The sequence below is a fragment of the Helianthus annuus genome, chromosome 8, assembly GCF_002127325.2.
Source record: "Helianthus annuus cultivar XRQ/B chromosome 8, HanXRQr2.0-SUNRISE, whole genome shotgun sequence".
Lineage (NCBI taxonomy): Eukaryota > Viridiplantae > Streptophyta > Magnoliopsida > Asterales > Asteraceae > Helianthus > Helianthus annuus.
In genome coordinates this window covers 85873770-85945858 of record NC_035440.2, presented here as the reverse complement: position 1 = coordinate 85945858, position 72089 = coordinate 85873770, and the positions used below count along the sequence as shown (strand labels likewise).

Sequence of the window (72089 nt, the reverse complement as noted above, 5' to 3'; positions counted from 1 at the left end):
AGTATTAAATTCTCAAATTCCTCGGCTAGAATAGAAAACATTATGAGTGAGGTCAAATCTCTCACCTTTCTTTGGTTTTCTAGCAGATCCAAACACAAAGGGGTAGAGTGGAAAGATTGGTGTTCTTTTGTAAATATGTAAATTTGTTGTGTTGTTTTGTCGGCCCGGTTTGGATCGGCGTTTTTCGTTAATGAAAGTTACTTTTGAAAAAAAAATAAAAGTTAGTTTTGAAGTTGGGGCCAATTAGCCATGCATTTTTAACCCACTTATTTACTTATGAATGATTGAGTTGACTTTAAATATTATTTCATTGTTTACGTGGTTAGTCATAAATTATAAAAAAAAAAAAAAAAAACTTAAAAAGACATTATACAATTCAAACAATTTGAAAAGTATTTACGGGTACTTAAAAAGACGTTATTCTACGAATACTCTTAAAAATAATAAATGTACAACGACACAATAGATCACAAAATATAACACAATGCCAAAAAAATATAACACAATATCAAAGAAAAAGATACAATGAGTCACAAAAAGACAAAATGACGCAAATGGTGAAAAGACACAATAATAAATAAAAAGACACAATGAAGTATAAAAAAATCTAAAATCTACAAGCTAAGCACAAAAAAACAAAAACCTAAAATTTTACATCGTAGAGTGCGATAAGACGGTTCCAATGCCGCATAAATGAGGTCAATCGGAATCCATTTGATACTCTTCTTACAACTTCTGATTTTCATGAGACTTTATATAACCCAAGTATTTACGACTTATATGATAATAACTTTTAAATCGTATTTATTATATAAGCTATTAGTATTTAGTAAAGCAAAAAAAAAAGGTTATTTTGGGCCACAGATTTTGACATTCACACTTTTGACTTTTTGGGTCAATGTTTAAGGTAAAAATGGTCCAAAGTCCAAACTAATAATATTATGATTTGCCATTGATTTAGTATTCTCGACCGTTTGAATTTGAAGTTTTGAACTTATTAGGTTTTATTAAAAGACGATAGTCAAAAGAATAAAAACATACATATTACTATTTAGTTATAGAATAATAGATTTTTAGTACATTAATCAATCATATTTTAAAAACTCAAAAGCTAAAAACAAAACCAACAAGTCAATCCCAACACACACACACACATATATATAACCTGTTTGACCATACATTTTGTCACCTAACGATTTTGAGTCAAATATGAAGGCATTTGATTTGGGTCAAATACTTGAACTAAACAAAAATTGGGGATTAATGTTGGCATTGATATTCTAGAATCCATATGTCACCCTTTTGATTAGGTTCTCAAATCTTCACTTAAACAATAAAAGAAGAAATTAATACAAAATAGATGGGTTACATTATACATGTAGTCGAATTAGCAGTCAAGGATATATAATAAGAAGCAAACGTCAATAAATCAAATCCTCGTCTCAGGTGTGTCTGTAATTTACACGATCTGGCTCTCTTATTTTGATCGCGACCGGTGACATATATTTATATCATTTTATTAATGAGAAATTTAAAAATATTGAAAATGTACTCTGGTTTTTTTTTTTTTTTTTTTTTTGATTGACATTGCTTTTTAGTTTTTTTTTTATTAAAATAAACATGGTAGGCAAATTGCTATAGTAGTGATAGGTGTGAACCAACCAACACATGTAGTCGCCTACAATTTTCTAATGTGGAAGCGTTAATACAAAAATAGATGGGTTACATCATATATGTTGTTCAAATTGCAGTCAAGGATATACAACATTAAGCAGATGTTCATAAATCAAATTCCCGTCTCATGTTTGTCTATAATTAACATACTTTAGCTCTCTTGTTTTGATTACGAACGGTGAAATAGACACACGATAGGTTACCACACAGATATCAACTATCTGGATATGAATTAGTGAATGAAGTCCTCCATATACATTTGTAGTTGTATATTTATGAGAACGTTATAAAAACAATGAGAAATTTTAATTTCATATTTAAATAAACATGGTAGGCGAATTGCTATGGTGTATTAGGATTATTAGGTGTGAACCAACCATAATTTGTCATTGCAAGTTGTAGTTTGAGGATATAAAACATAAACGATATGCGAAGGGGTATGGTCCCAAAAGTCGCGCAAACCAATCAGGTCGTTCGCGGGACCATACTCCTATTGCATCAATCTGACAAACTTACAGACCCCGCGCCGACTAAATAGGTGAAACATAGGTCGCGCGCGAGGCCCAAGCGAAGTTAAAGCTCAGATTCTACACTTAACATCCAGGATGAAAACCCTCACTCCCTGGACCTTGCGCCGGCTATATGGATGTGCTCCAGTGGCAGCGCGGGGACAGAAGCGCAGGTTCATTCTAGATAATACGAAAGGTACGAGTGACAGAGAAATGGGCCAACCAGCGTCCAACAGGTTGTATCCTATCGTGCTCCACGATCAACAATCGTACAAGAGACAAGAAGGTACACAAGGACGCCTACGTGGCATCAATCAGAGGGTGACGACACCTGCCTCATGATCTCCACTCACATGCTGATGTCAGGGAGACAACAAGGACGACAAGCCGGACACGTGGCTCCACTCAAGGTGCGCCAGCTCCGGTAACCTTCTAGAAACACTAACGGTCGTCATAGAAGAGACAAAAAGAATATTACTTGTTGTCGACTCCAGGCCCAAGGCCCATCAGGCCATCTCCTACTACACTACTCCGGCTATAAATAGTGACCTTCATGTACAGGTTAAAGGTATTCTATTCTCTGTTCTCTTACCATTAACACACACTTATTCTCTCAAAACAAGTAGTTATTCTCATGCCGGGGAGTGGTTAAGAGGGAAATCCCCGTATTCCCCTCTTAACGAGCTTAACGGGGTGTTGATTGTTTTGCAGGAAGATCAAGGCTTTAGCTCAGGAAGGATTAAGGAGATTAACCTCTATGGTCGAAACATAAACCAAACTAATAACCTAAAATTAGTTCCGTGTTTCTTCAATATGTCCATAAATCAAATCCTCGTCTCATGTTTGTATGTAATTTACACGATTTAGCTCCCTTGACCTCTACCATTGATATAAAACACGATAGGTCACCACACTAATATCAAGTCTTCCATAACAGTTTATTTATGATAAATTCATAAAAATAATGAAAAACACACTATTTGAAATAAACAAGGTTGGCAAAATGCTAGAGAAATAATAGATGTGAACCAACCAAAACATGTAGAGTTCCAACTTTTTACTGTGGAAGAATTTGGACATAGTATTCTTGGATGTGGCTTGAGATGTTGACCAACCACACATTAATGGTTTTTTATTGAACGACAAACTATACCTACTATTTCAAAATTAATGATTAATGAGACTAAATTACAAAATTATCAAAATATTTCTTTTGACTTATTGGGTTAGGGTTAGTAAATCTTGTACCAAAATATCATTTCTGATTTAACTACTCAACTATTTTTTTTTTCTATGATTTAAGGTCTAGCAATATTAAGACGTAGAATAAACATCACTATTGATGCATGTGTGCTTTGCGATGACTTGTCTAAGTCGGCTAGTCACTTATTGATGCCTTGTCAGTTCGCTAATAGTGTTTGGCTGTAGTGGCTCTCACATGGTGAAAAGTTTAGATGTCAACATTTAGCTTGATTGAATAAATCTTTAAGCTCTTGGCGATATCTGCTATCGTGAATGCAAATAAAGTGGTGATTCGTAGCATCTAGTTGGCAACACTATGGTTCATATGGGTGCTAGGCAACAACAAGTTATTCAGTATATAACCGGTATCTACTACTTAGATCATAGAATAGAATGGGTTAAAACAGACACATTTTTTTTATAAAAAAGAGAGCAAAAGTTTCGGCTTTAGATGATAGAAGTGATTAAAACAGACACATTTTTTTATAAAAAAGAGAGCAAAAGTTTCGTCTTTAGATCATAGAAGGGATTAAAACAAAAACATTTTTTTATAAAAAAAAAAGAGAGTAAAAGTTTCAGCTTTAGATAATAGAAGGGACTAAAACAAACACATTTTTTTATTAAAAAAAAGCGAGCAAAAGTTTCTTCTTTGGAGTGGTATGCGTAGAGTAATTTTAACTTTTCAAACTTTCATGTGTAAATTAAAACTTTTTGTACATATCTCCTCTCTCTTTTGTTTTCGTAAAAAAAAATTCTTTTTTTACCTTTTTTTTTAAGTCGATTGTTATTAAAAGACAAAAAAAATGTGACACTATTGAACCCTTGTACATTCCAAGTTAAACACACAAATTAGGGGGTGATTTTGGTGTTGATGTTGTGAATGTTTCATTGGGGAGCATGTAAATAATCATATCTTTGTATTTTTTTAGTTTTTCGTTAATCTTTTATTTTATTGACCGTTAAAATAAACACACATAACTTGACGACTAACAGTGTAGTCACATGTCAGCTTGTGTTGTCATCATCATCATCATACTCAGTAAATCCTATCAATAGCAAAGCTAAAGTAGGGTCTGAGGAGAGTAAGATGTAGACAATGTTACCTCTACCCTGTAAGAATAGAGAGGCTGTTTCTAGTGAGACCCTCGACTCGATAGTAGTTTTGCATCATACCTTAGATATAACTCAACTTGTGTTGTCATAAATCATAATTGGCACATGATGGCGGTGTTAAGTTTTTATGTTTAGAAATATGCCTTAAAATTGAATAAAGATAACCTAAAAACGTATTTATATGACTAAATTGTTAATACGTAGGAAACACAAATCGTGATAAAATGAAAACCGAAAATAATAATTAAAAAAAAAAGTCAAAAAGGTCATTTCGTGGGCTTAATCCGAACACCGCAAAGGTTATGTACGATGAAGAAAAAATAGTTCCCTAGTAAAAAATAATTTGTGGAATTATGATGAACTAAAAATATTCAAGACGTAAACCAAGAAACCAACAAAACATGGGCCTTATTGATTGGGCCCGACAACTTTGGGTTCGGCTACTGTTTAATTGTTACATGGTCTTTTTTTTTTTTTTTTTTTTTTACCAAGTTAAAATGCTTAGGCAACCTGACTCTAGTCTTGTAAACGAGTTGCGCTGATCTCAAACTCAACGAGTTAAATGCCATTTTAGTCTTTGTGGTTAGACCATTTTTCCAGTTTAGTCCAAAGATTTGAAACGTTGTCATTTTAGTCCACTGGGTTAACTCCATCCCTTTATTCTGTTAATTAGAAGGGCATTTCGGTCATTTTATATGTAATTCTGTTAACTAGAAGAGCAATTCGATCATATAAAATGATCGAATTACCCTTCTAGCTAACAGAAAAAATGGACAGAGTTAACCCAGTAGACTAAAATGGCAACGCTTGAAACTATTTAAACTAAAATGACAATATTTCAAACCTTTGGAATAAACTGATAAAATAACCCAAACCACAAGGACTAAAATGACATTTAACTCCAAACTCAACTAATTTGATTTGGAATATCTCGAACTAGGTTAGAACCCCGTGTATTACACGGGTTGAATAAATGTAATTTTATATATTAAATAATAAAAACTTATATCTTTATGAACCTTGTATATTGTACGGGTTAATAAATGTGATTTTATATATCAAATAATAAAAAGTTATATCTTTAAAAACCATGTGTATTACACAAATTAAATAAATGTAATTTTGTATACTAAATACTAAAAACGTTGTATCTTAAAAAAAAACCCGTGTATAATCGGGTTGAATAAATCTACCAAATAATAAAAAATTACATCCTTAAAAGCCCCGTATATTATACGCGTTGAATAGATATAAAAAAGAGTTATATCTTTAAAAACCATGTGTATTACACAGATTAAATAAATGTATTTTTGTATATTAAATACTAAAAACGTCGTATCTTTAAAAAACCCGTGTATAGTTGGGTTGAAAAATCTACCAAATAATAAAAAAATTATATCCTAAATAAATGTAATTTTGTATATTAAATACTGAAAACGTCGTATCTTTAAAAAAACCCGTGTATAGTCGGGTTGAAAAATCTACCAAATAATAAAAAAAAATATATATATCCTTAAAAACCTCGCGTCTTACTCGAGTTGAATAAACATAATTTTGTATACCAAATAATAAAAAAAAGTTGTGTTTTTAAATAATTAGGATAACATTTAATATTAATTTATTATTTATATATAAGATAAGTAGCTAAGAGAGGTATTTAATATATTTGTTTTAAAAATATATTAAATTAACAATTTAGATTTGAGGATAATATTTTATTAAAGTATGATAAGATTTAATATTAATTTATTATTTATTTATTTAGATAAATATAAATTTGAGGATACCTTCAATGAATGAAACGTGTACAAAAGTTGATTTCTTTTATTATAGTAGTTAGATTAGATTTTATACTCAAATGCTCAAAAGTCCAATAATATTTTCAAACTTCTACTCCTCCTGGACTGACTCATTTGTTAATTATTCATTGTGTAACCCTTTTATTTATAAACACATATCATTGTTTTTACATACCCTAATGATATTATATATTATAATTTTGCAACACAATTAGGCTTATAGTGGTTGTACCATTTGCAAAAAAAGGAGTTTTTTGCTCATCTAGGTTGTACGTTTGCTTCCATTGTTGGTACAGTGATATTAAATAGCTGTGTCATTACTTCAAGTTTACACCTGTCCTTTTGAGTTGTTGCCCTTTTGCTACGTGTCCTGGGTTATTTCTTCCCTTTTCCTTTTCACATTCGCAGAAATAGAGAGTAAATCTAGGGTTAATGAGAGAGGGACCTGGAGATAATCGCCGGCCACCAGATAAACTACCCGGCGACCATCTGTTACCGACGATACGGCGATGCAGGTGATTTTCTCGACATCTTCTTTGGTGTTGTTGTTTAACAGGCATGTATTCTTGCTTCTATATTCTGTTATTGCTTTCGATTTTTTTTTTTGTATTCGGCGAGGATGATGCGCTGTTATCTCTATGGAACTACCTGGGGTTTGATGTGGGTGTGATGTGAGTCTTGGTTTACTCTATTTTGGAAGTTGAGTGGCCATTGATGTCGGTGAGAAGTCGAAATGGAGAATGAAATTGATACCTTGAGGAGGTGTAAATGGTTTGGGATTGTGGGTACGTCTGTCTTCACCCCTATTATTCTGTTTTCTTTGGTGTTTAGCTTTGGAGTTTTGCAATGTAAACAAAAATATTATGAGTATTTCAAAAGTGATGTTCTAATTTCTGGAGTGTAACCTTTTTAGGCTTTTGGACTTATAAACCTCCACCTCCATCACCATCGTCGTCTCTTCTATTCAATCACGCCCTGTAAACGAATCTTCTTCAGGTAGTAATACATAATTACATAATCTTGAATAATAACCCATGTTCATCTTCCAAGATTAAAGCTTTCGTATTGTTTTCCTTTTCAAATCCTTGATATACTCTTAGGTTTTAACTTTTAATTAATTGTTTTCTATGCTACTTTGTTGTTTCCATTTGTTTGTATGCTATTTCTTGGACCACGATTGATTTTGCAGCTAATGTACGAAATTTATTCTTTAATTTATGGACATTATTATTTTGCACTTTGGGTTCACATATCTGTAATTTTTTATTTATGGAAATTTGGAACGTCATTTTGCATTATGCTTCTGTTAAATTTAGGATGCATATGTAGGTTTAGTGAAAGTTTTAACTTAAGAATTGATGGGTATCTTGGTATACATGGCATAGCGGAGAAGGATTATTGCTGAAATAGAAATCGATTAATTTATTGTTGTACGTCGATTGTGTTAATTGATATTGCATGAGTTTAAAGCACCGTTATGGATTCCGTTGTTTCTTTTGATTATAAACGTGTGGTCTCCGCTGATTTATCGAACTTAGCTCATCACCGGCAGCCATCATAAAAATGAACTGGGGTGGCTGCTTTGGAAAAAAATATCAATTTGTTTTGGGTCTTCATGGTGGTTGACATGAGAGATAGGCAGAGCAGTGACCTATGGTTTCGATAAAGGGATTAAAGCAATGGCTGAGCAATTATCTAGGGTTCTGACCAAGGAGTTCAAGTGATATTTTCAGGTAAATGATAAATAGTGAAATATATATTTAGGAATGTCTGAGACATTATGTTTTCCTAGGTGTCATGTTATAATTTAGGAATGTACAGGTCACCATACATGACTAAGGACCATAACTTTCCTATCAAGTGTACTAAGAATGTACAAGTCACCAAGACACCAACTCACAACCAAGACTTAATTTTCTTATCAAGAATGTAGAATCCACGAATACATAACACGACCCACTAAAGGGCTTGTAGCCTAGGAGTATCAAAGAGTACATTGGTGTAGATCAAGAAGATGTGTGAGTTAATCGTTTTAAAAATAAATAACTTATCCTTAACCTTATTATTTTCAGGAATGGGCCACAAGACGGAAGAAACTCAATGTAGGATGGTACTTATGGTAAAACTTGCCCGGTCCCACTGGGCAACAATTTTACATACATGCTTCAAGCGAAGGATCAGATTGGTAGCTTCTTCTGCTTCCTGTGACCTGGCCTTCAAAAGGCCGCCAGAGGCTATGGCGGCACGAAAATCTACAGTCGCCCTCGGATCCGGTCCTCTTTCCTTTCCCTGCCAGAGATCAAACTGTTCTTGCTAGTGATTGGTAAAAAAAGGCCACCAGGTAAGCTCAAAAGTGAAAACCTTACGCGCTGACCTTTGTGGTCAACCTTTAATATTACTTTTTCAAATCAAAACATAAATTAATGTCCTTAAAATGAATTTAGCATATGGATTTTATTATGTGCATTTGTGTAAAACTGAAAGTTATGGATCAAATGTTTTGGATATTTGTAGGACTAATTTAAAATTGAAAATAATGAGTTTGACTTGGAAAGTCTAAGTATGTAAACATTCGTTTGGTATCTGTAGAGACCAAGACACACATAGGGCATGGGTGAAAGCTTTCTTCTTCTTATGGACTTGTCATCAATGGGCGTGGCTCGAATGGTTACACATTCGAAGTCAAACAAGGTAGTTAGAATTTTTTTATATTGTACAATGTTTTCAGACTTGGCCACATAGTCGGTCCGGTTGAGTCTATTTGAACCAGCCGGAAACCGTCCAGAGCGCTTGAACCGGCAAACCACACCGGTGGCCAAACCGAATTTTTTTTTGTTTTAAGGGGGACCTGATTTGTGTCACTTTTTGTTGGTCATCATACGAGCTGTTACCCGTTAAAATAAGAAAAAAAGGGGAAGCTATTCTATAATAGTATACACAGATTTGACGATTGTCTAGATACATACATCAATATGATTATTGATCTATCCAACATTTGCTTTGTCCTTATTAAGTTAAAAATACAAGACTTCTGGTTCAAGTAGGGCAACAAAGCTATCCAAATTTCGCTTCTTTAGGTGTCAACATTCTTCAACAGCTAGCATCCAAGATTGCACTAGACTCCCTCATCACTCCCTAATCAAAGCCGACACGTGGTTCGCACCAAATATCACTCACACGACTAAGGTGTGTACATTTTTTTGAACAACGACCAAGGCGCGTGTCTATTTAAATAACTACATTTTGTTCTCAAACAGAGACTGATAGAAAGAGACTGATGAAGGAAATTAAGTGGCAGGCACCCAACATAGATTAGAGATTCTAATACCTGAGAATCAATTAATTGTAAGGTAGTTTTACTTGGGATGCATATCTATTACACGTAGTTTCTTTTTGTGGACCCTTGAAGAACATGCAATTTTGTTGGGTTTGTTTGGCATCCATGATGTATGTTTTTTTTTTCAGCAGGGTTTGATGTCTAATAATATGTAACTAAATTGTTCTCTCTACATGTAACCTATTGGAGTGGGAAGCAGTTTCTCTTTTATTTGATAAAATAGAAACAAATAGAATTGTTGTGTTACAGAGGGAGGGCAAAAACAAAATTTGAGGGGTGTGTCGGGGTTAAATGATCGGGTGATTGTGGTGGAATCCGCGGCGCAACGCGCGCGGGATAAAATCTAGTTAATAGTAAATTATAGTTTGTGTACAACTACAACTTGCATCAATTTTGTATCATCTTATTCTTAGATAGCAAATTCCTTGGGTTTCCCACCAACCTTGCCACCTCCTTCACTTTGCAATTGGTACTTTTAGCCTCTATTCTATTTTACAGGTTTTGCAAACTAATCCCTCTAATATTTAATGTTCCAAATTTATCCATATACGTTATATAATTTAATTTTTTTACTTAATGTTTTAGTAATTTAATTTTTATTTAATAACTTTCGTTCGCTAAATTCTTTTAAAAAATAAAATTGTCAATGTGTTTAAAACTTTATAAAATATTATTTTGATTCCCTTGAGTTTCTAAAGTTTCGAGTTTACTACTTTCATTCTTTTATTTAAAAAAAAGAATTACGTGAGTATTTTTATGTGTGTTTCAGTATAAATTCGAGTTGATCTACTTTTAAATATAAACTTTTTGTTGAAATGAGTTAGGATAGACATAATATGTCTTCGTGCTTATTTTATGTATGTTTTCAGTTGGTCTACGCTTCGACATAAATTTTGAGTATGTCAAATATAATATGTTTTCATTAATACTATATTAAATAACAAAGTCGGTGGGATTTTCCAGCGGCTTTGCTACCGACTTTACTTTGGCAATTGATACTTTTAGCCCTATTCTATTTTACAAGTTTTACAAACTAACCCCTCCGATTTATAATGTTCTAACTTTACCTTGTACCATATATATTGTACATTTTTTACCTATTGAGTTTTTTACTAATTTAATTTTTCTATTAAACTTTTGTTCGCTAATTTCTTTCTAAAAATTATAATCTTTCGTTGAGTTTACAAACTTTGTAAGATATAATTTTGACCCTCTCGAGTTTCTAAAGTTTCAAGTTTACCTCTTTTGTTCCTTTACTTTAAAAAACTATTTTTTACGTACATGCCGGTACAAATTCGAATTAGTCTACGTTCCGAAGTAATTTTTTTTAAACAAGTCATGTTAGGTAATTTTTGTTCCATGCTTTTTCTATGTATGTTTTTAGCTGGTCTACATTTCGATATAAATTTTGTTTCAAACCGAGTGAGGTCAAATATAATATGTTTTTATTCAAGTGTATAAATTAAAATTACTCTATGTTTCGACCCTGTCGCAACGCGCGATGGTAAAATTAATATCATATTATATATCTATAATAAAAACCAAAGACATTGGTGTTTACACCTTTTGACTCTAGTCTTTTCACTTTGCAAAACACTAATGTTCGCTCAATGTGTTTTCTTTTCTCATTTTGTGTTTTTTTTCCTTTTTAAAAACTATAATTAATCCATTTTGATTGCACATTTTAGTTTGGCGAATTGGAAATAAATAATCCCACCTAACTCAATTTGGGCGATAATAATCCCAATTTAGTTATTGGCCGATAATAATCCGAACTGGTCAATTTTTTTGCAAAATAGTCCGCTGTTAAAATAGCTTAACGGAGTTAAGTTTTTTTCCGAATTACAAACCAATGTTTTAGGGCTTTTGATCAGAACGAGGATGCGAGTCGATCGATGTAAAACTTACCTCGATTACAAACCGTTGAAATAATGAGGCAACAAAGTAAGAGCATCCACACTAGATTACAATTTCAAATCGTCACTTTCATCTTTTCTATGACTTCAAGCCTCTACTGCACACTCTACTTTTATATTTTAAAGAAAACTATATGTATTTGTACAACCCCCACTAGGTATGTTCGTGTTCGTTTATATAACTTTAACCGAACACGAACACAAACATATAATCAAACACAATTTCTTGTCCGTGTTTGTTCATTAAGAAATCGGGCATGCTCGTGTTCGTTTATGTTCGTTCGTTTAAAGGTTAAACGCATAGTTCACGAAAACAAACGAACATAAAAAAAACTGAACATATTTGAACAAACATAAAGTAACATGATTGAACAAACATAAACGAACACAAATGAACGTAGTTGAACAAATATAAACAAACACAATTTAACATTAGTGAACACAAACAAACAAGTCTAATGTATATCAGAGTTCATCCGAAAACACATCTAAATTAGGGTTCATAGATATTAAAATTAAGTAGTTTTTTATATAAATATTAAGTAAGTGACCAGTAACGATCTAAGAAAAAATTTAAAACTTTATTTTTTATTACTAGACAATTCAATTACTAATTAGTTACATTTATATAAATATAACTATTTATGTATTTACTAAAATTTAAATGAGCATAAACAAACGTTCACGAACATGAATGAACGAACATAAATGAACGATCATGAACATAAGTGAACGAACACAAGGTGTGTTCATGTTCGTTATTATTTAAACGAACAAAATTTTTTGTTTGTGTTCGTTCGTTTATTAAATAAACAAACATAAACGAACTTCCCGCCGAATAAGTTCACAAACTGTTCATGAATGTTTGGTTCATTTACAGGCCTAACCCCCACCATCTTGGTTAAAAAAAGTCCATACAAAGAACCGATTCGACATTTCAAACCCCTTCATTGGCAAACCATGGTTTATAACAAATTAACAAGAAATAATTAATTTTAATAATCCCAATTATTAGCCGTTGGCCAACAACGGTCCCAACTTTAAAAATAACAAGTGGTAATCCAACCTTTTCATATAATGTAAATCAATGCACCTTTGCTAACAGAAAAGAAAAAGAGAACAGAAAGAAATTACAGTTTTGTTAGGAGTAAACTGCTAAAATCATCCCTGAGGTTTGACTCAAATTGCTAGATCAGTCCAAAATCAATTTTTTTTGCTAAAACAGTCCCTGAGTCTAGTTTCTGTTGCTTTTTCAGTCCAATAAATTAACACCGTTAGAACCTCCGTTAATGAATGGGTAAAACTGCTAAATTCGTCCCTAAGGTTTGATTCAAGTTGCTAGATCAATCCAAAATCAAGTTTTTTGAATTTGTTAATTATAAACATATTTAGGTACATAATTTTTCTAGAATTGCATTAATTTTTTGAATTTGTTAATTATAAACTTATGTAGATTATAAACTTATTTAGGTATATAATTTTTCTAGACTTGCATTAATTTTTTGAATTTGTTAATTATAAACTTATGTAGATTATAAACTTATTTAGGTATATAAATCATTAATATCACAAGATTATAAACTTATTTAAGGCGGGTCCAGTTATATTTATGTTCGTTGAATAAATCATTAATATCACAAGAGAAAAAAAATGGTAAATGACAGGTTCTTAATGCATCAATACTTGTACCAAATGCATTATATATTTTCTTAAATGTCTTAAAATTTAAGATAAATTACAAGTCTACCCTAAATATATAATTTAAATTTGTGTTTAGTTATAAAAATATAAACAGAATGTAGCTCTTTTGGAGAGCGCAATTTTATTTGACCTGTCTTAGACACTGGTTTGACCCGAACCCGTTTTGACTCAAACCAAAATAATCCTTTTTATGAGACTTGTTCTGGCACGACATGTTGTCCGACCTCACCTGAATGATAAGTATTATTAAATAAGAAACCACTTAATTAAGTAGAAAAAATGAATAAAAGAACTTTATAATACAAATATTAAATTAAAACAATTGATAGATATTAAACATTAAATATTACGATTTAAATAAAAACAAATAAAAATTATGTTAATTTCTTAATATTTAAATTTACATATAATGTTTGTATTTTTCATAACTAAATATTGTTTAAATTAATTGTTGTCTTATTTAAATACTTAAATAAATACTAAATATTTACATGGTAACAACAACAACAACAACATCAAAATAAAATCAGTATTTAAGGTTGGGCCGGTTAAATTACGCTCTTCAAAAAAGCTACATTTATATTTTTAAAACTAATTTTATTTAAATTAAATTAAGTATTATCTTATTTAAATACTTAAGTATATAATTAGTAAACATTTAACGATAATAATAATAATAATCAAAATAACTAACAAATAATTTTTCAAAATAACTAACAAAAGGATTTTTTCTCTTGTGATATTAATGATTTATATACCTAAATAAGTTTATAATCTAAATAAGTTTATAATTAACAAATTCAAAAAATTAATGCAACTCTAGAAAAAATATATACCTAAATAAGTTTATAATCTAAATAAGTTTATAATTAACAAATTCAAAAAATTAATGCAAGTCTAGAAAAATTATATACCTAAATAAGTTTATAATTAACAAATTCAAAAAACTTGATTTTGGACTGATCTAACAACTTGAATCAAACCTCAGGGACGAATTTAGCAGTTTTACCCATTCATTAACGGAGGTTCTAACGGTGTTAATTTATTGGACTGAAATAGCAATAGAAACTAGGCTCAGGGACTGTTTTAGCAAAAAAAGTTGATTTTAGACTGATCTAGCAATTTGAGTCAAACCACAGGGACGATTTTAGCAGTTTACTCTTTTGTTAGTAAAGATCATGGTTTATAATGGCCCATTCTATACACACCCCCCCTCCTTCCTGATTACACCCCCCCCCCCTTGTGAGAGGAAAACTGTCGGTCCCACGCAGGCCCCACCTGTAAGTATGTGAGAGGAGGGGGGTGAAAAAAGTAAATAGGGGGGTGTAGAAAGTAGCACCCTTTATAATATGTAAAAATGTGGGACCACCACTAGCTATCTTTTAACTTGAGATCGTTGTTAACCAATGACTAACAGTTGAGATTATTACCAATGACTCAATGAGGTGGTGGTCCATTGACAAAAACAAAGTCTTTAAACACCTTAGAAGAAAGAGGTATTAGATTCGAATCTCATAAATGACAGAAATAAAAGAAATTTATCGTTAAAAAAAATTTGAGATTATTAAAATCCGTTATTCAATCAACAATTAATAAACATGACTTTTCAACTCACAACCAAAATAACTCGCCCCAAGGGCAAATTCGTCAACTCAAATACCCCGATCCAGATCTGGCACAACACCCACCATCAGATCAAAATAAACCCACCACCAACCGTCAGATCAAAATTCAAAGAGCGGCCCTCAAATATTTCAAAAAACCCCCAATCCCGCTGCTTCCATTTCTTTTTACACACAACGTTCCAATCGAAACCAAAACCTGCAACTAATCTCTCAATCTCACAACAACACACACTAACTCTGTGTTTTTACACCAAAAATGTCCAGTCGCCATGACAAAGGAGTCAATGTTCAGGTCCTCCTTCGTTGCAGGTACTGTTAACGTTCGTTAGGGTTTACGTTTCCTACAATTTGATTATAATTTTGATGTATTCTAATTAGGTTTGATCTGATTGTTTATGATTGTTTGTTATTGTTGTTATTATCAGGCCGTTTAGTGACGATGAGCTGAGGAACAACGCTCCGCATGTAGTGACTTGTAATGACCAGCAGAGAGAAGTTGCGGTTTCGCAGAGTATTGCCGGAAAGCAAATCGATAGGGTTTTTACGTTTGATAAGGTATCGGTTTGTTAAATTTGTTGTTTGTTTTGATTTGTAGTAATTTGAGTGTATTGGAAGTTTGTGAGTTGTGGATTTTTAGACCTAGGGTTTGTTCTTTTGCTCTGATGATGATGCATTGATTGTTTTCGTGGTTTTAGAAAGCGAGAAGCGCATAAAAGTGACAAGGTTTAAAAACGAGGCGCAAAAGGTCTAACGCTTTTTTGTACACGAGGCGCAAATTATTATGTAACTTTTTTTTATATATTTCCTATAGGATTTAAGCATTGCTTGCTCAATATTTAGACCCAATTAAGCTTTATATATGTTTTGATATTGAAATTATGTACACTTAGAACCTGAAAAGCATGCTGTACCACAACTTATTGCAAAAAATATGGGAAATACATGAGGCGTGCGCCTCAGGTGCACCTCTGGGTCAATGTTTTTGCCAGTAAACGTGCCTTAGCAGAAGCTCCCTTCTCATTATGAGATTAGCTTAATTCAGAAGCTCAGGGAATAGAACTGGTTTACACAAATCAAAAAATGTTTGATGGCATAAAGTAGTTGTTGATTATATGTTAGTGTTGAATTAACCAACAATTGTAGCATTCTAAGTGAATATTTATGTTTTTAAAGTACAATTATAGCGCTTTGTACTTTGTTAGTTCAATTCATGCGTGGCTTTAAATTTTAAGTGGTTTCTGTGTTGACTTTCTAGGTGCTTGGTGAGCCTTGAGGTTTGGATCGATTAGATCTAAGAAAGTGATTATCGTTAAGAAGAATTGCATGGTGCAGCATGGGTTTAGTAATTAAGTGCCATTTTGTTTTTGGATGCAGGTTTTTGGACCTAGATCTCTTCAAAAAGATTTATATGAGCAAGCAGTCATTCCCATTGTAAAAGAAGTGTTAGAAGGATTTAACTGTACGATATTTGCGTACGGACAGACAGGAACGGGGAAAACATACACCATGGAAGGTGATTGCAAAAGGTCAAAGGTAGTCAGTCACATATCCTTACAGTCAATCTTACGGCTAACTCCATTACTTCTTTGTTATTACCAACTTACATTGTTCGGTTAATCAATCAACAGAGCGGGCCGAAAGGCGAGTTACCTTCCGGAGCAGGAGTAATCCCTCGAGCCGTCAAACAAATTTTTGATACTTTAGAACACCAAAACGCAGAGTATAGCGTTAAAGTAACTTTCTTGGAGCTATATAACGAAGAGATCACCGATTTACTTGCTCCGGAAGAAATCACTCGGGTTGTCGAAGAAAAACAGAAAAAGCTTTTGCCGCTTATGGAAGACGGTAAAGGTGGAGTTCTTGTAAAGGGATTAGAAGAAGAGATCGTGACGAGTGCTAGCGAAATTTTTTCTTTGTTGGAAAGAGGGTCTGCGAAACGTAAAACTGCAGAAACCTTGTTAAACAAGCAATCAAGGTCTTGAGTTATTCTGTATTATTGAATTATCTCTACTGTTGATGTTAAGTTTTTTTGTTATCTTAATGGTTACTTGTTTTTCAGTCGGTCACATTCGTTGTTTTCTATAACTATCCATATCAAAGAGGCTACACCGGAAGGTGAAGAACTGATCAAATGTGGCAAACTGAATCTGGTTGATTTAGCTGGTTCCGAAAATATTTCTCGATCTGGAGCCAGGGAGGTATTTTTTTCACCAAGTTTTTATTGATAATCAAGAATGCTAAATGCGTTTCTTAGAACGCATATGAATTTGCGATTAAATTATATATATGAGTAAAATGTCATTTTCGTCTTTGAGGTTTGGCCAGTTTTCCGACTTTCATCGAAAGGTTTGTTTTTCCGCATCTGGATCCAAAAGGTTTGAAATCTTTCTATTTTCATCCAGCTTGTTAACTCCATCCATTTTTCTCTGTTAAGTCAGGGGCATTTTTGTCTTTTTTGTTAACTTAAAGGGCAATTCGATCTTTTGAATACTTGCACATTATTCTAAATGCTTGTACAATGTACATAAAGTGAAAAAGACCGAATTGCCCTCAAGCTAACAAAAAAGACGGAAATATTCTTGACTTAATGGAGAAAAATGGATGGAGTTAACAATCCTGATGAAAATGGCAAGATTTCAAACCTTTTGGATCAGATGCGGAAAAACAAACCATTGGACGAAAGTCGCAAAACAGGCCAAATCTCATAGACGAAAAAGACATTTTACGTATAATCTTTTATATAGATTCATTTTTTCTTAACAATATAATTTCTAAATATTTAGGGGCGTGCAAGAGAAGCCGGAGAAATAAACAAAAGTTTACTTACTCTAGGACGAGTAATAACAGCGCTAGTTGAGCATCTTGGGCACATCCCTTATAGGTTTGGATGAACTCATAAAGTTGTAACATTACATTTTTTCCGTTGCTCTTTATAAATGATGGTTTTCATGTTTTAACTTTGGTGTTTTACGTAATCCAGAGATAGCAAGTTGACTCGTCTACTACGTGATTCATTGGGTGGACGGACCAAAACGTGTATTATTGCTACCGTATCTCCTGCTGTTCATTGTCTTGAAGAGACTTTGAGCACATTGGACTATGCTCATAGGGCAAAAAATATCAGGAACAAACCGGAGGTAAATCAGAAGATGATGAAAACAACTCTTATCAAAGATCTGTATGGTGAAATTGAAAGACTCAAAGCTGGTAAAACAAATGTCTTTTTTTGTTTGATAATGCAATGACGAGATGAAAACACAATGACAGTTAGTTTGTCATCTTATTGTACTCACAGAGGTTTATGCCACACGTGAGAAAAATGGCGTTTATATACCAAAAGACCGATATTATCAAGAGGAGTTGGAACGCAAGGTACCAGATTCTCTTTCAGTTTTCATTGTGTATCTGTGCTGGTTATAGATAATCATATATTCTTGTGTATAAGTTTGAATTATATGATTAAATGTTCTTTTTATGTGTAGTCAATGGCAGATCGAATTGAACAAATGGAAGCTAAGATAGAAAACCAACAAGAGGTATTTTGTATAAATATTTGCGTTATATTTTATGCAAAGTAAAATTGTTCACTTGTTAATTTCTCTTTCCACAGCAATTTAACGAGCTGCAAACTAATTACAATGCGCGTGTTCAAGAGTGTTCCAATTTGACCATCAAGCTTAATTCTACTCAGGTAAGTCAAACTATTATTTAACACGCATTGCTGTTGTACTTCTTACACGATTGTACATTTGTACCATTCTTATTATTTGCTCTATTTCTATCAACTATGTTGTTTAGAATAAGCTTGATGAAACCAGCAAGGAGTTGTCGAACGCTCAGGAAGAAGTAAAAAGATGTCAGTATACGATTAAGGAGCGGGAATTTATAATACGTGAACAGAAAAAAGCAGGTATATGTGGTTGTTTTACAATGTTCAATACTTGACTTTTTAGCAGATGTATATCTAATGATCAAATTGTGAACAGAAAATGCACTCGCAAATCAAGCTTGTGTCCTGCGGTCTAAATTAGAAAGATCCTATAAGGACAATGCTTCGTTGTTTATGAAGATCGGTATGCTTCGTTTAATAGTTTAAGTTTTTACTAAAGTTACTGTAATCATATTTCACACATTACATATCTATATATGCAGCAAGAGAAGATAAAATGAACGCTGAAAACCGATCCGTTGTGAATAAGTTTGAATCTGAGCTCAAAAAAGACGTTAAATCTCTATGCAACACTGTCGCGACTTCAATGTCTCAACAAAATGAACAACTTGAATGCATCGAGAAGTTTTGTCACACTTTCATTAACCTTAATGATAAGGTACTTTTCGAGTTTCCTTAACATCATTCTGCTTTGATTGTTTGTATACTCGAGTTTCATCATTAAATTGTTGTTTATAATACGTTTTAGGCCATGATTGACTTGAAAAAGAAAGTTAATGGTTCGAGAGCGTTGTATGTTTCTCACATTGAGGAACTGCAAAACGTTGTACTTTTGCACAAAGCAAACTCTAATGCGAACTTAGAGGACGTTAAATCTTCGGTTTCTTCCAACGCCGGTTCTATTGAAGAAGTAAGTTATATAACATATTGAATTTGTATTCATTTATTATACGTACAAGCTGTGCATGAATTCACCGCAAGTTGTTAATCAGCTACTAACCGAAGAAGCTACCAAAGGAATTTCGATTTTTAACGAGCTACAATCCTCTTTATCAACTCAACAAGGAGAAATGGCACATTTTGCTAGAGAGCTTCGACAGGTAATTAGCATTCATATAGTTTCTAATAATAAATAGGGGTGAGCAATAACTGAACTGAAAAAAAAGCCGAACCGAAATTAACCAAAGATCGAATCAACCAATAATCGTTATCGGTTATTGTTTTTACCCGCCGAACTGAACTGAACCATACATTTTTCATATATTTCAAGTTTTATATCTCATATGTGTATACTTTCATTTCATTTAATTATACCTCCATTTCATGTATTTTTATCTCCAATACATGTATTTCTAAGCAAAAATTTTAGTCCAAGTTCGGTTCCGGTTATTTAACTGAGAATAACCGAACCGGACCGAAAACAAAAAAAACCCGAATAAACCGAACCGATTAACTGAAAATCGAATGGTTAATGAAATAGATTAACTGATGACTTCGGTTACGGTTTCGGTTAATGTTAATAACCAAATAGAACCGAATCGTGCACACCCCTAATTATACAGGACACCATTGTTTAAAATAACCTACTAATATTTTTTCTTTTCTGGATTTTGAATTTTTCAGAGATTTAGTGTCAGTGTTGAACATTCAGTTGATATATCCAAGTACATTAATGAATTCTTCGATATGCTGATGAAAGAATCCAAAGAGCTAGCGAGTCACGCTGTTCAAGTCGATGGGAAACAAACAAACAACATTGATGAATTTAAGAAGGCATACGCGGTAAATAATGGACAATGTTAACTACAAGTTTATGAAAAGTTAAAAACAATCATTATATCATTACATTCTATATTGTATTTCCAGGAACACTCAAAATCCGATGCACAAAAACTCATCGCTGAAGTTACAAGTTTGGTCTCTAACCATATTTGTCGTCAAAAAGAGATGGTTTGTTTTTTGTAATGCCTTTTGTTTTGTTTTTTTTTTTTAGTTGAAGAAAGATTGATGGTCGAGTTGTGAATGTACAGGTGGATGCTCGGCTCGCAACTATCAGAGAAACGGCTGCAGGAGGCAAGAAGGTTTTGGAACAACACGTGTCATCTGTTGACAGAATCACATCGAATGCCAAAAGAAAATGGCAAGATTTCTATATGCAAGCGGAAAACGATGCTAAAGAGAATGCAGTTTTTGCTGCTGCAAAACACTGCCGTTTCGAGTCGGTGTTACAGAAAACGTAAGCAAAAGTTGTTTTCAAGCTATGCAGTTAATATCGGTGATACATCGGTGTCAAATATTGGTCAGAATATCGGTATCGATATTATCGGCGATATTGACCAATATCTGACCGATATATCACCGATATTTGACCGATATATCACTGAATATATATAAATTCTGCATGATATTAAAATTACTGATATCTCAAGTATCGGTCCCTGACCGATATCCGATATTACCGCATTAACTGCATAGTTTATAAGTTGCAATCTCCTTTGGTTAATTATTCTACATTTAAACTGCGGCTCTTTCATTCAGTGTTGATGCTACTGAATCGGCTCTAAACCATTCGAAAACAACACATGACTCGGTGATTGAAATGGGAAAACAACATCTCACAGCAGTGGACACCCTTATCAGGTTAGTTATCTTATTTAGTGTTAGCTTTGTGGTTTTTGCACTTATTCTAATATTAATCATGGTATGATGCAAACAAGTAACGGTAAAATATAACAATGAATGCTGCAGGAGCGCGTTAGATAGTAACGATCAGCATGATCATGAGTTTAATTCTTTAAGGGTGACCGCTAAAGATGACGTGTTGAAGACTAGTGAAGATATATCAAAGCACACAGACAGTAAGTTTCTTTGAAACATTTATTTTTTTAACTTTCTCTTTTGTTTTTGATTTTTTTTGTAGTAATGTTTTTTTTTTTATCGGATGTTTTCTCTAGGTACATCAGAACAGGAAAGAAATGTCATTTCTTCGATACAGGAAACAACAAAATCTCATATTAAAAATCTTGAGAGCTTACGTGAAGGCCATGCAACTCAATCTTCCGTAATAGAGCAGAAGGCTCATGATACATTCCACGACAAATACATGGTAATGGTTCGGGCCGGGTCGACCCACAATCTATATCTTTTACCCTTTTAGATAAAGTTTAAAAGAGTAAAATGTCATTTTCGTCTCTCTGAGGTTTGGCCGGTTTTGTGACTTTTGTTCAAAGGTTTGTTTTTGCGCATCTGGATCCTTAAGGTTTGAAATCTTGCCATATTTATCCGGCTCGTTAACCCATTCATTTTTCTCCGTTAAGACAGGGGTATTTCCGTCTATTTGTTAACTTAAAGGGCAATTCGGTCTTTTTCAAGGGTATTCGGTTTTTTTACATAAAGTGAAAAAGACCCGATTTCCCTAAAGTTAACAAAAAAGATGGAAATACCCCTGAATTAACAGAGAAAAATGGATGAAGTTAACGGGCCGGATGAAAATGACAAAATTCAAATCTTTTGGATCCAGATGCGAAAAAACAAACCTTTAGACGGAAGTCGCAAAACTAACCAAACCTGCAAGGACAAAATGGCACATTTTACTCTAAACTAAAGTTTAATTACTAGTTTGTGTGGCAAAGAAAAATATAATAATGATTTAAAATATCAAATGACATGATTAAAAAAGTGTATTAAAAATAAATTTTGGGTTACGTTCGACTTATTCGCTTCTAAGCTATCATATTGACTATATGTTGTTATCCAGGATTATGAGCCATCTGGAAACACTCCTATAAGAAATGATAAGGATGTTCCAAGTAAAGGGAGCATAGAATCACTTAGAGCAATGCCAATGGAGAGTTTATCAGAAGAATTCCGAGAAAATAACTCGTTCGAATCGTTTACAGGGAACGAGTCAAAGATTTGTTCTACTCCACGGCCACCGTTGGCACAAATCAACTAATAACGCTGTTGTTTCGGTTCAAAGGAAAACTTCATGTACAGAATTCTGTGTCGTATTGTTCCTGTCTGTATATGATCGATCAATGGCGGATGGATCACCTCTGAACAAATCCCTGCTTGGGATTTTTGGTTAACCATTTGTTTACTCCTTTGAAAAATCATTTAATCCGGTTTTGTAATATTAATGATTGGATAGTAAGAGCTTCATATTTGTTAAGAGGTCAAATAGTTTCAGATGAAAACAAGTTGTGGTGTTGTTCAAGCTTTGTATTAGTTGGCACATGATTGTTATGAAGTGTGACAGTTACATTTATGACTTGTTTGGTAGTTTCTTTGTGTGAATGTGTTATAACAGTGGCGGCATCAGAAACTTTTAATCAGGGGTTGGTATTGATCCAAACAAATAAGTATAAATAATAAATTATCTATTTTTATCAATGGACTCTAGCTTACTGGGACTAGACGTTTATTATCGCTAATGGTGGAGTTTAGGAATAAATAATCAAGGGGTGTTCAGCAGCTAAAAAAAATTAACCAAATGCAAAAAAAAAAAAAAAATCCCTTGAAAATTTAAAGTTGAATGTGAACAAGTAAAAAAAGAATTAATTAACTAAATGAAAAAACACTTTGAAAATTTAAAGCTAAATCAAATAAGCGTATAAAAAAATTAATTGTCTCGATTGAAAAAATATTAATTATTATTAAGTAAATAATATTTTACAAAACAAAAGTAGAAAATGTTAATGTGGTTCAGTGGTTGACTTAGTTTTCTATTGGCTGAACTTAGAAAAAAGGACAAGACATAAAGTCACCTAGTGATAAAGTACCAAAATGCCCTTATCTTCTTCACAAAACTTTGATATTCTCCACGCAAGTTTTTCTACAAATCCTTGAAAAAGTATTCCGGCTAACATCGTTTTTTCATCCTTTTTCTTTTACTACATATATATTCTTTGCTTTAAGTAATCTTTACCATAAATATGAAGGGTCAAACAACAAAGATCTACTCGTTGAATGTTATCCTCTGTAAGTAAAACTTGAGTGGCCGGGAAGTCAACAAAGGCTAGAGGCCATTGAAAAAATTAGATAATTTATTATTTATATTTATTTATTTGTTTGTAACAATACTGACCCCCGTTAAAAGTTTCTGGTTCCACCACTGCTTTTAATAATCATTCTCTAAATATTTTTAATGTAAATAGCATCTGTTTTGTTCCTTTGGATGTACACCATTTCAAAAATTAATCTGTAGCAATCTCTTTTTTATAACGTACTTTGAAAAATAAGTTTTTAAACATCTAAAAAAGTTAATTAGAGTATATAAGTCTTATCTAAAATTTTTAAACATTTCAAAAGAAAATAACTAGATTATCTAACCAAGGTTTATCCAAAATTTTGTATAGATTGAATACCTATCAATTATACATGTATAGGACTAAAAATAAGGATTTTTTATAGGGGTGAAATTTGACAACTTCAAAACTAATGTTTTTAGGAAGGGGGTGTAAAAAGTAAAAGACGAGGTGCATTTAGCCAATCCTTTGTAAAAATGGGATTTTTTTTTGAGAAGTGTACGAAGTGTTTAAAACCCTTAGATCTTGTAGTTGATGGTTGAGATAAAAAATGCTTAAAATGTAAATTATGTTTTAATTTTATTGACTAACAAGTTGTATTGCATATTTTTGTTGCTTATTTATATAGTAATAATTTGGCTAGACTAGGGGTTATTTGTATCTTTTTGTTTAAATAAAAAAACTTCCATCAACTTCAATGCACATATAAGTTTCATACGTCTTTTTTAAACGTCAATAACTTCTTACACGTAACTTCTTAAATAAAATTACATCATAATAACGAAATCTGGAAACATTGTATTGTGTTTAAGTTAGGGTGTTTTAACATCTAAAATCTGGAAACATTGTATTGTGATTCAAGTCATGGTGTTTTAACATCGGGAATAGCAATACAATCATCTTAGATGGTGTTAAAACACCATGATTTGAAATAACAATACATGATTCTAGATGTTAAAACGCCATGACTGTATTACGATTTAAATCGTGGTGTTTTTGAAATATGTATGGTGTTTATTCCTGTAAAATAACAAAAAACATTCAAAATGTTAAAACACCATGATCATTACTTATTGATATGCAAAAAAGGAATTATCTTCTAAAATAACTCCTAAAGCTGTTACAATCTATTTTATATTTAAACTAGATTATAACCCCGTGTATTACATGGGTTGAATAAATGAATTTTATATACCAAATAATAAAACATTATCTTTTTAAAAGCCTCCTTTATTGTACGGGTTGAAGAAATGTAATTTTATATATTAAATAATAAAATAAGTTATATCTATAAGAACCATATGTATTGTACGGGTTGAATAAATGTAATATTATATACCAAATAATAAAAAAAATTATATCTTTAAAACAATTGTATTACACGGGTTGAATAAATGTAATATTGTTTACCAAATAATAATAAAAGTTATATTTTTAAAAACCCCCGTGTATTACATGGGTTGAAGAAATATGATTTTATATACCAAATAATAAAAAAATATTTAAAAAAACTAATTGATTTTTTTATATTTAAAGTAGGATAAGATTGAATATTAATCTTTATTTATTTAGTTAATATAAGATTGAAAAATCATATGATTGAATAAGTGGGAGGTTGTATGATGATAAATCGGTTAACCGTATTGAATGATAAAGATAATAGTGATTGTTGAACAAATTAATTAATCGAATTTAATAGAAACATTTGTGATGTTAGGTGGACTTTTTTTTATTATTTGAAAGTTAATATGAACTTTGGAATTCGTATAAATTCTTATTAGATTTGATTAAATATTATTGATAATAAAAATTTGTATTAGATTAGATTTTAGATTTGATTAAATATTATTAATAATAAAAATTTGTATTAATTTAGATTAAATATATTATTATTATTAATATTATTAATAATTTTAATCAATTAAATAAGAAAATGACAAGTGTCTCAAAACATGTTTCTTTTATTATATAGTATAGATTTGAATTTTATATACCAAATAATAAAACATTATCTTTTTAAAAGCCTCCATTATTGCACGGGTTGAAGAAATGTAATTTTTTATATTAAATAATAAAATAAGTTTTATATATAAGAACCATATGTACTGTAGGGGTTGAATAAATGTAATATTATATACCAAATAATAAAAAAAATTATATCTTTAAAACAACTGTATTACACGGGTTGAATAATAAATGTAATATTGTTTACCAAATAATAAAAAAAGTTATATTTTTAAAAACCCCCGTGTATTACATGGGTTGAATAAATATGATTTTATACACCAAATAATAAAAAAATATTTAAAAAAACTAACGGATTATATAGTATAGATTTTAATTACACGTGTAGTGTAACTCACTTGATATTGTTGGGTTCATCTTGATATTTCACAAGTGAAGGGTGAAAGATGTCAATTCATCATAGTTAAGGGTTGAATTAGGAAAGTTGTGGGTAAAATAAACCAAAATATAGCAAGAAGATTTAGATAAATATTTCAAATCCGTAACCATTATAATTAGGAGATATACGTTTTATTTATTATTTAGAATTATTAGTATTATTAATAATTTTAATCAATTAATTGAGAGAATGACAAGTGTCCCAAAACAGGTTTCTTTTATTATATAGTATAGATAGATTGGTTTTTGAAGTTAATTACCTTACTACCCTTAATCCATAAACTTAAACAATGTCACGTGTTGTCTTTATAATATTTGTCACACTTCTCACAAACTTCACCATTTTTACAGAAAAATGAACCTAAGTGCATGATTTAATTTCTTAGTTATGATTATGTTTAAGACCATTCGTAACAAGGAGATCTAAAAACATTATGTTTAAAAGCATTCACAATAAGGGGATCTAAAAACACACAAAAAAATGTATGCAAATTCGGCTACTTTGTTTCACATTAAAAAAAATGCCAAAAACCGAACTAAATAAGAAAATCCAAAAGGACCAATATAACATTTTTTTAGTAAAAAACTTGTTTATCTCTCTATATACATTTAATATAAATAAAAAAACAAATGAGTCCTACCACTTACTAATTTTTTCATTGTTTTTTGTGTAATCATGAATGGCTCAAAAACCACCCATGAGTAAAACATCAATAAATAAAAAAACTAAAAAGCTGGCGGTTTTCAGGGGGTTAAAAATCGCCATATTGGACATAGTCTAACAAAGTTTTTATTCAAACCAAGATTGTTTAAAATATTAACATGATTTTAATATTTTCTAAAAAAATTATTAAAACTAAGATGCCTTTGACTTTTTAAATGCTCAATATTTTACTATTAGTTTTTCTTATGTATATATATAAAAAATATAAAGTTTTATGAATGTTCATTAGCCGGTATATATATTTATAGGAGATCATAAAGAAATCTAATTATCACGTTCCATCAAATAAAAACGTAATTCAGAAAGATAAAGTTAACAGTCAAATAAATTATACATGAAAGGAGAGTTTCTAAGAAATCACAAGAAATACATACAAAAATCTCAAAGTTTCTTTTATGATCTAGTTTTGATCATTGTATATAACTTTTTTTTGGTGTATATCTACATTCTAGAATATGAGCTTTTTTTAAAGATATATTTTTTTATCTGTTGGATTCAATATCTTGAGCGCTAGTTTAAAAGGTGGACGCCCATAAAAAAAGAAAGGGGCATCTTAAACTATGTGTTATAGAGGTTCCAAAGGGGCTTTCTTTGCTAAAAAAGAGATGTTATGTAGACTATTTTTTTCACCCTTTACACCACTACGGTGTGTTGTAAAGACCTTTATGTGAAATGTGGTATTGGGTTGATGTGGTTAGGTATGATTAAGTCATATATCATCTAACATAAACCTTAAGCCCGCGAGCCCACCTAACCCCCCACTCTAGCGCTCGTCCGCGGCGGTGTTCGGGCCTAACGCCCCACTAATGTAGACCGATAACGCCCCCTTTAGAGACCTTAACACATAGCCTATTTTAAACATGTGTTACTAGTAAAACTCACTTTTCCATTTTTTCATTGTAACATTCATCGATCTATAGTGACGAGGTGTGACCCGCATCGGTCAACCCGACCCGGTTACAACCTATTATATTAATATAAATACAAACGTTTATTCTAGAACCTTCCATATCTGCATGGAAGGTGCACAACTAAATTTCCAACTTTTCGGGAAGATCGTGTAAATCTCTAACTTATCGGAGTACATCCTGGGTTAAAGGAAACCCTAATGGAAAACCTATAAATAGAGGTAAACGTATAAGGTATGATCATCTTGTTCTCATACATCTTCTTCTCCAAAACTTCCTTCATAAACCAATACTTATTCTCACGCCGGAGGGTGGTTACAGGAATAACCCCATTCCTGTAACGAGTCCTAACGGTGTTTCTGTTTTGCAGCCAAGCGTTCGGGTCACTAATCATTGAAGCCGTAGGTGCTGCTTAGGTCAGTGTTTCTTCATTGGCGCCATCCGTGGGACCTATTTAGCGACAAGAACCTCATGGCAAGTGATCAGAACACGGCTGGTCAAACGTTGGCAGATAATAATTTGGCGTTAGGGGCGGAAACTAGTACCGTTCCACAGTCTTCCCCAGCCGTCACAAGGTCGTTAGATCCAGAGTTCGAGGCAGAAGGACCACCTCCAGGTTTTGACAATATCACCACCGTCTCTTCCCAGACCGTGGTTACAGGTCCTTTCCTCTATATGCCCTCACAAATACCACCAAGGAGGTTGGGGGGGACTAGCAGTAACACATTCACCCCGGTGACAACTGTTTTTTCACAGGCTTCACGCCTCTACTCCACTCCTGTTATTACCTCGGCGAGCCCCAGTACCATAGTGTCAGAAACCAGTACGCCTCAATACTACCAGCCGTTGGTTTCTAACCCAATGCCGCCGCTATACTCAGCAGCGCTCACGGCGACGTTATCTACACCACCTCATCAGCCGGTCATCATGCCAGCTGGAGTAATGAATGCCCCTGTCACACCAGGAAATCAGATGTATTTCCCGGGGTATTGCTATGCACCCCCTTACGGATATTTACCCTCATACGGGGGTTCAGCATACCCGTTTCAGGGAACAGCGCAAGGAAGCTCTCAATTGCCGTACGCGGCTTACATGCCGCCATGGTGGAATTTTCCAACTCCACAACCAATGTATACCCAAGCGCCAACTGAGCCTGTGCACGACAGAGAAAATGCGGTCAGACCCCGGGTAACCCCTTTGGAAAACTCCAACCTAATGGCAGGACCTGCCCCGGGTACGAACGTTCCACCCGCACAACCCGTAAATGTGGAAGAAGACGAACTAACCAAACCATACAAGCCGGTAGACGCGACGTTCCGGTCCAAATTCACTCGTAGGATCGCCGAAGCTCCTATTAAGGAAAAACCTAAAATGCCCCAAACGGTCGGTAAGTACGATGGCCTCACCGATCCTGACGACCATCTCAATTTATTTAAGAGCGCCGGTGAAGTGGCCTGCTGGCCCATGCCCCTATGGTGTAAAATGTTCGTACAAACTCTAGTGGGAGCGGCACGAGTATGGTGGGACAGCCTGCCCACAGGCGAGATAGACAGCTTTGAAGATTTGGAATCAAAGTTTATCCTACAGTTTACTCAGCAGCGCCGACATACGAAAGATAGGAACGAACTCCTTCATATTCGTCGTCGAGACAATGAGACGGTAGAAAACTTTATCATCAGATTCAACAAAGAAAGTCTGGCGATACCAGGCGTCACCAACGATCTGGCATGTGGAGCATTCCTCCAAGGAGTCAATGATGACGAGCTACTAAGAACACTGCATGGAAGGGATGGTGTACCCCCAACCATAGATGAAATACTGCGAATAGCCAAAGTATATGTTATACAGGAAAAAGCGGTAGCGGCCAGTCACGCAGCCAATAGAAAGAAAGAAGCCCTAAAAAATCAGGAGGAAAAAGATCACCGGGGGTCTAAAAGCAAACATAGGGGAGACCGATATCAGAGAAACAACAAAGACTCGCGATACGACAGACACCGAAGCTCCTATTCAAGGAACGAGACGTCAAAACCTCGGTCTGAATATCCCAATTTAAGCAAGACCCCGGCTGAAATTCTTGCCTCAGAAAACCTCAGGCTTAATCCACCAAAGCCGTTGAAAGACAACCCTAACAAGGATACGAGTAAATACTGCGAGTACCACAAGGGGAGCGGGCATGACACCAACGACTGTTTTCAGCTTAAAAAACAGATCGAATATTTCGTGAAGTCGGGTAAGTTGGCACACCTAGTGCGAGATATCAAGCAAGGCCCACCTGTGGTCAAGGAGGAGAACGATAAGGCGGCAGGCAAAAGGCCGCGCGAATTGAACATGGTTCACGCTGACATGGGAAGGGGGGCGAAGCGGAGTTTCTCCACGCTCGAGCCTTGGATGTTGGTAACAATGACTATAGAACCGCGAATGGAGGATTTGCATCTTACCACAGACGCCCTGATCATCTCCGCGGCAGTAGGAGACTACCGCATGAGGTGAATCCTAGTCGACACCGGAAGCTCAGAAGACATCATCTATGAACATTGCTTTAACAGAATGCAACCAGAAGATAGGAAGTTGCTTGAATCAGTACACGCCCCTATCAAAGGTTTCACAGGGGAAAAGGTTGATCCTATTGGTCAAATCACTTTCCCGGTAACCTTCGGGCAATCACCCAAAGAAAGAACCATACTACTAACTTTCCTTGTAGTCCGCGCTGAGTCATACCACAATGTGATAATCGGAAGATTCACCCTGGGAAAATTGGACGCCATAGTCTCCACGGCAAGGGGTTTTATGAAGTTCCCAACACCGCAAGGTGTCGCTACCGTATTTCGCGATAAAATCGGGGAGGTACTAAATACCAAACGATGTCGCCAGGGGCCCACTGGGGCCACGGGACCAGAAAGGTGGGTGTTAAGCACGCGCCATCCAGACCAAATGGTCACAATTGGGGACACTCTGTCCCCAGAAGTTGTAAGCAACTTGAAGCAATTGTTAAAAAGAAATGCGGACATTTTCGCTTTCGAGCACTCCGATATGACAGGAGTCCCCCGTGACAAAGCGGAGCATAGGCTCGCCACACTTCCAGGCGTCAAGCCGGTCGCTCAGGGTAAGCGCAGCATGGCCCCGGATCGCCGGGCGGCGGTCGTTAAAGAAGTACGAAAGTTAGTGGAAGCTGGAATTCTCAGGGAAACGCAATACCATACATAGGTATCTAACCCGGTCATGGTGAAAAAACCAGATGGCACGTGGCGAATGTGCATCGATTTCAAAGACTTAAACAAGGCGTGCCCAAAAGATGCGTACCCGTTACCCGAGATTGATTTAAAGGTCGACTCCCTGGTACCCTATCGATTCAAGTGTTTCCTAGACGCGTATAAAGGGTACCACCAGATTAAAATGTCCAAGGAAGATGAAGAAAAAACAACGTTTCATACCGACGTGGGCATCTTTTGTTACACCAAGATGCCTTTTGGGCTACGAAACGCAGGAGCTACCTATCAGAGGCTCATGGACAAGGTGTTTGAGGCACAGATCGGGCGAAATTTGGAAGTCTATGTAGATGACCTCGTAATTAAAAGCAGCGAAGAAAAACAGATGTTGGCAGATATAGAGGAAACTTTCCAGCGGCTCAGAGAGTACAACATAAAATTAAATCCAAAGAAGTGTTCGTTTGGGGTGGAAGAGGGGAAGTTCCTGGGGGTAGTAGTCACCCGAGACGGTTTTAAAGCTAACCCGGAAAAGGTAGCCGCCATAGCGCGAATGCCTTCTCCCCGAACGCTGAAAGAAGCTCAAGCCCTAAATGGACGACTGGTAGCAATCAACAGGTTCTTAGCGAGGCACGCCGAAAAGTCATTGCCCTTCATAAAAACATTAAAAGATTGCCTCAGCAAGAAGAATTTCAAATGGACCAGCGAAGCGGAGCAGGCTCTGCAAGAAATGAAACGTTTTATAGAAGGGTTACCTACGCTGACAGCGCCCAGACCCAGTGAAATACTAAAGATGTATTTAGCGGCAGCTCATACGGCGGTGAGCGCCGTGCTCATGGTCGAACGAGAAGGGAAACAAACACCAATATACTACATAAGCCGGGTGCTAGCGGGGCCTGAAACGCGCTATCCTACACTGGAAAAGCTAGTTTTAGCATTAGTACACGCCACGAGGCGACTAAGAAGATACTTTCAGGCACACCGTGTACAAATCTTAACCAATTACCCGCTACAGCAAGTTTTGCACAAGCCAGAGGTTTCGGGCAGGTTGGCTAAATGGGCCATTGAGCTGGGGGCTTTAGATATTGAATATCAGAAGCGAACAGCGGTTAAAGGGCAAGTGATTGCTGATTTTTTAGCTGAAATACCGGAAGGAGAAGTCATTACGGACCTAGTCATCCAAGATATACCAGAGTCCAGCACTACAAGGCAAACTTGGAAACTATACACTGATGGATCATCTAGCGGAAAGGGGTCCGGTGCAGGCCTAATGCTAATAAGTCCAGATCAAATCAGACTAATGTACGCCTTACGTTTCGACTTTGAATGTTCTAATAATGAAGCGGAGTACGAGGCATTATTGGCAGGGTTACGGATGGCAAAATCCATGGGGGCAGCCAGGGTAGACGCATACGTCGACTCGTTGCTGGTTAACAATCAGGTAAACGAAACGTATGAAGCAAAAAACGAGTCAATGGCGAAATACCTGGCGAAAACTAAAGAACTCATGGATTCCTTCGACAAGGTCACGCTCAACCATGTACATAGAGGAAAGAATCAAATAGCAGACGCCCTAAGCAAACTCGCCACCTCAGGCATGGAAAAGGAAGTCAAAGTCGAAACGTTACAGACACCCTCAATCGAACCACGGAGTGTTTCCGCCATCACAATAGAAGAACCTTGCTGGTATACTCCGATTCTACGCTTCCTCGAAACGGGTGAGCTACCTCCCGCCAAGGGCGAGGCACAGAAGATACAAACAAAAGCGCTACAATATGAGGTCAATGATGGTGTCCTATACCGAAAATCTTACTTGGGTCCGTTGCTGCGATGTGTTTCCCCAGTAGAGTCAAAGTACCTCATCAGCGAAATTCACGCGGGTCTATGCGGCATACACGCCGGACCTCGAGCAGTGGTGGCCAAAATCCATAGCGCGGGATATTACTGGCCTGGGATGCACGAAGACGCTGTAACGGAACTACGAAAATGCCGCAGTTGCCAGAAGTTTGCTCCTCAGACAATACGGCCCAAGAACAGCCTGGTACCGGTGACAGCAGCGTGGCCTTTCCAGAAATGGGCCGTGGATATCGTAGGACCTTTCCCGCCGGCCCCCGGAAAGTTGAAGTACCTAATTGTGGCGGTTGATTACTTCACCAAATGGGTGGAAGCAAAACCTTTGGCTAAGATAACGGCGGAAAATGCCAAAAAACTCCTCTGGGAGCACATAGTGTGCAGGTTCGGGTTACCGCTTTACCTAGTGAGTGACAATGGGACACAGTTCACGGATAGAATTTTCCAGGAATGGTGCACTGATCTCCACATCCAGCAGATTTTCACGTCGGTAGCACACCCCCAAGGTAACGGACAGGTGGAGCGGACGAACAGGAGTTTGCTAGAGGGCATCAAAAAGCGACTGGGGCACGAGGGAAGCTCGTGGGTGGAAGAATTGCCACATGTCCTTTGGGCACATAGAACAATGCCCAAAACTAGCAACAACGAAACCCCATTCAGCCTTACCTACGGAATGGAGGCGATGATACCTGCTGAAGCAGGGTTACCGTCATTACGCCGTCTCAACATAGGCAATGACAACGACCAATCTCTGAGAGAAGGCTTGGATTTGTTGGAAGAAAGGCGTGAGGCAGCCGCCATCAGCGAAGCACGATACAAGAAAGCGTTGGAAAAGTATTATAACAAACGGGTGGCTAAACTAAGTTTCAAGGCAGGTGATTACGTCATGCGTGACAACGAAGCAAGTAGAATGGAACCTTCAGGAAAACTGGGCCCAAACTGGGAAGGCCCTTATATCATCCAAGAAGATCTGGGTAAAGGGGCCTATCGCCTATCCCGACTAGATGGCACGCCAATACCGCGCAGTTGGAACATCGCCCAGTTGAGGAAATGCTACCTGTAAAACCTTGCTCCTAACAGCAAGAGTTAACTATCTTCTCAATTCACATTTGTAACCCGTGTTGGGATTTTTCTGCTTTTCTTTTATTGCTCCATGCAAGTTTAATAAAGATTTAAGTTTATTTGTTACAAAAGTTACCATCGCACGATGAATGCATAAAACGGTAAAAACACAAACAACACCCTTAAACACGAAATATTTTTCATTCATATAAGTCATAGGGTTAACAATAACAAGCGCTTACGGCGGGTATCTTGGTAATAGATACATACACCGCCCCAAAACAGATAGGCATCACTACATGTACATAACCTATCTCAAAAAAACCAAGTACTTGTCCCTGTTACTAAAAACCAAACATATGGGAACCAAAATATAGAACATGTTCAAAACACCTACTGAGGAAGGTTGGGTGCCATCACCACTGCAGGGGTATGCACCACCACCTCATCGCCCACAACTACAACTGGATCGATGGCCAAATGGTCAGATGAACCATCAACCATTGGAACCACCGTACCTGAGCCATCCACCTGCTGCCTCCTCGGCCGACCACCAGAATGGCGTTGGTACGTCAGACGGTATCGCTGTTCAGGGTTCACCGGAATCAGACCAGACAGCACATCAGCTGATAGCTGTGGCACTCCGGGATCCACTGGTTGAGGATCCTCAATAACAATGCTCTGACATGCTCGGTTAGCACGAACCGGAGCAGCATTGGGAATGGGTCTTCTCCCCCTAAGCATCGACCTCGTTACCGGGTATTGCAGCTGGAGCAAGCCATCGGCAGCGTCAAGAACCCGGAAGATCTCGGAGAGTCTTTGCCTATATCGTTTTCTTTCCATCATGCCCACACAACCAAATAAGGAAACGAAAGGTAAATTTATAGCAGGAGTAAAAAGTTTTGACAGTGGTGACGTCGGGTGCATTAATGGAAAATAATCATCACACGTCACAGAGCCATATTTTAAAAATTCGGCGGTGTCAGAAATCATGACATTTGCATTAATATAGCTGTCAAATCAAAACAGAAATGGGCACTAAACCCAATTCAAACAGTGTCATTAGCAAGGCAATAAGAGTACATAACAAGCAACAAAAAGAAAAACGGAGTTGTCATTCTTCTTCAGACTCCTCCGCGGGGTCCAGCATCAGACGCAGCGATTCTATTCCATCCTCATTGACTTTGTCCATCAAATCGCCATAACAGGGCAGCGGCTCGGTATACGCCGCTTCAAGGGCGCTCGCCATATCAGTTTGCAGCTTACCCTTGACAGCATGAAAATCCGGCGATACCCTATCCAACTGATGGCAATCCATATAGCCCTTATACACACCATCATGATGCCCGGATTGGTAAGCAGCCGCGGAGAGACGATCAACCAAGCTAGTAAAATGGGGCGATTCACGCAGGTACTCAAACGCTCCCACAAGCCCATTAGTTATCAACCAATTCCTGTCTCCCCGCATAGCCGCTAGCTGGCTGGTCAAATCATCGACTTCTGCGTTGGATTGTGCCAGAGCATTTTCCACTTCTTTTAGTTTAGAGGACGACGATACAGCAAGTTTGTTGTTTTGAGTGACAAGTGAATCACAATGGTCCTGCAACTCCTTGACCTTTCCTTCCCGTTCCTCCAGCTCTGCCTGCATAAGCCGGATTTTGGTATGGGAGGCTTCTATTTCAGTTGTCAAGCTTTGGTACCGCTCCTGAACCTGAGACACAAAATCAGTGTCAACACGAAATTTTTCCAATTGGGCCGATAACTCGAGTCTCACCTTCTGAGCCTCCGCTATGGCCTTACGTTCCAACTCCTCCTGTATATTCTTGGCCTGAGCCAACACTCGATCTTTTTCCGCCATGTCGCGGGCCCATAAGATCCGTTCTTCAGCAAGATGGTTAGTCACCCTTCGCAAATCTTCCTCAGCTTTGTTTTTCTCCGACAAGAATCTGGCCTCCCTTAATCCCACAGTCTGAAGTTGACTTTCTAAGCGATGCTTGTCGTCCCTCAATTCTTGAATAGTCGCTCGAGCCTGGTGGAGTTGGGTGTTATCATGCATCCACCTGCGACGGATTTCAACCAACCTTCGTGGTAGGTTCACAGAGTCAGATATTGAAGAATTCATCAAATCTTCATTGTTCAAACCCTCTACGTACGCCGCTTCGGCAGGGGGATACGCCCGCTCGACCCAGTGTTGAACCACAGGGGGGAAAATCAGCCTTGAGGATTCAGCGATTTTCCAGTGAGGCTGGTAGCGTTTATCTTGAGCATTGGGGTCCCAACGAACAGTTGGTATAAACAGGTCGTCAATCAGACGGACACCGTTATCAGCAATACCGCTGCTCGATCCTCGAGTTTCGCCACCACCCATGTTGGTTACCTCCTGTGCCGCTGACACGGTAGTAGCAACTTTATCCACATCAGCAAAAATGCCTCTGGGCGAGTCAATCACAGGTGTATCAAGACCGCCTGTCCGAAGTGAGGATAGCGGATCAACAGTTACAGCTACTGATAACGTAGGAATAGGGAGGGGCATGACACAGCTCACAGCGGCAGTAGCAGAAGCCGAGGTCTTGGGGGCTGTAGACATACTAACACTGGAACCAGGGCACGACAACGCCACGGTCGGCACAAGTGTTGGTATAACAACTCCAGATGGCACTCCCACAGAGGTACCTGCACAATAAACGTAGTGGGGCTTTAGCAACATGAACGCTAGTATGCTACAGTGGTAGTCAGCAATAGATACCTGTTGGGAAAGCACAAGCAGCCTGTACCGCCTCAAAGGCACTTAGAGTAGGTACGACAAAGGTTTTTCTTTTCTTAGAGGCACGACCTGGACTGGTCAGATCGGTGACCAAGGGAACATCACACCCAACACTGGAAGTTTCCTCCACGGAGGGCACACCCCCATGGATTGCTGTGTGTTTCTTCCCGGTAAGCTTTATCCGGGTAGGTTTTTTCTCCGACACTGACAAGGCGGTAGTTGCCACACCTGACAACGGAGTGATGTATGCTGTGGGGTCCGCCGGTATAGCGGGTAGAAGAAACTGCTCAAGATGCACCCTTAGCACATCTGGTTCTCCTTCGTCCAACACGCGGTCGGCAGGCTTCAACGCGAGATGCCGAGGAGGATCAATAAAGTCGAACATACCCCACTCCCCTGCGTGACATATGGGGAGTTAAAAAAAAAAACACTGCAAAAATAGTAATGCACGATAATGTAAACATACCTGCATCGTCCCTTTGAAATGAGGGATAACGCTTAATATCAGGCCACAACAAACTCATGCCGGCCATCACCAACGCACCTTCTGGGATAATTGTGCACTCGAAGGGGCGGCCACACAGCTTTATGTATAGAACATTTGACGCGTACGCATCCTCAGGAGGAGCATCGTCTTTCACTTTATCCTTTGGCCCTTTCTCTCTCCAGTGCATTTCCCCAGGGATAACAGCGGCATCAAGATAGAAGAATTTTTTCTTCCAATCTTTGTCCCTCGAACTGGTGGGAATATCCCTTAGGCACGACACGTCGGTATCCCTCCGGTCGAAAGTAAAGAAAGGGGATTTCCACACAAGCACAAAGAAAGCCCTAAAGACAACCAGTTCTGGGATATGGCCCAGTGCTATGCAGGCATACTCAAATTGCCGAAGTTTCACTAAACCAAGGGGATGTATTTGAGAAATATGGATACGGTAAAAATCAAGCACCGATTTCAAAAATTTGGTGATGGGTAGCCGGAAATTGCAGAATTTGAAAAAATCACTGAACAAAGTGATTTTACCCACCTTCAAGGGGAAGGCAGTGTCGGTTTTGGACGGCAAAACGGGGTTCCATTCGGCCCTAATACCATAATCATGAACAAGGTTGTTGAAGGATGTTACGCCCCACTTACAAAACAGTATGTCTGTAGGGGCGGTAGCGGTGGAAGACGATTCGTTAGTTTTCGAAGCCATTGAGTAGAAAGAATGACGAAGGAATGATTTGGGGGAAGGGATTTGAACTCCTACATAAGGAGTCGTTATTTATACGCAAAGGCAACTTTTCAAATTCAAAAAGATGTACGAACGGAAATACGTGTCCATATGGGGTAAAAACAGTTGTCACTGATATGATGACCCAACTGTCACATCCTGTATTTTCGCCGTCATTTCCCAAAGCCGTAGTAACAACCATAATACACTAACTTTTTCTTTTTTCTCTTAGTCCGACCTAATGGATTTCTTTCCATGAGCTCGGACTGGGGGGACATGACGAGGTGTGACCCGCATCGGTCAACCCGACCCGGTTACAACCTATTATATTAATATAAATACAAACGTTTATTCTAGAACCTTCCATATCTGCATGGAAGGTGCACAACTAAATTTCCAACTTTTCGGGAAGATCGTGTAAATCTCTAACTTATCGGAGTACATCCTGGGTTAAAGGAAACCCTAATGGAAAACCTATAAATAGAGGTAAACGTATAAGGTATGATCATCTTGTTCTCATACATCTTCTTCTCCAAAACTTCCTTCATAAACCAATACTTATTCTCACGCCGGAGGGTGGTTACAGGAATAACCCCATTCCTGTAACGAGTCCTAACGGTGTTTCTGTTTTGCAGCCAAGCGTTCGGGTCACTAATCATTGAAGCCGTAGGTGCTGCTTAGGTCAGTGTTTCTTCATATAGTTAATTCGTTTTTTCTTTCAAGCAGGTATGTTTAATAACTATAAGAGGGAAGTGGAATGCGTTACTTAAACCAACTATTGTTAGAATAGAGAAGAAAAAACTTCTATACTGAAAAACATAAAAAAAAATCGACCCAACAAGAATCTAAACATGTCTCTCGTAAAAAAAACAAATTTTGGATGAATATATCTTCTTATGTTGGTTAAAGTAATGGATTATTTTCCATTGATCTAAATAATAAACGTGAAGAATCGTTAATAAGAATTCTTTATAATATTTATATGTCTTATTTTATTTTATTTTATTGGTAATACAATAAAACATACATTGCTTATAAAAATATTATAATCATTAAAAGTTGAGTTTATATATATAAAAACATGCACATATATAAATCTCCTAATTTACCAACCCAAAAAACAAGAAATCGTAATTAGTTACAATTTGAAATTGTAAACCTACTTGAGAAAAATAAGATCTATAAGTAAACCCATAGAGATTTTTTCTCATGGAGATTTTTTCTCAATAAATTCCTCCAAAACCTCACTTTCATCTCATATTTGTCTATTGTTCTACTCTACCTAGGAACTTTGATATACACTACGTTTATTATACTATTCTAGGAACTTTGATATACATCACGTTTATTACATTGCCCCTATAATGTGTGGGTTTACAAAGCTTGCATGGGTTTTGGTGTTTTTGATATGTCTAAACATTTGTGGCGATGGAGGGGTCATGGCCTTTCACAATAATTACGAAACTCAAACTCGTAATCATGTGAAGGTAAAACAAGTATACAGAACTGGTTATCATCTCCAACCCAAGAAAAACTGGATTAATGGTATGTCTACATTTATCATCCTATACAATTTGTCCATCATTAGTAGTAGATCATCTCCATTGTATGTTATTGTATACGTGTTTTTGTTATTTATCATCATAAAAAATGGTTTTGTTAATGAAAATGCATATATTAAATCAATGTTTTGAAAACCATACTACCAATCCGACAACAGAATCTTGTCAGGGTCGCCGATATGATTACAAACTAATAGATCAAGCATAAATGCTCCGGTCGGTTTTCATGGAACTAGACAAAACCCGGGACAACCAACCGATGTTTGCCTCCTCCTTTAGTTGACTTACTAGAGTTTTTTAAGACTGAGTCGACCTTTCAAGCAATTGTCGAATGGCCGTTTACACTTGATCCGGTTTCTAAAACATTAGGCACAATATGTCTTTTAAATACACTCGAGGATACGTTTAGATCTTCACAACAAGAGGAGATTAAAATCATGAAAGTTCGTTAAAGATATATTATTATTATTATTAATTTTATTATTATTATTATTATTATTATTATTATTATTATTGTCATTATTATTATAATAACTAGTTTATAGACCCGCGTATTACACGGATTGTATATCTAATCTAACTACTATAATAAAAGAAACCAACTTTTGGACACGTGTCATTCATTGAAGATATCCTCAAATTTATATTTATCTAAATAAATAAATAATAAATTAATATTAAATTTTATCATACTTTAATAAAATATTATCCTCAAATCTAAATTGTTAATTTAATATATTTTTAAAACAAATACCTCTCTTATCTACTTATCTTATATTAAATATGTAAATAATAAATTAATATTAAAAGTTATTCTAATTTATTAAAAACATAACTTTCTTTTATTATTTGGCATACAAAATTATGTTTATTCAACTCGAGTAAAACACGAGGTTTTTAAGTATATATTTTTTTTATTTGGTAGATTTTTCAACCCGACTATACATTGGTTTTTTTAAAGATACGACGTTTTAGTATTTAATATACAAAATTACATCTAGGTTAGAACCTCGTGTATTACACGGGTTGAATAAATGTAATTCTATATATTAAATAATAAAAAGTTATATCTTTATGAACCTTGTACATTGTACGGGTTAAATAAATGTAATTTTATATATCCAATAATAAAAAAACTTTAAAAACCATGTGCATTACACAGATTAAATAAATGTAATTTTGTATATTAAATACTAAAAACGTCGTATCTTTAAAAAACCCGTGTATAATCGGGTTGAATAAATCTACCAAATAATAAAAAATTACATTCTTAAAAACCCCGTATATTACACGTGTTGAATAGATATAAAAAAGTGTTATATTTTTAAAAACCATATGTATTACACATATTAAATAAATGTAATTTGTATATTAAATACTAAAAACGTCGTATCTTTAAAAAACTCGTGTATAGTCGGGTTGAAAAATCTACCAAATAATAAAAAAAATATATCCTAAATAAATGTAATTTTGTATATTAAATACTAAAAACGGATATAACTTTTTTATTATTTGATATATAAAATTACATTTATTTAACCCGTACAATATACAAGGTTCATAAAGATATAAGTTTTTATTATTTAATATATAAAATTACATTTATTCAACCCGTGTAATACACGAGGTTCTAACCTAGTATATACATATTTAAATACATCATAGGACTGAAATTACATTTTTACATATGATAGTGGAAACGATCAATATAAAATCATGAAAGTTCATTAAAGAAATATTATTATTATCATTATTATTATTATTATTACATAGAATTCGAATATATAGTCTCCTATATTTTACATATATCTCGTATTAGGAGGAGGTCGTTGTTCGTCTAGAATAAACAACTTCTATTAGATTTAACTTTTGTTTATCGGCTTTGATTTGAATATAATTTAACAAATAAGTTATTCCAGAAAAATAATATATTTTTGAAACAACTTTTACTGAATTTAGCTCCATGTTGTTTCTGGCCTATTTATTGAATTTAGCTTCATGTTGTTTCTGGCCTATTATTAGTTACCTATAAAATGTAAGCACACAAAAATAATCAAGACATTTTATGTTTACGAGTCTTGATAGACGTTCCTTCTTTGTCCTTTAATAATAATAATAATTCAGTCAATTAATTGTATTAGTGAACTCATTTTTTAAATACACTCGAGATGGGTGGTGGCGGCGCGATTTGTTGCCCATCTACCTTCTATTTTAATGTAACTTGACAAATTTTTGTTGTGAAATAAAAGACTAGATTTATAAACTAAAAAAAATTACTTTGATGAAACCACTGAATTTTTTCATCAAAAGTATGTGATGTTTATTAAGATCCTATAAAATTATTACAATATACTGATTAACTTGTGATAATTATTGTAAGCTTAATTATGATTATTTTCCCCCGACTTCACTATTATGTCATGTTAAGCAGGTTCATAGCAAATAGCATTGAATTAATTCCACTTTGTTTTCTGATGGATATTTATTAATTCTATATGTATATGTAATTGAAGTAATGACCTTTTCATCTTTTGTTGCATGAAATCTTTGTGGGCACAATCATACTATATCTCAATAGATCCAACTGGTAAGTTTTTCCTTTTAAATTTTCTTTATTTTTTTATTGAGTTATTATGTATCTAACAAATTTAAATTAAATTAAACAGGACCAATGTATTACAAAGGATACTATCATATATTCTATCAATACAACCCTAAAGGTGCGATATGGGGAAACATTGTGTGGGCTCATTCGGTGTCAAAAGATATGGTTAATTGGATACATCTTGAACCAGCAATTGTGCCATCAAAACCTTATGACAAATATGGGTGTTGGTCTGGATCCGCTACAGTCTTGCCAGGGGATAAACCGGTAATCTTTTATACAGGGATCGTTGACCCGAAACCTTCACCTGGTCATCAAGTCCAGGTCTACGCTATACCCGCCAATTACTCAGACCCCTACCTAAGAGAATGGATCAAACCTGATGACAACCCTTTCTTAAAGCCCACAAGTGAGAACATTTCGGCTTTTCGTGACCCCACAACTGCATGGTACAACAATGGTCATTGGAAGATGATTATTGGTAGTAGACATAACCATAGAGGAATTGCTTATTTATACCGAAGTCGAGATTTTGTTACATGGGTCAAGGCAAAACATCCGTTTCATAGTAAACGTGATACGGGTATGTGGGAATGCCCTGACTTTTACCCGGTAGCATCTAAAGGAACAAATGGGTTAGACACATCAACATTGGGTAAGGGTGTTAAATATGTTCTTAAAAACAGCATTGAAGTGACTAGGTACGAATATTATACCATCGGGAGGTATGACCTCATTAAAGATATATATGTTCCATACAATACAACTGAAGATGGTTGGGGCGGATTAAGATACGACTATGGAAACTTTTATGCCTCAAAGTCATTTTATGACCCGAGCACGAAAAGGAGGATTCTCTGGGGTTGGGCAAATGAATCAAGCACTCAAAATGAAGATATTGAAAAGGGATGGGCTGGAATTCAGGTAAATTTATAACATTTATATTCACATGGCATCGTTTTCTTTTTTGACTTTTAAATGTCAAACTTGATTTATTGTTTATTGTATGTAGTTGATTCCACGAAAGGTATGGTTGGATCCAAGCGGGCAAATGCTGTTACAATGGCCAATTTCTGAACTGGAAACACTAAGGCGTAAAAAAGTGGAGCTAAACAACGTGATTGTTAAAAAGGGGAATATCGTTGAAGTGAAAGGACTCATAGCAGTACAGGTTTGTATAATAAAATCATTCTAATACATTGAATATATGCAGTTGATATGTTACTTATTTGATGTGATTTAAATATAGGCGGACGTTGACGTTACATTTACATTTTCAAGTTTGGAAAAAGCTGAGTTGTATGACGAAAGTTGGGCTGAATTCCCACATCATGATCTTGGTAAAAGTATATGTGGGGTTAGGGGTGCAACGGTTCAAGGTGGGCTCGGGCCATTTGGTCTCATGACCCTCGCTTCACACAACCTTGAAGAGTATACGCCTGTATTTTTTAGAGTTTTTAAAACTATCAACAAGAAACATAAAGTTCTCTTATGTTCTGATGCCACTCCGTAAGATCCCTTTCTTTAGTCTTAGTGTTACAAAAGAAAAAAAAAACAAGTGAAAATACTTGCAATTTCTTGAACTATGTGAAATAACAATAATGTTTTTAATGAATGCAGTTCCTCACTGAACCCAAAGGAATACAAACCATCATTTGGAGGCTTTGTGGATGTTGACTTATCAGAAAAGAAGCTTTCACTTAGGAGTTTGATTGATCATTCAGTTGTAGAAAGCTTTGCAGAAGGAGGAAAGACGGTTATTACATCAAGGGTATATCCAACATTAGCTGTTATTCGTAACGTTCATTTGCATGTATTTAACAATGGATATGAACCCATCACCATCAAGAAGCTGAATGCATGGTCTATGAAGACAGCAAAGACAACTAGTATCAATTAGACCTTGTTAGTTTTACTAGAGTATGTAATAAAATGGTTTGTTGTTAGTTATCATTATTTTTTATTTAAGTATCTTATTATTGTTATTTATTTATTTTTTTTGCATATGGAAATAGAAGTTTGTGGATTGTGAAAGTTGATCTAGTGTATTGTTTTGTTAGTTCTTTTTAGATGACTAGAAATTGTGATTTTACTTAATTTTGTGGATGAATATATAATTCAATTCGATTGGATTCACGTTGGAGAAGAAAAACACTCTGTGGTAGTGGCGTATTCGAATAAATGAATTTGGGTTCTATACCGATCATAAACAATGGTCCTATGCTATGTTAGTTTTCTATTTAAATGGGATCGGATCTATAATTTAGAGATATGAATTGTGCATCTATTATATCGAAATCAGTAAGCAAAGCCAAAGGCCAAGGCCTTCTGGTCCAGCAACACTTTGTGTCTCCTCCAATGTGGGAGACCCGAATTCAAATCTTGTTGCCAACAAATTTCTCCTAGAAAGCAAGTCAGGGGGTTTTATAAGCTAGTAAGTTTCCTCCTGGAACGGTTTGATGCCATTCTTGAGCGTCAAACTAACAATAGACGGTTAAATATATATATAAAAAAGAAATCCGTAAGGAAACTTGCTAATATAAAGAAGCAAGAAAATGATGGCATGTTTGTCAAAAGTTACTAATATGAGATGCATGATCTTATATTTTCCTTAACGAACTCTTTTCTTTTTTTTTTTTTTTGAAAGAAGAACTTCAATAAACCAAACACACGGACTTATCTCCAAGAAAGAGATAAGCCGCAAAACAAGGTTACATCACATCAAAACAAAAATTACGCCAACCCTTCCAATCTACCGAACCTTCTTTATGCCTACTTCTATTCCAAAGATATCCCAAAGATTTAACATCAGAGATCATCTTGTACACATTCGCATCCGTACTAGAGAACAACTTCTCGTTTCTCGCTTTCCATATACGCCAACACGTCAAAACCAATATACCATACACCATTTCCTTCCTAGTTTTCGGGAGCCTCTTCGGGAGCCTCGTATGTTCTACCACCTCAAGCAAATCAACAAACGAAATAATTAATTAAATCATCAAGGAAAAAGAGTTTCGAGTAATGTAACACAAAAAAGTTACAGAAAATAAATTTTAATAATCCACACTTTTAATTTTTACTTTCGTTGCTAATGACAATCTCAGTCTCATGGAGCACTAACTTTTACGCATGTTGTTTCAATACCATTTATAACATTCTAAATGTGATAAAAGTCCGTCAATTTTTCATCACCAGCTAACAAAGTTACCGGTACGAATTATTATACGGTATTAGATCATAACTCTTTTCTTGATCATTCCATCCTCAATACTTGATCATTCCATCCTCAATAGAACTTTGTTGAAAATAAAATAATTAATTAAATAGTCAAGGAAAAAGAGTTTCGAGTAATGTAACACAAAAAAGTTACAGAAAATAAATTTTAACAATCCACACTTTTAATTCGTTGCTAATGACAATCTCAGTCTCATGGGGCACTAACTTTTACGCATGTTGTTTCAATACCATTTATAACATTCTAAATGTGATAAAAAGTCCGCCAATTGTTCATCACCAGCTAACAAAGTTACCGGTACGAATTATTATACGGCATTAGATGATAATTTGGATTATTAAAATCCAAATTGGCTGATGTATAAATATAGATTCTCATATATGTTGCCTCTTTGTTTTAACTATTTTGGGTTCTTGTTTTAGTAAAGTTTGAGAAGTGACCTACTTGCCATATTAAAGTTTACAGTTTAACCAATTTTACCTATAACTCTAAAACAATGCCCACAATATAAGAACCATTGGTTACCAAATTTTGAAGTGTAACAATACATATGCAATTTATTGGCCTTCAACACCAAAGGACATCAAAACTCAAAAACAGGAAAAAGATAAAGATAGTGGCCTAGATCCCTATTTTATGCATGCATCTAAACAACTACCAAAAATGTATAAAATTACACCAATACAATATAAGACCAAGAGATATTGACTTATTTAGACGAAAAACTACACTTCATTAGCCTTCGTTCGGCTTAGGGATCTTCTTATATTCATAGTTGTTTATGTCAACACTCTTCTGCAAAGCCTGCAACCAAAACATAACCAAATCGACATAATGGATGACTGTCAACGGTTTGACCCAATTGACCCGTTAGCGATAAGACATAACCCAAATTGATATAATGCATTAGGTTATAGGATATTGTGTCACCTTAAGCTCCTCCTCCAATGACAAGTTTTTAGGCTTGTATGCTTCAATCGGGCCTGTTCTTGAAAGGGCTTTTTTTGTTTCGAGAATCTCCCACTCTTGATCGTCTTTCACCTTAGCTATATCCTTGCTTAAGTACAAATATTTCACATTAATATCATGGAAATAAAGGGAAGAATACCAAAGAAATAATGAAATACACATTATTTTTTTATTTGAGTAAAATGCGATTTTCGTCCCTCAGGTTTGGCTAGTTTTGCGACTTTCGTCCTAAGGTTTGTTTTTCCGCATCTGGATCCAAAACGTTTAAAATCTTGCCATTTTCATTCAACTCGTTAACTCCATCCATTTTTCTCCGTTAAGTCGGGGGTATTTCCGTCTTTTTCAGGACTATTCGGTCGTTTAACAGAAATTGAAAAAGACCGAATTGCCCTTTAAGTTAACAAAAAAGAGGAAATACCCCTAACTCAACAGAGAAAAATCGATGGAGTTAACGGGCCGGATGAAAATGGCAAGATTTCAAACCTTTTGGATCCAGATACGGAAAAACAAACCTTTGGACGAAAGTCGCAAAACTGACCAAACCTCAGGGACGAAAATGACATTTTGCTCTTTCAACTTTACAAAATCGTTATATACCACTCACCTGCCCTGCAATAGATGACCAAGCCCGAGTGCTCCAAACACTGTAAGTGAAATCATAGGAAGCCCGTACCTGATAAACGGGCCTTTTCTTCCCCATCGTTTGAACCCTGAAGCCGAGCTCCGAACTTTAGCAACATTTGTGGCTCCAGGTTTATTAGCTTTACTAGTTTGATCCATTGTCGTTCCAACTGTCGTCATCTTAAACATCGGGGAATATGTAACAACAATGCAGAATGTCAAATCACTTAAAGTGCTTATAACTTCAATTCATAACAGCCAATAAATTCGTTAATTCTGTAAGTATGAGAAGGTGACTAATGCAACCTAAATAAGGCGACTAATCGATCAGTCACTGTAAGTGAAAATCCAGTTTCAACTTTCTAGATAATCAAGTCAATATCTCACCTAAACCCATGTATATGTTGTTTATCAAAGGATACTCCACATGATATTTGAAGCACAAAACCCCTTAAAACAACCAGATTTGAAAAATGGACCTAAAAATAACTCGAAACATTCTAATCAATTAATCAATTTGTATTCAGCATGTTGGGTTGTTTTTTTTTTTTTAGCTGTGCACACAAGGTGTTTGATGAAAGTCCTGAACCAAAAGGACCAAGAAAACAAAGTAAACCGTTCTTTGAACTAACTATAGAATCTCAGAGTTGCTCTATGATGAATTGGGTTCCACAAATATGTGAATTGTTGCTGATCTCCATGTATCTTTATCATCATATGTTAGCTTATTATAATTGCACACCAACTGTTTGTTAATATGCCAACGTTACTAACGAAATAAATCTTTACCATGTAACCTAATTTTACACATAAACATAACAAGAAATCAAGAATCACTTCGTTTGTATACACCCAATTAAACTGAAATGAAACGCAAATAAGTAGTGATTTATTGTAGTAATAAGAAATCCAAAACTTACCGCTAAGGAGCCGTGATGTGCTGAAGCGACCAAGTGTTAGAAGATGATGATAATATCGTTAAAATTCGAGCTTTATATAATTGTCAGATTATGCCATGTGCAAGAAAGGTCCTTCTACTTTTTAGTTTCTAAATAGAATCTCACTTAATGGGTATGTGTAGAGTGGATCTGGGGACACTGATGTAGCGTCTGGCGTGTGAGACTGAGCGCCACGTCTCATGAGGCATCGCGGTTAAGCGTCCATTCGCATGATCCATTCCCTGTAACCATCTTTATTCTCAAATAATCTAGTTTTGTGATAGTAGCCGATTCGAGATGGCTAATCTCCCAAGAGACCCGTTGAGTGGGTTAGGCTCCAAGAACTAGATAAGAGAAACGAAACAATACTTTTTCAATAATTTCCTTCCTCCCTTCATTTCACTAATTAATGTGTTTAAATACAAAACATGAAATTGTAACATGCAGAGAAATATGGCTAATGTGGAAACACGCATCATGGCTAAAACTACCAACTAATGGGAAGTTACTTAACCACCACCTGGGTTTCAATATGACTAAATAACCATTCAGTAACTTAAACATGGAGTTGGAGCGGGTCTTCACGGGTCGGGTCACGGGTTGGGTCACGGGTTGGGTCGTATCATTTTGTAAGTGGTTTTAAAACATGCTTTGATAAACATTTCAGAAGATAATGAAATCAGTAACTGAGTTGTACTATTTAACGAATATTGAGTTTTTTTTTTTTTATTATTATTATTTTGGTATGTGTTGTTTAATCATATGTGTTTTTAGGTATTATATGCAGCTTTTTATTATCATCAATAACTAGTGATGTTCTCCCACGCTTTGCGGCGGGGATTAAGTCGGTATCATTTTGGTTGGTTACAGTATCTGCACTCGATATAGTAATTGAAAGAGAAAGCACTACATCGATCGAAAACAAAAAAAAAACACATATTGATATGGTACCTATATATGTTGTTCAGTTGATATCGGTTCAGTTCGCTTGCATTTTATGTTTATTTTATTTCCGATATTTTTTTTGAAACGGATATTCTGCCACTATCGTACCAAGCCCAATCGAAACCAATTGAAAACATTTGTATGGATACCAATATTTTTTTTAGTTTTTTTCTTTTCAATAAATTGATACTGTATCGCTACTATATTGTACCGAACATCATCGGTACTGGTATACATTCCGTTTTATTGTTTCCTGTTTGATAAAGAGTACTTTGATCGTATCTTAAAAGTATCTTAAAAGTTATATGAGATAACAAAATATACTTAAATCAATTAAAATAATAAAACCTTAGAAAAAACAATATTGAAAGAAATCAAAAACAATTGTTCCTATCTTTTTATTTCAACATTACCATATATATTTTTTAAACGGATATTGTGTCGTTATCGTACCAAATTCAATTAAAACCGATCGAATAACATCTGTATCCGTATCAATATTTATTTTTAGTGGTTTTGCTTTCGATGAATTAATATCGTGTGGTTTTGCTTTCGATGAATTAATATCGAACTGTACCAGTAGAAATTCATTGATTTCTTGTTTGATAACGGGTAATTTGATCGTATCAAAAAGTTATATAAAAATATATGCTTAAATTAATTAAACAAATAGATCAATGTAATAATAAAAATCTAGAAATAAAAAAACAATGTTAAAAAAATAAAAAGCACTGTTCATGGCCTCTTTGTTTTAAATATGTATAATAAGTTTAATTATTCTTATCTTTATATATTATGTTTATTTAGTTAATAAAAGTTTTAAAACTTATAAATACTGTTTGTATAAAAAAGGATAAGAACAAATGGTGAATATAACATAGGTTGAAATGTTGAATCATAGAGAGAAATCGTGAATGGTGGTGATGTGACAAGTGGTGGTAAAATGATGAGTATAACACATGGTCTAATATTAACCGATAAACACTTGTTGCAAATATTATTGTTTTATCATATTCGGAATTCCCCAGATGTTTAGCTTGAAATTATGACAACTCGATTTCAAATTTTATACTTTTTTTTAAAGTTTTATACAACGTATTAAAACCTTAAAAAGAAGCAACTTATATGTGCATATATATCTTGTAACTTTAGCTTTGGGAGGCTTTTAAAAAAAATGGAAATTTTCTTTTCTAACCCTAAACTTTTAATTTTTTGACAATTTAAGTTTAAAGTTTTAATTTTTGTTTCCTTTTAAACCCTAAGGTTTTAATCTTTGACAATTTACCCTAAAGTTTTAATATTTGGCAATTTAAGTTTAAAATTTTAATCTTTGTTTCCTTTTTAACCCTAAAGTTTTAATCTTTGACAATTTAAGTTTAAAGTTTTAATCTTTGGTAATTTAACCCCTTTGATTAATTTGATTTTTTTACTTCTAATTCAAAAGTTTCCATCTTTTGCGATTTAACCACTTTGATTTTTTTTACTTATGTGTTGTAATATTGGCTTTGGGGGTTTTTCAAAGAAAAAATGGTTATGCATATGGTTGTTGTAGCCTTGGCTTTGGGGGTTTTTCAAAAAAAAATTGATTTTTTACTTTTCACCCAAAAGTATTTTATAAATTACTTTTAACCCAAAACTATTTGTTTTTTTTTTTTTTTTACTTTTAACACAAAACTTTTAATCTGTTGCAATTTATCCTCACACCTTTTTTTACTTTCAACTTTGGTCTTTTATATTTTTCATTTTCCGCAAATTTTTAGCTTTATCATTCGTTCTAAATTTTGTGACTTAACACACAACGTGCGTCTTTGGTTTAACGTTTTTACGTTTCGTTCTAAATTTTGCGGGTGAACGTTTTTACATCGTCTATTTTTTCCTGTTTGATAGGTTCAACATAACGTGCGCGCACTAAATCGACTTAGTTATCACTAAAGAATCCCCGCCGCGGCGGGTCTTAATTCTAGTTTATATATAAATTAACAATGTGAAGTTTTCTCTAGTTGTTTAAGGTGGAACCTAAGTTAGATAATTCATCACTTGACTAAATGCATACAAGTACAAGTACATGCACAAACATAAGCACACTTGAAGTAAAGCTCCGAGTAGATTGTGTATTTGCATTAGATCAGCCGAGACGCAGAGGGTACCAGGGGCGGATCCAGCATGGTACAAGGGGAAACCCCCGCTACGGCTTGACGCTCCGGCGGTAGTGTAAAATTAATGTAAATTTTAGAAAATTTTGACGTTTTTTCGATTTCGTTACCGCTTTTTTATAAAACGTTACGGCTTGGCGGATCTTCTAGATCCGCCACTGGAGGGTACATAAGGCAAAGCATGTATCCCTAGATCGCTTCTGGTGATGCACAATTTGGCGCTTTAGGCATCTTAGGCACCGATAGCCTCCTAGCCTAGCGGCACCAGGCATTCATAAAGTAAACTAACCAAGCAGGGTAAAGCTGTTCGGTATTGACCAGAAGTCATGGTAAAGTGTGTGTATGAGGCAGTAACTTAAAATGCATCTTTGTTTTACTATAAACCTCAGTTTACCAATAGAAATTGATGCAAACATCAATGTTCACCAACATTTACATCATTAACTTTCGAAATTATCACAGAAATACACAATATAACCTCTCTTTATGCTTATTAGCCCGATAGAACATCATTTTCCCACAACCGAGCTGCATTGGTTTGAGGCAGTAACTTAGTCAAACGGGTCTATTCGATGATCATGCTCACTTGCCATTACCATTCCCGTGCAAAGACACGTAGGGCACATTACCTAAATCAACGTAGTCATACCAAAGAATGTGAAACCGAACAAAAAAATAGGTCACCAAAGTAAAGTTTCACTAATATATAAATGCTGGTACCTTTCCTGCCCCAGAACAGTTAAGACACCTTCGGGTAGTCGGAGCGCGTAATGGACTATCAGAAGCATTAGTTACAGAAATCGGCTCTACGTTTACGCACACGCCACTAGAAGAACAACGCGCACATGCCAAGTACCCTGTATTTTTGGTACATCAACACCCCTAATTAAAAGGCATATAATTGAACAATGGTAGAATTTTTAACCCGTTTACTTGTGACCGGATCGGTTTAGGTTGTGTACTTCTACATTATCTCAACTCAAACTAGTCTTAGCTAAACGGGGAACGGTTCATACGGGTTGAAAGTCACATAGAGTCTATTTTAATGCATACAATCTCTTTAATCGTATATTCAGAAACTTTGATAGCTACTGTAACAATATTGATTTTTTAATGAAAGCTAATACATTTATTTTTGAGTAAAATATCATTTCGTCCCTGAGGTTTGGCCAGTTTTGCGACTTTCGTCCAAAGGTTTATTTTTTCACATCTGGATCCAAAAGGTTTGAAATCTTGCCATTTTCATCCGGCTCGTTAACTCCATCCATTTTTCTCCGTTAAGTCAAGGATATTTATGTCTTTTTTGTTAACTTAAAGGGCAATTCAGTTTTTTTCACTTTATGTAAAAAGGCCGAATACCCCTGAAAAAGCCCGAATTGCCTTTAAGTTAACAAAAGAGACGGAAATACCCTAACTTAACAGAGAAAATGGATGGAGTAAACGAGCCGGATGAAAATGACAAGATTTCAAACCTTTTGGATCCAGATGCGGAAAAACAAACCTTTGGACGGAAGTCGCAAAACTGACCAAACCTCAGGGACGAAAATGGCATTTTACTCTTTATTTTTTATAGTAAAAAAAAAAAGACTAGTCAGGCTTGTTTCGACCCATCCATTTTAACCCGAACCTGCTTTGATCGTTTCCCAACCCCCTCGTGTTGGCAAGAGTACTTACCGGTTCCGTGACAGTATCTACACCTTTTCTTCTCTTGTTGCATGACGTTATTCGCTTCAAGCAACATGAGAGTTGAGATTACACCCACTGCTCCACCCGAAAAGGAGGCCACTATTGGATCCACCTGACTGAAATAAATACAAGAATATTTTGTGTAAATATTTGCTTTAAATAAATGTAAACATATTAATCGTTATTGTAAATTACACCTCAGTTGCAAAGGCAGATGCATATTGGTTATAAAATCTTTATAAGAGGTACCACCCACTCCAAGTTTTAGCTCCAGCTGACAAGAAAACGAGTTTTCATGTTACAAGCATGTATGTATTAAAAAAGGAAATAATCGTGTTAGAAGAATGAGCTTACGACTGGTGCAAGAAGGCCACCAAAGACGATAATTCCTGATATAAATGAAAAACTTGTCAAATAGAGCTGCTTCAATGTCTTTGGCGTCTAGCTCAAAAAAGAAGACAAACAGATATTAGTAATAAGAGTTAAATGCCATTTTAGTCCCTGTGATTTGGGTCATTTTGCCAGTTTAGTCCAAAGGTTTCATTTTTCACCTGTGGGTCCAAAAAGGTTTTACCGTTGCCATTTTAGTCCACTGGGTTAACTTCATCCATTTTTTTTGTTAACGTGAAGACGAATTCGGTCATTTTATATGTAATTCTGTTAACTAGAAGGGCAATTTGTCCATATAAAATGACCGAATTGGCCTTCTCGTTAACAGAAAAAATAGATGAAGTTAACCCACTGGACTAAAATGGCAACGGTGAAACCTTTTTGGACTCACAGGTGAAAAAGGAAACCTTTGGACTAAACTGGGAAAATGACCCAAACCACAGGGACTAAAATAGCATTTAACTCTAGTAATAAAAAAGTTGCTTATAAAAATGTGCAATTAAAATACTAGGCTTTTGCGTACGTATATAGTAACATGTAACTTCATTAAAACTATTTTACTTCAATAATATGATGATATCTATTACTCCTTTTATTCCGTTACAATGTTTTGACTTTTATTCAATTGTCAAAACTACCCCTCTGTAATGCCAAAACTCGTAATTTCATTAACAATAATGACAATGGGCAACTTTAGTGTATTAAATATGACTGAAAAGTTAGTATATTAAAATTTTAATGTAACTTAGTGGTCTAAGAGATTGTAAGAACTTAAATACATTTTAGGTTACTTTCAACCCATTTCACTTGTAACTTGTACGGGGAATTGTAATAATTTAGATGGAACAGAACGTTTTACATCGAAAATATTATGCTATAAAGTTCAATCTACGGTCACTATTTTCAGAAATTGGTAAATACTTCTGATTACAGAATCCTATTTTCAGAATTAAAAACAGAAGTATCAAATGAATGAATTACTATAACTGTTTAATACATCATTAAAAAAAGTTAACACTAAAACCTTATGATATCAGATTATAAGCAGAAGAAAATATAATTTACCACTGAAGGTAGAAAGGGAATTGAAGATGGAATATCAGGCATCTCATTATCCTCAGAGCTGCCCTCATAGCGTTTAATGTTTTTTAACCGTTGTTGCACTCTTAACCTCCTCACCTGTGAATTTGAACAGGTCATATTGTGCAATTGGCAACGTATCAGGGTGAAGATATTACCTCTTCCATGAGGAGGAAGATTTTATTACGTCTACTCCTTATGTTATCTTGGATTTCATTTGTCTGCAGCTTGACAAAATCCTGAACGGTCTCTGGTCCTTCAATAATACAAAAGTTGCTGCATTGATAACAAAACTTAAAATCAGATTGACTCCTTTTTCCAATAATTATGCAAGCACCGTTTACTCATTCGCTCAACTGCTCAAGCACGACTAATTCGTATCAAACATTATTCTTGATTCCTTTCAAACTCCAAGGTACCTTAACATTCATAATATCTATAAAGCATTTAGCAAATGCATAAACAAGGTACTATAGATGTCTAACACATATTCACAGTATCAACTGCAAAAAGATGAGCTTGACGCCTTGACCTAAACGTGTGAAAACAATCTGCAGATTAAGAGTTCATACAAAATTCTCGTTCACTCAAGCGCAACTAATTCGTATCAAACATTACTCTTGATTTCTTTCAAACTCCAAGTACCTTAACGCTCATATCTATAAAGGCATTAACAAATGCATACACCTGGTGCCATAGATGTCTAAGTATCCAACACATATTCACAGTCCCCCAATCGCTCAAGCACAACTAATTTGTATCAAAACTTATTCTTGATTTCTTTCAAACTCCAAGGTACCTTAACATCCATATCTATAAAGCCTTTAACATATGCATACACAAGGTACTATAGATGTCTTAACACATCTTCACAGTTCCAACTGCACTAAGATGAGCATGACCTAAATGGGTGAAAAAAATCTGCAGATTAAGAGTTCATAAAAAATACTCATTCACTCAAGCACAACCAATTGGTATCAAACATTACTCTTAGTTTCTAATCTCTAAAGCCTTTAGCAAATGCATACACAAGGAGCTATAGATGTCTAACACATCTTCATAGTCCTAAATGCAAAAAGATGAGCATGACCTAAATGTGCACACACAATATGCAGAAAAAGACTTGATCAAAATGCTAATTCGTGCAAGCACAAGTAATTCGTATCAAACATTACTCTTAATTTCCAACACTTATTTCTATAGATGTCTCCACAGTCCCAATTTACACAACATGACCTATGCAGTTAATATCGGTGATATATCGGTCCTCTAGTAAAATATCGGTGTCAAATATCGGTACCGATGTTATCGGCGATATTGACCGATATAATCGACATATCACCAATATTTGACCGATATAACTGATATATCACTGAATTATTGGTGTTATATAGGGTAAGGTTCATGCGAGAACCATCTTATTGCGAACCGCGAGAACCAATGTGAACACAACCTAAAATAGCTAAAAAAACCTAAAAAAACCTAACCCCCACCCCCCAAAAACCTAAACCCCCCCCCCCCCCCCCCAAGCTAAATGCTAAAAACTAAAACCCTCAAAAAACCTAAAAAAAACCTAACCCCTCCCACCCCCCAAAAACCTAAACCCCCCCCCCCCCCCCCAAGCTAAAATGCTAAAAACTAAACCCCCAAAAAACCTAAAAAATCTAAAAAAATCAAAAAAAAATCTAAAATTTTTTTTTTTATTTTTTTACTATTTTTTATGTTCAAATCGCTACTTTTAGTAGCCAAAAAAAATTTTTTTTTTTAAAAAAAAAAAAATTTTTTTTTTTTGGATACTAAAAGTAGCGATTTTTATATAAAAAATAGTAAAAAAATAAAAAAAAATTTTTTTGGGTGTTTTTTAGATTTTTTTAGGTATTACTGTTTGTGTTCACACTGGTTCTCGCGGTTCTCGCAATAAAGGGTGGTTCCTAACGGATCTTTGTCCTAGATTGCTATATATATATATATATATATATATATATAAATTCTGCATTATATTAAAACTACTGATATCCCACTGAGATAACCTATATCTCAAATATGGGTCCTTGACCGATATCCGATATTTTACCGCATTAACTGCATAGAACATGACCATGACCTAAATGTGTGCAAACAGCTTCAACAAAAACCATATCTCTTATACGCATACATCACTTATTTCCAGTTTAGCCACACCAAAACCAAAGAATCACCAGGATACACACAATATTCTCAACAATCCTTATCATTACAAGCATAATTGCTTCATTTAAAGTTCAAACCAACGAAATTCACCTTCTAAATTCACAATTACTCAGAGTAAGATTAATTACTCAACTTTATTCATCTAAAAAACAGACATCAAATCAACAATAGAACCTCTACGAGATGAATCCTCAATCAACACATAACAATAAGCTAAAACTATCTGCAGAAATCATCTATTTCATACACCTAAACATAAACAACAACAACAACAACAGATAAATTCTAAAAACAAAACAATCGCTGTTACATAAACACTAAACAGACCTGGAGGCGTTATCGCCGGAGGAAACGGAACCGGAAGCAGCAGCATCATCTGGAGAAGAAGAGATAGCGAAACGCCGACGGTTAGGGTTTGGATATCTGAAACGAATTGTGGATTTGGATGAAGATGAACTGATAGAAGTGCTGTTGTTGTTGTTGATAGAGTGAGGAAGATGAAGATGATAGCATCTGAGAGAAAGAGACGCCATTGTTGTGGTGAAACTGAAGAAGAAGAAGAAGAAGAAGAAAAAGATAGATAAAGGAAGTTTGGGATATTTTTATTTTCAGAGCATCTTTTTTCATGCAATGCTGTTCGAAAGTGTTTTTGTCGTTAATACACTTTTAGGAAGTCCGTTTGAAATTTAGATTTTTTTTTTCGAAACTACTTCTTGTTTCGTGTTAAGTCGTTTTTGCCTAGTTTCAGCCAAATTATTATGTTTTCTTAATCGAGTTTACGCACTTTCAGAGCTAGGTTTGGGTAGTGGCGGAACAAGAAGTTTTTAATCGGAGGGTCAATATAACTTCTTATATCCAAACCTTGGTTATGCATAGTATTATGATCTTAATACAAAAAAAAAAAAAAAAAGAAAATAGCATACTTTTTATATTTTTAAAAGAATCCTTTAAAAAATAAAAACCATACAATCATTTACTAGCATTAAAAGAATCCGTTAAAAAATAAAAACCATACAATTATTTATTAGCAAAAATAAATAAGAAAACATCGTCATATTTCAATCCTAATCAAATAAACAAATATATTCCTTCTAAAAAAAAAAGATTAAAAGATAAATGTGGATACTCGACATCTAAATGCCATTAGTATATTTTACTTTTACTGTATCTTGCATCGGAAAGGTAAAAAGAAAAAATAATTAATTGGGCCCTCTTTCAAATTTTAAAAGCTTATTTAATCCCAACAATATGCTTTATTTCTAACTAACTTCTTTCTTCTCCATTTTATTCTCTGAACCACTTCGTCGGATACCACCAGCGCTGTTGGCCGGATATCTTTTTCTTCGTTTTTACTCTCCTTTGTTTATCATTATTACCCTAACGGTGATATTTTGAGGGTCAATGGACTCAAGCTAAAAAAACTGACTTACGACGGCTGATACTACCATTAAGGAACTATTTGGTCGGCCGGAGGGTCAACTGACCCCCCTGACCATCCTGTAGTTTCGCCTCTGGGTTTGGGCGTTCTCTCGGTAAACCATACCGCTGACTGTCACTTGACAGACGTTATGCCACTATCAAAGCACGGTGGGACGAAAACCCGCGTTGGCTCAAGATAGATCCATCAAAGTGACACAAGCGAGAATTAAACTTGAGTCTCCATTAGAGAACCTAAGCCTCCCTACCACTAGGCTCAAGTGGTGGATCGGTTTGAAATTTTGATAATGATATTTTTTGGGTCTACATATTCACACACCCTAGTCCTTATTTACACACCCTCGTATACGCCTCGTATAGATCTATACGCCGCGTATAACCTTTTTCAATTTCCAAGAGAATCTCTGATTATGTCATATTTTGTCTTATATGCCTCGTATTGGCCTATATGGGGTGTATAGACGAAAAAAACCATTTTACCCCTGAGTTAGGCCTAGACTGGGGGTAAATTGGTCTTTTTTGCCTCTCTTATATGCCCAATATAGGCCTGTATGAGGCGTATGCATATAATGCAAATTACCATTTTACCCCTGAGTTAGGCCTAGATTGGGGGCAAAACAGGGCTATAATGGTCTTTTGGACCCCACTATACGCCCAGTCTAGCCCTATATGCGGCATATATGTTTAATTTTTTTGTTTTCTCTTTTTAATATACATAACACTAATATTAATTATAAAAACTCATATTAATATCAATAACACTAATATTAATTATGAAAAACTCATATTAATTATAAAAAAACTCATATTAATATGAATTAATATCAATAACACTAATATTAATTATGAAAAACTCATATTAATTATAAAAAACTCATATTAATATCAATAACACTAATATTAATAAAGAAAAACTCATATTAATATAATAACACTAATATTAATTATAAAAAACTCATATTAATATCAATGACACTAATATTAATTATAAAAAACTCATATTAATTATAATAACTCTAATATTAATTATAAAAAACTCATATTAATTATAATAACTCTAATATTAATTATAAAAAAAACTCATATTAATTATAATAACTCGTATAGGCCTGTAGGTGTAGTATAGGTCTCGAATAGGACTATAGGTGTGGTTTAGGTCTTGTATAGGCCTATACATGTGTTGTATCATACCATGTACTTGTTATTTTTATTTATTTAAAATAGAAAACTTGTCTTTGTAGAAAAGTTTGCTAAAACGATTAATATTATATAAAATGTTTGTTAAAAAAAAAACCTTATATACGCCCCATATAGGCCTATATGTGGTATATATGGGGCATGGGTCATATATGAGACCTATATGAGGGGTCCTATATGCCCCGTATAGGCCTATACGAGGCATATAGGAGCAGTCAAACCAGAACTGACATGAGTCAGACACTGAATTTGATGTAAGCCTATACGCCTTGTATAGGCCTATACGAGGCATATACGAGGCAAAGGGTGTCTAAATAGGCAGATAGGGTGTGTGGATAGTTTTAGCCTATTTTTTTACCTGGCACTCCTCCATTAGTCTAGAAAAGTTATGATTTTACCTTAGTTCAAAATTACGATTTCGCCCCCAGTTAAAAAAATATGATTTTGGCTTTTGTTAAAAAATACGATTTTGCTTTATATGTATACATAGACCATGGAGGGGAATAGTGTTAGGAAGGTGCCTGGCACTCCTCCATTCGTCTACAAAAATGCGATTTTACCCTAATTCAAGGTTACGATTTCGCCCCCTGTTAAAAAAATACGTTTTTGCCTTTTGTTAAAATTACGATTTTGCCACCAGCTCGAAATTACAATAGTGCCAACGTTTTGGCTTCTGCCAAATTACGAATTTACCCCCACTTTAAAATTATGATTTTACCCCAGTTTAAAATTAAAATTTTGCTCTTATTATGGTTGTGTTTGTTTAAAATTATAATTTTACCTTAGTTCAAAATTACAATTTTGTTATTATTATGGTTGTGTTTGTTTTAACTGGTTGTCTCCATGTAATTTATATTTGTGCCAAACATTTGTCTAGCACTCGCTCATTGTTCCTGAGAAATAACAACTTTACCCCACCTTAATATTGTCTTGCAGTCGTTTTAGCTTTTTTTTTTTTTTTTTTTTTTGTAGCAAAACAATGATAGTGTTTTGTTTTAACTGGTTGAGAAATATTCGGCCTAGCGCTCGGCAACGCGGGCGGAACATAAAAGGCAGTTGCCTGACACTTCCTCATTGGTCCAACCAAATTACGATTTTGTTCCGTTTAAATTTACAGTTTTGCCATTGGTTTTGTTTTTTTTTTTTTCTCCTAGCCAAATTACGATTTACCTCAGATCAAATTTATAGTTTTCCCATTTTTTTCCCTGTCAAATTACGATTTTGCCCCCAGTGTAAAATTCGTTTTAATGTTTTTTTTTAACAATGGTAGTGTTTTGTCTTAACTGGTTGGCTAGATGTAATTTTTATTCGTGCCAAACGGTAGTTTTTCCATCGTTTTAGTTTTTATTTTTAGCAAAAATATGGTAGGGTTTACTCGATGTAATTTTTTTTTTTTTTTGAGATCGTTTTATGAGTAGTAAGTAAAAGTAACCGAAACACTAAGTAATGTACGTGCTATGAGAGAAAAATATTCGGCTTAATGCCCTGCAACCTGAGGGGGGCAAAAACTAGTTTAAAAACATATTGAATTATCCAAAAGGAAGCAAATTGGTCAGTTTGGCATGGTAGGTTTGCGATTCAAATGGTCCAGTGCTTTGGTTAAGGTTAAATTTGTCGGTTTTGTTTGAAACTTAGAATCAGTCGATTAACCTTTATTATTTGTAACTTTTTATTTTTGAGTGAGATGTAGCTATGTAACTTTACATATTATAATCATCAACTATTTTTATCATTGTAAATGTTTTAATACAGCCTAATGATTATGGAAAAGAAATTGGCTCAATTGTCAAATTGAGTTGTTTTTTTAAGGTAAATTTCTTTTATTTTCTGCTGTCTGTGGGACTTGAATCTAAGACCTCCTTCTCCTAAGACCATGTGTACTGGTGGAACAAAATAATGCCCCCACCATGGGGCATTATTCGACACGTGTCGATCCAGTCAGCATAGGGCATTATTGGGCGTTATTGCAAAAATGGCGTAGTGGGAATAATGCCCAATAACGCCCCTTCCAATCAATAAATAATAATTATTTTTTATAGAAAAAAGGATAAAAAAAGAAAAAAGAAAAGGAAAGTACACTATGTCAGATTAGTCAAACTTAAAAAAAGAAAAAAGAGAAGGAAAGTCACTATGTCAGATTACTTGCCTAAACCCACTTCAGCGTTATCTTAAAAACGCCCGGATGCTTTTTTTCAAATATAACGCCGGAAAACGCCCGGCGTAATGGGTGGGGAGCGTTTTTAGGCGTTTTTTTTCAATTTTTTTTAAAAATAACGCCCCACTACGGGTGGTCTAAGGTGTTTAAAGTTTTTGTCTTTGCCAATGGACCACCACCCCATTGGTGGTCAATTTAAGTTGTTAACCATTAACATTGGCCGCTCTGGCCTACCATATAAGCCAACATGTCTGATGTATTGTTTTTTAGAACCGTAGTTAACAATTTGGCTTATAACTTTTATTAAAAGTGTAACACCCCAACTCGGCTTGGGCTGACGTGTCACCTATACAATACATCAGAGGTAAAAAAATCGTTCCATAAATCATAAAACTTTACATTATTTCAAAAAGTCGAAATATTATACAAAACATTTTAAATTTTATGAAAATCCATGTGTCTCTTTATTGTCACACCCCAACCGGTGGCGAAAACATCGAAGTGAGACGAAATAGATTGCAAGAGACTTCATAACACTAATGTGACAAGTATTTAATAATAAATTTCATTTCATTGCTAGAAGAATCAAATACATTGTTTGAAATAGAATACAACAAGTTGAAACAAAACGAATTACATTACAACAAGTATTAAAGTTTAAAATGTGTTTATAGGCATTCTACTAAGTTCCGTGCATCATTATCATCATCATAATCCTGGAACATGTTTTAAAGTATACTTCAATACAAAGTATTGGCGAGTATACGAGTTTTGGAATACTAGTATATAAGTAAAAAAGATATTCTCAAATCCAACATGGCAATTGATATACAAAGTTGAAGCTAGCATGCATAACTGTAGGCCAAACCCGAGTGTCCACAAGAATAATGTGTATCCCTCGTTACCAAAGTGAACGAGACCGTAACGTATAATGTGCATCCCTTGACACCGAAGTAATCGAGACCGTAAAGCATGTTAACTTAACAATACCTCGTCGGGTGGTGTGCTACTCCTATAGCGTTATAATTGTTAAGGTGGGCTAGCTAAGTTAATGACAAATAAAGTGTATGAAAGTATTCTAGCATAAACAACCTAAACATAACAAATAGCATGTTTGGCGGATTGAGTGATTGAATAAGTTTGATTATGTGTATTGTGATTTTGATAGTTGAAACATGTTACACCCAAAAGTGCATTAAAGCGTAAAAAGGGTCAAGTATACTCACAATATTGCAAGGCCTTCCGATTATCCGTGTATTGACGAGTTAAGGAGAATAGGAGAATGAATGTGTTCGATGTTTGGAGTTTATGGAATGTTTGGATTCGGAATTAAGTATAAAAGTATATGTATGCAAAGTATATCCCGTCTAGACACTCATTTGGACACTAAGTTTTTAAAGTGTTTTCATGGGTTCTAACGTGCCAATTAGAATCATAAACGAGGAATAAAGAACAAAGATAATATAACTTATATTCGCGACGTATAATCATGATCCGATTAACATCAAGAATTCAGTTATGTTTATATTTATATGTTTTATAGTATAGTTATAATATTAACCTAAAACTAAGTCCATCATAGATATCATAAATTATCATGTAAGTCAAGCATGGAGGTTTAACCTCTTTGTATGATTCACCACTACACAAATCATCACAAGGATGATTCGGAGGGTCATAAATAACAAGAATTAAAAACTAACTAATGCATGCTCAAATGACCAAGTAAATCCTAACCCGGGTGAACTAACACGATATGGAAAGGTAATCCTAAGTGTCGGAGGCTAGGCGGGGCTATGTTACTTTGGTACTAGGAAGTCACTTGAGTGTTTATACACAAGTTCATAAGTGAAGAATTTGAACTAGATTGGAAAGCCCAAACTCCCATGGTTCACACTTCATAAGTCACAAGTTCATCATATGAAAGATGATGAATCATGCTTGCTTTCAACACTTGGATTATAATATGTATAAACTGAAAATAAAGAGTTTTTGAACTTATAACTTGATGGAAATCACCTCAACATAAACCCCACAACTATAGACTAAGTTGTGAGCTTGGTGGGTACAAGATTCCACCAAGTTTTAGCGAATAAACAAAAGTACATGAACATTGAACCAAAACAGGAAGTTTAGATGTGTTTGTACCTCTTAAACTCATAAGAATCTATTCTTAACAAGTCTCATAACCTTAGATAGGTTCAGGAACAAGTAGGCACAAGATAACATCAAGAAGACATAGTTTTATGAAAGCATAACAAGTATTCTTCCAAAACAGAAAGTTTAGACCTCAAAATGGTGATGTTCCACCTTAGATTACCTTGGTAATCTTGTGGAAACACTCCTAGAGGTGCTCCAAGCTTTGTAAAGGAAGAAATGGTAAAGAAAGTAGGTAAAAATGAAGTTTACATGAACATAAACAAAATCAGGAAATACATCTCACTTTGGACCTCAAATTTGGTTAGTTTTCACCTTAGTTTGCCCAAGCAAACTTGTGAAAACTTTCCTAAAGGTTATCCAAGTGATATGTAAGAAGAAATGAACAAGATTGAAGAAGGAAGTGAGTTAGAACTCACTTTTAAAACCCTTAAACTTTCTGCTCAAAATCAGTGAATTTGAAGGATTTTAGAGAGGATTTGAGAATGTTTAAATGGTTTGGAAAGTGAAAAAGAGAGTGGGAATGTGTCTATTTATAATGGCGGATTAGGGGTGGGTGTTAGATATGAATTAAATGCAATTAGGTAGGAGATGGGAGCCAAACATCAACCAATGCCGCAGCTGGGAATGGACTGGCTCGGATCGCCTTACTCAGCATGTCGCGCAAGGATTTAAGGCAGCCTGCGCGTGTCGCGGCTGGTGTCTGCCGTGAACTTTCATGTTTTGTCAAATTTGGTCCCTCAGATTTGATATAGTTCATAACTTATGGTGTTTAATGCATAAATAACATGTATTTAGGTATGAATTAAGTGTAAAAGCATAGAATTAAGTCGTGTGAAGGTATAATCAAGTATCTTTATGAAATAGCGTATGAAGTCAAGTATTTATGTTAATTGCTTGCCTGTTTACGAGAATCATGAATAGGTATTAAGTATAGATGAATTAAACGTATAAGCAAACGTGAATAAACAATGTATAATTTCCCATAAAATAATCATCTTTATTATGATCAAAACCTCGGTTTACAACGATTCGAAACGAAATACGATTACAAGAGATTATAAGTTTCCGAAAATGGAAATACAAGAAAGTCCAGTTTTAACGGGATTTCTCGGCCAAATCGGTAACTACGACTTTTTGAGGAATTAAATGAACCAGCCAGGTTCATTGGGTCAACCGGACGACCAAACAGTTCGGTTTTAGCGGTTTAGACACAATTTCTTTGTTTTTTTAACAAGGAATTGTACCATTATATTTTTGAAAGTCGGTAGGCTTAAAAAATGACCGAGCATTTTGCATGTCCGGTATTGAGGGTCTATGGAAAAATTTGAAAAGAAAAAAACGTGTTAGCATGAAATCGATTAATTTAATAATTATACGTGTCATAAGTGTTAGATCCATATATGGGAAATAAAAAATTTCTTTACTTCTTTATTTAAATTATAAATATTAAAAAGTCATGAAGCCCGGTTTTCCTAACCATAAAGCGAATTGTATTACTCCTAACCCAATTAAACTGATTGATTTAGTTTGGTTTGTGTGGTTCAATCGGTTTTAACGAGTTATTGAACACCCGTACTATATTGTATGCATTTTGTGATGCACTACATGGGCTGTTGATTATATGTTAATGGGATCATTGTTGCATAGTGTTACTTATGATACTTTAGTGTATTTATTGGTGTATATACTATATAGATATTTTAAATACTATGTTGTATGCATAATGCATTAGTGATTACACATTTGTTGTTGATGATATTCTAGTGTATTTATTGCAACATACAATCGTTGCTGATATTTTAGTGCAATCGTTGTTGCATATAGTGCATATGTATATCCTTAGTACGGTGTATGTATTGGTGGTTATACTACATGTGTTAATGATTATATTATAGCATAATAAGTGTTGCACACACTACATGTGTTAACGATGACATTTTAGTGTAATCATTGTTGCATACTTTGCATGTGTATTCTTCATATTACGTGTGCATTGATTATTACATTATATGTGTTGCAGATTATATTTTAGTGTAAGCATTAGTTATTACATCACACGGGTTAGTTATTATACTTTAGTATACGCATTGCATTGATGATTGCACTACTTGTGTTAGTGATTACTTAAGGGTATGCATTGGTCATTATATCACTTATCTTAGCATTTATAATTTAGTGTATGCGTTGCTATACACATTATTTTCATCCGGTGTAATGAAACATGCTTTCCCATTAGGAAAAAAAACCCTGTAAAAAGTAAAATAAAATAAAAAACAAACAACGTTTCCAACAAAAAGCTAACCATCAAAATTAATACCAAAATCTATATATATTAATAAATGAGATGATTTGGGCTATGTGTCCTTGAATGGTGGAGCCATTTTGTTGATGTGGCATCCATTGGTTGAGTAGAATGTGATTTGGGAGGGAGTTCATCTAATTCTCTACAAACAAACCAAACTTCACATAACACAAACCAAAAAAAAGTGGGACGCCGGATCCGAAAATTTTCGGGTCGGATGTACCCGATTTTTTGACCCGCCTATAAAAACAATCTAATTAACCTAATTCTCTCATATGCCTCATTTTTTGTGTGCAACCTACGAAATCCTAACCTGGCTTCTACCGCCACAGATTCTTCCATAGAATTCTTCCTTATTCAATCGCTCTATTGGAGAAATCAGTCTTCTACGACGACTTACTGTGAGCATCTCTCGATTCTTCGATAGAATTCTTACTCATAGAGTTTCTTTCGAATTGTAGGTGATGTATGTTCTTTATCCATTTTTTTTAATTTTTTTGGTATGAACAAACAAATCGTAAGATGTATTGGGTTTCTTGAATCCTTTGATAAAATCTCTCTAAATTACTATATTGTCTATTGATTTTGTTTATCATATTGTCGATTTTTAAGATTAGGGTTTTCGAAATCTCTACTAGTGAAATTTGCAACTGAGGTATTACATATCTCCCACAGTTAAACTATGATTTTTCTTTATTTACCAGTTTAGGGTTCTACTTTATCTTATTCAGAGTTTGGTTATATATTCTATTAACTCTTTATTTTTCAGATTTGGGTTCTCTTTGTATTCATGCTCGCGGTTACGAAAATAGTTAGGTTATGCAGATTTCATGTTGTTGTTACTAAAGAGATGTTAAATCACGTGTTATTGTAGTTATTATTGACGTTTTTGTGTGATATAGTTTTGATTATTTCTACGAGTAAGAAGTTACTTAGGTTATGTGGATTTCACTTTGTTGTTACTGAAGAGATAGCAAATCGCGTGTTATTGCAGTAAGTTTTTCTTTTCTGAATTTTTGATTGATTATTTCAAAATTTGAATTTTTAAAATTTATATCAATTATGGATACTTATCAAAGTTGTCTAAATTGTAACGTATTTCCAAATTTATCAAGATAACTTATATTAAAGTTTTAATTGCTTCCAAATTTTGTGTTAGTTTCCATAATTTTCGACAATCACATTATTTTTCAAGTTTCTCAGAATTTGAAAAGATATATAGCATCTGTTTCAAATAGTTATATTATTCTTAGGATGATCATGAGGAGGCAGGAGGCTGATGAAGAATCATCTAAGAAAGAGAAGTTATGAGTTCAACTGTTCAAAATGGGGATGACGAGTTTTATGTCAAAGTCAACAAAGATTTTCAACTTAATCTTGGTAACCCCATATTTCTTTCTGAAATGTACGTCATTGTGCTTTATATTCGTATTTTTTATTTTATGCAGTGATTTTACTTTTCTCTGCTTTCAACCCGAGTTTCTCAAAAGCTTTCGAGGTAAAGAGAGTCATTATGTTGGATGCATCAAATCAGGATAAGTAGTTTCTGAAGTGTAAGTTCCCTTTAGTTTAGTCATTATGTTTTTTTCCTGCAGTGCATCTGTGAAGGCGTATGATCATGAAGATACATTTGTTGGTTCATGGATGATGGGTATACAAGCGAATTATATAGATTACAATCATTTGTGCATGTGCCTTGGAGACATTGATGATGGATTTGATAAATTTATATCAACTATGACTAATGTGAAGTAAAGAGATCCAGCAGGAGGATCTCATGGTTCGTTTCATGGCAACCCTATAATGATACGCAGGTCTACACTCTAACCAACAATTTGGTTCAGTTTTCACATCTTATTAGTATGTTTCTTTAATAGTAATTTATTCAATCAAGAATCTATAAAAAGATCTAAGGTAAAACTACATGATGAAGGTTAAATATTGTTTGTTTATGTTGTTCGATCTTCAATTTATTCAAGAAAAGTTAAGTTTTTGATGTTTAAAACAGTTTCGGCAGTTGCTAATGTTTGTTGTTCTTCTTATTTTTTTGTAGATCATTAGACATATAGAGAATGTATGTAAACAATATTAGATTGTTTGTTTTTGATGATGATTTGCATTATCCCATTCGAATCATATGAAAGGATCTTTTGTTGATGTCTTGATTGTCTTATGATGTTACTGATATTGTTTGGTTAGAAATATAATAATTTTTGATGATTTTTCTATTTTTTTTTGTTTGTTATTGATGATGATTTTCCATTATCCGATTCGAATCATATGAAAGGATCTTTTGTTGATGTCTTGATTGTGTTATCATGTTACTGATATTTTTGTTTACAGTCTTTTAGTTTGTTGTTGATGATGATTTACAATGTTTTGATATTTTTTTCATCCGGTATAATGTTTTGTTTCCGGTATAATGTTCTGTTTCATCTTTTATACTCATCCCTTATAATGTTAGGTTTCATTATTTATGCTCGGTTTTTTCACAGTCTTTTGTTATTAGTAATAAATTTTATATTGTATTAATTTTGTATCGATTAAAGAGTATGTAAATTTTTAGTGTGTGATATGTTTTTACGGAATATTGGTTGTGTTTCTAAAAATAAATAGTTTTTAAATTTTTTTGAAATCGTTCCTTTTTATTTTTGGTTTTTGAAGTTTCTCCCGTCACTACATTAAGTTTGTTTATATAAATACTTTACCGTTTTATTTTTTTTAAAAACCTTCATATTTAATTTTCAGATATAGATCAGATTAACAACAGTCCTTCATTTTTAAAGCTTATTAAGGAAGATGACTCAATATTTTTGGTATGTTTATTGGTTTTCTAATTACTAATCATATTTTAAGTAAACTGATGTTTGTCTTTTTTTTATTTTGTTTTAAACTCATAGTAAATACCTAATGACTTTGCTTCAATGATGTGGGGAGACCAACCACCTTACAAAGAATCTGTTAAGATTGTTGATGGCAACAAGTTATGGTTTGTAAGACTGAAAAAAAAACTTATTTGGGCCCTGTTCTTGCTGATGGCTTCACCAAAGTTATTCGGGATAGTTGTATAAGAAAAAAATGGTTATCTTATGTTTCAGTCCTTTGGACCACCATCATTCTTTCTATCGGTGTTTAAATCATTTGTTCATCAAAACTGCTTTATATCCAAAATCACACCTGACGAAGATGTTATTGTAAGTAGTATATATTATATAATCAGTATGTTGAATAATGTTTTCTTTCTGTATATTGGTTTTTAAATTTTTAATTATCACTACCTTTGCAGGTCATGGCTGATGAATTTTGGAGGCAATTTTATGGGCAAAATTTCAAAGGTGGTCAATCAACTCTTTATTTAGGAGATAGATTCTGGAACATTAAGATGGACGGATTAACTAACAGCTGTGTTTTTACTCATGGATGTTCTGTGTTTTTACTCATGGATGTTCTGAGATGGTAAATAATCTTGCCTTAGACAGGCGATCTACCTTTGTCTTTGCAATGGCTGGATATAAAACAGATGTTACAATTTATTGTAAATGATTTCCCCTTAATCCCTAATACAGTAATCAAAATTTTTTCAAATCTCTGAAATCCAGGCGTTTCTTTAATCAATTGTTTGTTAAAACAGATGTTATAATTTTTTAGTCTAATATTTGTTCACTGAATCTAAATATTTCAGTGGAAGAAGAGAATAAGGAGGTTGAAGTGGACGTGTTGAAAGATGAAATCGAGATCCAAGTAGATCTGCAAATCTCTTTTTGTGATGTTTTATTTTTTGATTTTTGTTTATTACTGTTTAATTTCAATTGTACAATAGTGTTTGATGGTGCTTTTGGTTATGACCGGTTTTAAAAGGATGGTTTGCCTTTCAATGAATTAGTTAGTTAAGGTTTATGGATCTAATTACTAAGTATTTAATTACCATTTTTTGCCTTCTTTGCTTATGATTTGAAGCAGATTCGGTTTTATATGGGCAGGAAAATTTTCAGGTCAACCTCTACAATTACTCGATTGAAACCCTGGGTATGAAAATCCTTCTACTTCTTTTGCTAATTTGTTAATTCGTTTTTTATTGTTCTTATTTTTCGGTTGATGGTGTTATGCGTTACTGATTATAGATTGGTATGGATTTCTGGTGCTCCTTTGTCTCCCCCAAAGTGTTCACCTGTTGATTCATTCACCATGAAAACACCATTGGGTAAGTTACTATCCCCCTGTTAATTAAGAATCATTAATGTTTGTTTTCTAATATCTCCTTTGATTCTTTCATCTTTGTGATTTCGTTGCCGATTTATATATTCTCCGACTAAACTCAATTATGGTTTTGGCGCACTTCAAATTTGTCATCGGATAATGGTCACAGTCTCTCTCTCTGGTATTTCTTTTTCTTTTTTTAATCTTTCTTTGCTATTTTAGTATTCTGTTTCATGATACTTTTGGTAAATTGCAAGAGATCATTAATATTAATTGATCTAATAACTGAATTTGATGCCATTGTTTATGGGTTCGTACTGGTGGTGGGGTGATGTGATTTTTGGCTCACAGGTGATTTGTGCTTTCTATTGTGGTTAATTGTGTTGTACCTGTGGTGTGTGATGTATTTGTGGTTAACGGGCGATCGAAAACGGTTCCAAGGCAGCACAACGACATCAATCACAATGGAGTGGTATCTTCGATTAGGGTTATTAGTGTCCGAAATTAGGTTAAGGATGGGAGTTTTGGCCAGAATCCTCTTCAGCATCAAGTCAATATAGTTATGCTAATGTTAAGGAAAATATGGTATCTTTTTCATATTTCTCTTTCATATAATTAAGGTTTCATAGTGTAAAGCCAATATATACCTTCACATTTATACTTTATTAATTATAAGTATTGCAGGTTACATCTTTTTCGTTATATGTTAATCATCATTGATGAATCATATGGTTTAATCAATGTGTAGAAGCTTGATTAATGTTCCAACAAACTTTTTTTAGATATATATTCTGAGTGTCCTGTTTTTATGATGCATATGAAATTACTTAATAAACTAAGGTAGAAGTGTTGCTTCCACATAAAATATAAAAAGAAGGATTTTGGAGAAAGACCATTGCTTTTATCCATTTTGGTTTAAAGTTGCTAAAATTGATAATGATTTGTGTTTGATATGTAGGAATGAATTTTGAGGAGGGTAACATGCGTGAAATTGGATCAGTGAATTGTGTTCACAGGCGTTCTAAATGGCACCTACTTCTCACATTGGTAACAACTTAAACTTATGAGTAAAAGAGTAGAATTGTCATTTTTTTAAGAAGTCAGTGATCTTATGAAGCTTTTTTTTTTTTTTTTTTTTTTTTTTTTTTGCATTTAACGGTTGCAATTTTCAAGACAAGAGTAAGCTCAAAGAAGATATCATGGAACCTTCTTAATGTTTTAGGTTGGTAAGCATGCTTTCACTTATAACCTGTTCATGTTTTTTACTAAGAAAATATTCATGTTTTATATATAAAAAAACAATATGATTTATGGGTCCCTGAGGGTGTATGACTATGAGGAGTCAAACTTCCCTCTAAAGTCTGTGTACATTTAACAATGGTAATAGACGTGTTAATGTTGAAATGATTGTTCTTATGTGAATGATAAATTGTTTTGTTTTTCATATGGTAAATAAATTTTTTCATCATGTATATATATCTCTAACCACATATACATATACCAACATTGTTATATGATTTTCAATAGAAACTAACCATGAAATTTGTTGTATATAAAAGTAAGTGACTATAGAAATGCCACTGATGGTGTATTGTTTTAACAAGAGTGTAAGAAGATTCATTTTGTCACACCCCAACCGATGGCGGAATCATCGGGGCGTGGCACTGAGCGAAACAGATTGTTCGGAAGTTTCCATAACAACTATTTATATAATTCAGTTAAAGATACGTCCCGAATAAACAAACATATTATTACAGATAACAACTAAACAAGTAATTCTGTTCCGACAACTCAGATTCAAATATTATTACAGCAATTGTTTATCTGCTTCTAGACCCCTATTCTGTTGACTTTCTGGCTGTAATGCCAGAGGACAAGATCTACAGACAACTATGCCTTAGACGCTTGTTATTGGCAGACAACTATTTGTTGGGGGCTTCTAGAAACTTATTCAAGCCTCGCTTTCCTAGCAAGTAAGCATCCTAATTACCTGTCACATACGTTAAAATAAAGTCAATACATAAAATGTAAAGGTGAGCATACAAGTTTGATAATAGCATATAGAGTTCGAATAGTTTACGCATAACCAGCACGTACACAGAGGAAAACGAAGCATGTTAATTATCGACATGGACCTATCGATACCAATGACTGCAGGTTGACCGTCCGAGACGGTTCGCAATACATGATTACCACCGTAATCCATGCAAGTAATTGTCCTTAACAACCCCCGTGTAAACGGGTGCTGAGTCCAAACTATAGTACTACGTCGTTAAGGCAGGAAGACAGCATTCCACGTGTAAACACAATCAACAAGCATTCATTAAGTCATGTAATACATGCATATTGGTTAGCGTTCAAATAATTGGAGTAGTGTGATTGTTTGTGTTTTGATATAAGCAACGTATGTAACACCCAAAAGTGCTAAAAGCAAAAAGGAATCAAGTATACTCACAGTGATTGGTTATGGATTGAAGGGAGCGCTGAGAGTAGGGTTAGCCTGAATAGTTCGATAGCACAACAAT

The 72089-nt window shown here is 34.6% G+C and overlaps 6 protein-coding genes and 1 long non-coding RNA gene across 8 annotated transcripts in view; 5 read left to right on the top strand and 2 right to left on the bottom strand.

The window, feature by feature from the left end:
• The window catches only part of LOC110870292, a 495-nt gene extending 354 nt beyond the window's left edge, over positions 1 to 141 (top strand). The window contains exon 1 of the mRNA XM_022119480.1: positions 1 to 141. This exon is cut by the window's left edge and continues 354 nt beyond it. Within this exon, the coding sequence (XP_021975172.1) occupies positions 1 to 141 (141 nt within the window).
• A 7837-nt stretch (positions 142 to 7978) lies between these two features.
• Positions 7979 to 9152, top strand: LOC110871284. Its single transcript, XR_002553619.2, has 3 exons — positions 7979 to 8070; positions 8410 to 8678; positions 8927 to 9152. It is a non-coding gene; the product is annotated as an uncharacterized LOC110871284 (long non-coding RNA).
• A 5913-nt stretch (positions 9153 to 15065) lies between these two features.
• LOC110873314 (kinesin-like protein KIN-5C) lies at positions 15066 to 22853 on the top strand. The gene is made up of 22 exons (XM_022122244.2): positions 15066 to 15225; positions 15342 to 15471; positions 16291 to 16449; positions 16545 to 16891; positions 16976 to 17114; positions 17700 to 17797; positions 17897 to 18123; positions 18212 to 18288; positions 18399 to 18452; positions 18527 to 18607; positions 18715 to 18826; positions 18903 to 18989; positions 19069 to 19244; positions 19335 to 19496; positions 19579 to 19686; positions 20210 to 20368; positions 20453 to 20536; positions 20617 to 20822; positions 21125 to 21226; positions 21335 to 21444; positions 21541 to 21692; positions 22344 to 22853. Exons 1-22 carry the CDS (start codon positions 15173 to 15175, stop codon positions 22539 to 22541), a joined length of 3021 nt encoding a protein of 1006 aa, XP_021977936.1. The 5' UTR covers positions 15066 to 15172; the 3' UTR covers positions 22542 to 22853.
• Positions 22854 to 30867: 8014 nt separating this feature from the next.
• On the top strand, positions 30868 to 33765 carry LOC110870291 (protein NYNRIN-like). Its single transcript, XM_022119479.1, has one exon. The coding sequence runs from the start codon at positions 30868 to 30870 to the stop codon at positions 33763 to 33765; it is 2898 nt and encodes a 965-aa protein (XP_021975171.1).
• Positions 33766 to 39019: 5254 nt separating this feature from the next.
• Positions 39020 to 43877, top strand: LOC110873313 (beta-fructofuranosidase, insoluble isoenzyme 3). Its single transcript, XM_022122243.2, has 6 exons — positions 39020 to 39284; positions 41880 to 41888; positions 41968 to 42830; positions 42919 to 43077; positions 43156 to 43415; positions 43527 to 43877. The coding sequence occupies exons 1-6, from the start codon at positions 39104 to 39106 to the stop codon at positions 43804 to 43806; spliced, it is 1752 nt and encodes a 583-aa protein (XP_021977935.1). The 5' UTR covers positions 39020 to 39103; the 3' UTR covers positions 43807 to 43877.
• Positions 43878 to 45647: 1770 nt separating this feature from the next.
• On the bottom strand, positions 45648 to 47807 carry LOC110873312. Of its 2 annotated transcripts, none has more exons than XM_022122242.2 (4): positions 47655 to 47807; positions 46787 to 46914; positions 46075 to 46201; positions 45648 to 45948 (listed from the first exon to the last, which is right to left on the bottom strand). In XM_022122242.2, the coding sequence occupies exons 2-4, from the start codon at positions 46912 to 46914 to the stop codon at positions 45880 to 45882; spliced, it is 324 nt and encodes a 107-aa protein (XP_021977934.1). In that variant the 5' UTR covers positions 47655 to 47807; the 3' UTR covers positions 45648 to 45879. The 2 variants fall into 2 exon arrangements, with proteins under 2 accessions (XP_021977934.1, XP_021977933.1); XM_022122241.2 differs by having other exon boundaries at positions 46718 to 46914; positions 47655 to 47806.
• A 3314-nt stretch (positions 47808 to 51121) lies between these two features.
• Positions 51122 to 56749, bottom strand: LOC110873310 (protein ORANGE-LIKE, chloroplastic). Its single transcript, XM_022122240.1, has 8 exons — positions 56444 to 56749; positions 54085 to 54202; positions 53912 to 54025; positions 52811 to 52897; positions 52654 to 52730; positions 52445 to 52572; positions 51491 to 51627; positions 51122 to 51399 (listed from the first exon to the last, which is right to left on the bottom strand). Exons 1-8 carry the CDS (start codon positions 56647 to 56649, stop codon positions 51322 to 51324), a joined length of 945 nt encoding a protein of 314 aa, XP_021977932.1. The 5' UTR covers positions 56650 to 56749; the 3' UTR covers positions 51122 to 51321.
• Between the last annotated feature and the right edge of the window lie 15340 nt (positions 56750 to 72089).

What these genes read in the sequence shown, in the direction of transcription:
- LOC110873310 (XM_022122240.1), bottom strand. Translation starts at nt 56,649, where the DNA reads ATGGCGTCTCTTTCTCTCAGATGCTATCATCTTCATCTTCCTCACTCT. An exon ending in TCTTCCTCCTCATGGAAGAG is followed by an intron (nt 54,026 to 54,084) that starts GTAATATCTTCA and finishes TCAAATTCACAG; the next exon opens with GTGAGGAGGTTAAGAGTGCA. An exon ending in TTCCCTTTCTACCTTCAGTG is followed by an intron (nt 52,898 to 53,911) that starts GTAAATTATATT and finishes TTTTTGAGCTAG; the next exon opens with ACGCCAAAGACATTGAAGCA.
- LOC110873312 (XM_022122241.2), bottom strand. Translation starts at nt 46,914, where the DNA reads ATGACGACAGTTGGAACGACAATGGATCAAACTAGTAAAGCTAATAAA. An exon ending in GGTCATCTATTGCAGGGCAG is followed by an intron (nt 46,202 to 46,717) that starts GTGAGTGGTATA and finishes TTTGTACTTAAG; the next exon opens with CAAGGATATAGCTAAGGTGA. An exon ending in CATTGGAGGAGGAGCTTAAG is followed by an intron (nt 45,949 to 46,074) that starts GTGACACAATAT and finishes TTTTGGTTGCAG; the next exon opens with GCTTTGCAGAAGAGTGTTGA.
- LOC110870291 (XM_022119479.1), top strand. Translation starts at nt 30,868, where the DNA reads ATGGTGAAAAAACCAGATGGCACGTGGCGAATGTGCATCGATTTCAAA.
- LOC110873314 (XM_022122244.2), top strand. Translation starts at nt 15,173, where the DNA reads ATGTCCAGTCGCCATGACAAAGGAGTCAATGTTCAGGTCCTCCTTCGT. An exon ending in CTCGATCTGGAGCCAGGGAG is followed by an intron (nt 17,115 to 17,699) that starts GTATTTTTTTCA and finishes CTAAATATTTAG; the next exon opens with GGGCGTGCAAGAGAAGCCGG. An exon ending in CTTGGGCACATCCCTTATAG is followed by an intron (nt 17,798 to 17,896) that starts GTTTGGATGAAC and finishes TACGTAATCCAG; the next exon opens with AGATAGCAAGTTGACTCGTC.
- LOC110873313 (XM_022122243.2), top strand. Translation starts at nt 39,104, where the DNA reads ATGTGTGGGTTTACAAAGCTTGCATGGGTTTTGGTGTTTTTGATATGT. An exon ending in AGGGATGGGCTGGAATTCAG is followed by an intron (nt 42,831 to 42,918) that starts GTAAATTTATAA and finishes TATTGTATGTAG; the next exon opens with TTGATTCCACGAAAGGTATG. An exon ending in AAGGACTCATAGCAGTACAG is followed by an intron (nt 43,078 to 43,155) that starts GTTTGTATAATA and finishes ATTTAAATATAG; the next exon opens with GCGGACGTTGACGTTACATT.